This window comes from Macaca fascicularis, chromosome 10 (assembly GCF_037993035.2).
Source record: "Macaca fascicularis isolate 582-1 chromosome 10, T2T-MFA8v1.1".
Classification (NCBI taxonomy): Eukaryota; Metazoa; Chordata; class Mammalia; order Primates; family Cercopithecidae; genus Macaca; species Macaca fascicularis.
Window position 1 is genome coordinate 101,304,620 of NC_088384.1, and position 70,288 is coordinate 101,374,907.

At 41.7% G+C, this 70,288-nt stretch overlaps 2 protein-coding genes and 2 long non-coding RNA genes across 8 annotated transcripts; 3 read left to right on the top strand and 1 right to left on the bottom strand.

The window, feature by feature from the left end:
- Positions 1-2,910: 2,910 nt before the first annotated feature.
- LOC102118812 (semenogelin-2) lies at positions 2,911-5,722 on the top strand. 3 transcript variants are annotated; one of them, XM_065521864.1, is made up of 3 exons: positions 2,911-2,986; positions 3,229-4,638; positions 4,819-5,722. In XM_065521864.1, exons 1-3 carry the CDS (start codon positions 2,911-2,913, stop codon positions 5,631-5,633), a joined length of 2,301 nt encoding a protein of 766 aa, XP_065377936.1. In that variant the 3' UTR covers positions 5,634-5,722. The 3 variants fall into 3 exon arrangements, with proteins under 3 accessions (XP_065377936.1, XP_065377937.1, XP_005569180.4); XM_065521865.1 differs by having other exon boundaries at positions 3,229-4,511; positions 4,872-5,722; XM_005569123.4 differs by having other exon boundaries at positions 3,229-5,722.
- A 7,388-nt stretch (positions 5,723-13,110) lies between these two features.
- Positions 13,111-14,464, top strand: LOC107126564 (uncharacterized). Of its 3 annotated transcripts, none has more exons than XR_006689912.3 (3): positions 13,111-13,272; positions 13,444-13,703; positions 14,287-14,464. It is a non-coding gene; the product is annotated as an uncharacterized lncRNA (long non-coding RNA). The 3 variants fall into 3 exon arrangements; XR_006689911.3 differs by having other exon boundaries at positions 13,545-13,703; XR_012419437.1 differs by lacking the exon at positions 14,287-14,464 and adding an exon at positions 14,039-14,077 and having other exon boundaries at positions 13,545-13,703.
- A 688-nt stretch (positions 14,465-15,152) lies between these two features.
- LOC141407929 (uncharacterized) lies at positions 15,153-22,966 on the top strand. Its single transcript, XR_012419436.1, has 2 exons — positions 15,153-15,298; positions 20,330-22,966. It is a non-coding gene; the product is annotated as an uncharacterized lncRNA (long non-coding RNA).
- A 9,994-nt stretch (positions 22,967-32,960) lies between these two features.
- Positions 32,961-35,276, bottom strand: SLPI (secretory leukocyte peptidase inhibitor). Its single transcript, XM_005569126.5, has 4 exons — positions 35,171-35,276; positions 34,290-34,448; positions 33,720-33,869; positions 32,961-33,141 (listed from the first exon to the last, which is right to left on the bottom strand). Exons 1-4 carry the CDS (start codon positions 35,253-35,255, stop codon positions 33,137-33,139), a joined length of 399 nt encoding a protein of 132 aa, XP_005569183.3. The 5' UTR covers positions 35,256-35,276; the 3' UTR covers positions 32,961-33,136.
- Between the last annotated feature and the right edge of the window lie 35,012 nt (positions 35,277-70,288).

Sequence of the window (70,288 nt, forward strand, 5' to 3'; positions counted from 1 at the left end):
TATTTCCACATAGTTTCTTCACCTATAATCCACACTTGTGCCAATTGAGAGTTTCTCAGCGCCCTAGTTGAGAGAGTGTGCTGCTACAGTGGCATGGCTTTGCCAGTGCTGTGGTTCCAGTGCTAATTCTCAGGTTAGGGGTGTGTGCATCCACGTGGTAGGTGATTCAATTAAGGTATGACTCAATGGCGTTGGGGCCAGAGTGCTGTTATCCTGGCTGGAAGTATGGGCGCATGTTTATTCAGTCAGTGTGCGTGACTACAGGCGAGGGGTGGCCTGTGAAGCTGTTTCTTGGTCTCAGGACATGGAAGTACAGAAGCTCAACTGGTCTGAAGACATGTCTACCAGGGTCAGTCTACTGGGCTTTTTCTCAGGCCCAAGATGTGGGTGTAAGGCTGATTGGATGGCCTATAAGAGGAAGGGGGTAAGAGAGGAAAGAGGGCTGTTTCTCAGGCACTTGACACAGCTGAATGGCTGCGTGGCTAGGCTTTGAGCATTTCTGTAAGGGGTGGCCCAAGAAGACGTTTTGTAGGCTTAGGGTGCAGGCACGGAGCTTCTTGGTTGTCCTTCAGGTGTGACCACAAGAGGCAGTCTGTGAGACTGTTTCTCAGACCTGGGACATGACCACATAGCTGCTCAGCTGGCTTGGGTATGCCCACTAGGGGTGGCCCATGGGCTGTTTCTCAGGTTTGGGAAATGGGCTTTTGGCAGTTGGGCCAGTGTGGTGTCATGTCCAGCACGGGAGCTTGTGAGTCTGTTTCTCAAGCTCTTATTGGGAGCACAGGGCCACTGGGCAGGCCACGGATGTGTCTGTGGAGGGAGAGGGTGTTACAGGGCTATTTCTCAGGTACTCAGTGTCGACATATAGCCACTCTGCTGCCACAGGGGCATATAAGTTGTGTCAAGTTCAGTGGCCTCTCTCCTACTTGGTGAACTTTAAAATATTCTACTATTTTTTCCTTTTTTTTTATCATTTGATATTTTCCCAATCATGATACCACATCTAAGATGTATGCAGCACTATACCATGTTTCTGCTTTCCAAATTACCGATTTCTGCTTTCATCTTTATCAATAGATTTATTTTTTATTTTGAAATGCTTTTTTTTCAAATTTCATTAAACCCAATCATGATATGAGTATCATAATCACATGTTATGCCCGGTTTGCATTTTCCTGCTTTGTTTTTGCATATCTTGTGCACATTTGTTTTATCTGTATCTTTTGGACACTAGATTAGTTGAAAGTTTTGTTTTTGATCCATAAGTAAGATTAATATTTCAGACTCTACTTTGTTCTGGTAATCTTGCAACAGAACAGTTCCTGGTATTTCCTTAAGGGAAGTGTAAGGAAGATTATAGTGATTAGCAGGTATAGCAATAAATTTGTGTCCAGGAAAACTTTACTCTTCTCTTTTGGGGTCCCTGCCATAAGCAAATACTTACTGCCCTTAGGGCAAACAGATAAAACTGGTAAGATCTCAGAGTGGCTCATAGAGAAACCATGTAGCTCACATGCTTTGTGTTTGATGGCATGGCATTTTTCTCTATGGCTGGCCTTTCCCTTCTCCCCTTCCATATAGCATTGCTTACAGGAAGGTTAGGATTTTAAGAGAGAATAATTGAAAATAAGTTTTCAAGCCATCATTTCTCCAGAACTACCCTCCACAGTGTTCTGAATGCATACAGGGTCACTGTTCAAATGTTGCTGCTTCTCCTGTGGTCTGCTCATAACAAGTACTTTTTCAGTCAAAGTAAAAAAACCTTCCTTGGATTTTTCAGGAAGTTTTCACAATTGCAAAAAAACAAAACAAAACAACACACCACAACAAAACAAAAGCAAAAAAATCCTATGCTTCCACTCAAGGTAAAAATTTTAGCTTTAGCTCCACTCTCAATACATTATTTAATCCATTGAAAGTAGCAAATATTTCTCACAGTCTGTTGGAGGGTGCAGCAGTTTATTACAGAAGTATGAAATGCTTTTATTTAAAAAATATATTTTGCCGTTTAGGTAGATATCATCAAATAATCCAATTTGGAAACCAACATTCTTACTTCTTTTTCCAACAGTTGTTCCTATCATCATAAAAACATGTTAAATTTTTCTCATCCTTTCAAAAAATCTCTGGAGCTTGCCTCACCCTCCAGATACAGCCTCAACTGTCATTCTACCATGAAATCAGACTTCTTGAGATGGTTTCAGCTGGACTCCATCCTTCAACTGACAACCCAACACAAGCGTATTCATCTCTCGTTAACATTACTAGCAGTGAGTGACATTAGAAAGCTTTTGACACATGTCAGTCTTTATTGTGATGAACTTCACAGATACATTTGACATTGGTGTGCCTCATTTATTTGTTGAAACTTTTTTTCTTTGCCTTCCATAAAGTTTCTTTCTCTTCTGTGTCATTCTACTTCTATGACTGCTCCTTTTCAAGTAAAACAGAATGCATCTCAGGATTATTTTAAAACAAGATGAAGTACAGAGTTATACCTAAATTGAGTATTTAAGTGATGGCATCAGAAAGGAAACCCATTTAGAATATGAAGGCATAGTCAGCCACCAGTTACTTTTGTAACCTGAAGCTAGTCTCCTTCCTACTCCGGACTGAATGTCTTCTGTGTAATGCAAGCGATCTGGCTTGATGATATACAAGGACCGATAAAATTTTGCTGGGGATTCTGGAAGCAAAAAAAAATTGCCTTTGACATTATGTCCCCTTGCTAAGTCCCTGGGGACTTTGACATTATCCCCTACTGAGCAATGGCGAGGAAGTTGGCATTTACTAATAAGCTATGAAAGGGCAGTGCCTTTTGACATTTCAGCTCCACCCATGGCACACCCACTCAAGGAACATATAAATGAAGAGATCCATTCCGTTCTCAGACAAGATTTTACAAGCAAGATGAAGTCCATCATCCTCTTTGTCCTTTCCCTGCTCCTTATCTTGGAGAAGCAAGCAGCTGTAATGGGACAAAAAGGTGAGTGGAGAGGGTAAGCCTTGGGAAAGCTACTCAGAAAGAATGGCCTCTAAGGGTATTCAGGGTGCAAACAGTAACCTGTTCAGGCACAGATTCTTCTCCTTGATGAAAATTGATTTTTCTCCACCCAACGCTGTAGGCTTTTGGAAATATCAGTAATTTGTTGGGAAAAGGTGGGAGGTAAGAGTTGCAAGGGAGCTTTGGAGATAATGAAAGCATACACTTCTATTATCAATTACCAGGTGGATCAAAAGGCCAATTATCAAGTGGATCTTCCCGATTTCCACATAGACATAGGAGCCAGCACTATTCTGGACAAAAAGACAAACAACATACTGAATCCAAAGGCAGTTTTTCTATTCAACACACATATCATGTAGATGCCAATGATCATGACCGGACCCGAAAAAGTCAGCAATATTATTTGAATGCCCAACATAAAACAACAAAATCAAAACAACATCTACGTAGACGTCAAAGACTGCTCAATTATAAACAAAAAGGCAGAGGCCGTGTTAAACCAAAACGTCATTTTCATCTGATAGTTATACATCGTAAAGGAGGCCAAGTTCATCACGGGACACAAAATCCTTCTCAAGATCAGGGGAATAGCCCATCTGGAAAGGGAATATTCCGTCAATATTCAAACACAGAAGAAAGGCTATGGTTTCGTGGACTAAGTAAAGAACAAGCTTCAGCCTCTGGTGCACAAAAAGGTAGAACACAAGGTGGATCCCAAACCAATTATGTTCTCCAAACTGAAGAGCTAGTAGCTAACAAACAACAAAACAAACAACAACGTGAGACTCAAAATTCTCATCGAAATAAAGGGCATTACCAAAATGTGTTTGAAGTGAGAGAGGAACATTCAAGTAAACTACAAACTTCACTCCATCCTGCACATCAACACAGACTCCAACATGGATACAAAGACATTTTTACTACCCAAAATGAGCTCCTAGTATATAACAAGAATCAACACCAGACAAAAAATCTCAATCAAGATCAAGAGCATGGCCGGAAGGCACATAAAGGATCATACCAATCTTCAAGCACAGAAGAAAGACAACCTAACCATGAAGAAAAGAGTGTACAGAAAGGTGTACCCAAAGGCAGCATTTCTATCCAAACTGAAGAGAAAATATATGGCAAGTCTCAAAACCAGGTAACAATTCCTAGTCAAGATCAAGAGCATGGCCATAAGGAAAATAAAATATCATACCAATCTTCAAGTGCAGAAGAAGGACGACTCAACAGTGGAGAAAAGGGCATACAGAAAGGTGTACCCAAAGGCAGCATTTCTATCCAAACTGAAGAGAAAATATATGGCAAGTCTCAAAACCAGGTAACAATTCCTAGTCAAGATCAAGAGCATGGCCATAAGGAAAATAAAATATCATACCAATCTTCAAGTACAAAAGAAAGACGACTCAACAGTGGAGAAAAGGGCATACAGAAAGGTGTACCCAAAGGCAGCATTTCTATCCAAACTGAAGAGAAAATATATGGCAAGTCTCAAAACCAGGTAACAATTCCTAGTCAAGATCAAGAGCATGGCCATAAGGAAAATAAAATATCATACCAATCTTCAAGTGCAGAAGAAAGACAACTCAATAGTGGAGAAAAGGGCCTACAGAAAGGTGTATCCAAAGGCGGTATTTCCATCCAAAATGAAGAGCAAATACATGGCGAGTCTCAAAACCAGGTAACAATTTCTAAACAAGATCAAGAGCATGGCCATAAGGAAAATAAAATATCATACCAATCTTCAAGTACAGAAGAAAGACGACTCAACCGTGGAGAAAAGGACATACAGAACAGTGTATCCAAAGGCAGTACTTCTATCCAAACTGAAGAGAAAATACATGGCAAGTCTCAAAATCAGGTAACAATTCCTAGTCAAGATCAAGAGCATGGCCATAAGGAATATAAAACATCATACCAATCTTCAAGTGCAGAAGAAAGACGACTCAACAGTGGAGAAAAGGGCATACAGAAAGGTGTATCCAAAGGCAGTATTTCTATCCAAACTGAAGAGAAAATACATGGCAAGTCTCAAAACCAGGTAGCAATTCCTAGTCAAGATCAAGAGCATGGCCATAAGGAAAATAAAATATCATACCAATCTTCAAGTGCAGAAGAAAGACAACTCAATAGTGGAGAAAAGGGCATACAGAAAGGTGTATCCAAAGGCAGTATTTCTATCCAAACTGAAGAGAAAATATATGGCAAGTCTCAAAACCAGGTAACAATTCCTAGTCAAGATCAAGAGCATGGCCATAAGGAAAATAAAATAGCATACCAATCTTCAAGTACAGAAGAAAGACAACTCAACTATGGAGGAAAGAGCATTCAGAAAGACGTATCCCAAAGCAGTCTTTCTTTCCAAACTGAAAAGCTAGTAGAAGGCAAGTCTCAAATCCAGACACCAAATCCTAATCAAGGTCAATGGTCTGGCCAAAATGCAAAAGGAAATTCTGGTAAATCTGCAGATAGAGAACAAGACCTACTCAGTCATGAACAAGAAGGCAGATACCAACAGGAATTCAGTGGGGCACATAATACTGTAAATATAGAGCACAAAGTTGCCTATGATGATCTTTTGACACAACAATATAATGAAGACAGAAATCCAATATCTACATAGCCCTATTGCTTAGAAACCACTTGAAAAGTTGGACCAATAACAAGGTAAGTTTTCTTTTCTTGCCAAGTAGGAGAGGTGCCTGTCCCAAAGTTGGGGACTCTCCAGGAACATGGTAGGACTGATAACCATTATTCACATCAATAGAAGTGCTGTATTACAAGTGGTGGGAAGATGAACACCATTTCCTGGTGAGTAGAGGACATGGTAGTGGCAGGGAAGGATGCTTGGACTATCACTGGGTCCTAGAATTCCTATTCTTAATTGAGTATTCTTCAACAATATTTTTATACATGCCTACCTGCTAAAGGTTTTTTTGAACATGCACTGACTATATATGCATATTTATGAGTTTATGGTATACTCTTGTCAATTCTTATACTTTAGATTAGTAAACCTCAAATTCTTTCTCATATAGTATGAAATACTACAGCAGTTAACATTTTCTTTCTGCATGTACATGAATGTTCTTGCATCCCTGTTAGAGTTCATCTGTGCTCCTTCAGAGACCACAAGCCCAAAGACTAGCAGTCCACTCTCTCCGAAAATAGGAAAGATATGAGTAGAAAGCAGGATTCCTGTTCAGGTTGTGAAAAAGGAAGTGTAAAGGGAGGTGCAGGAGATGGTGAGAGATCTCAGGTGCTAATTGGACACTTGCAATGTCAGGAGAGGAAAAGTTTAACCTGGATTGGGGAAATGGTTCTTCCATGCCCCTTTGCAATAAGTAACACCACCTGAAGAGAGGGTAAGCAGCAGAAGCAATGGTCCTAGCTGATAACTAGTGACCTGGTGTCCTAATGATCAGGGTGCTGGTGCAGTTGGTGCTAAAGGGGACAGGGGTCTCAGCTCTCCCATCCTCACCCCCACTCTCCACTATTCTCACATATCTGGTTGTCTTTTCTCTCTCTAGGTGTCACCTGATCTCAGTGAAGTCTTTGATGTTTCTGAAATGCAGACTCCCATATGGTCCCAGATCCTTGGCCCGTGAATGACATCACCTTCAAATTTCCAATAAAGGGATCATTTTCTGCTTTATCTGCTTTTGGCTCCAGTGATCTCTGAATTCCTAGTAGCTCAAGGGGCTGAGGGCATTTCTGATAAAAATGGTTTTGGAAGAAAAGAATGGGATATTTTTGAAGTATTAGGGAAAATAATAATCAAAGCCACATTTCTAGATGTATTGATAGAAATCCAACACTAAAAATAAGATGCTATTACTCTGCCAGGCACACATTTACCTCCTGATGCCAATCCTAAAGTCTCTCGTGACCTCTGTACTAATAGGACCCCAGGATCTAACAGTCCCCCAGAAAGAACAGAGAAAATGTATTGCAACAAGCCCTAGGAAAGTCCCTGATCTACTAGTGCCATGAGTATTCCCCAAGTCCACAGCAGCACATCCCTTCACTTAGCTTAAGAATTGTCCTACTCCTACAGCATACATTTAGATACAATTACACCAAAGAGTAGTATGTCAAGTCTCCACCACTTCAGCAAGACTGAGTGGATTTAAAAATGTCATCTGTGGATGGAAAGATCAGAGGACCAGGCCAGAGTCTTGGGGCAGGTGGTGTGTTAATAATATAAATTCTACTCCTTTTATGCCCTTTCACCCTCTATTCTAAAGATGCTTCCAGGGAAAGCCAAATATCCAGGAGAAGAAGCCAGCATAGAGGAATAAGAAAAATCACTAGCCTGGGAATAAGAGATCTGGATTCCTTTCTAGCTCTGTTTTAAGAACTAGTACATCTTTAATTAAATCTTTTCTTTCCTGCAAGTTTAAGTCCCACATCTGCACATGAAAAACTCTGACACAGTTAACTTCATAGTACATGCTGACTAAATATTGTAGAGCTTCCTTAAAAAGAAAGAGAGAGAGAGAGATGGAGGCAGAAGGAGAAGAGAGAAAGAGAGAAGACAAAGAGAGAGAAAGAAAGGAAAGAGAGACAGAAAGAAAGAAAAGAAAAAGAGAGAGAAAGAAGTAAGAAAGAGAAAGAAAGAAAAAGGAATGAAGGAAAAAGGAAGGAAGGAAAAGAAAGGAAAGGAAGAAAGAAGAAGAAAGAAAGAGAAAAAAAAGAAAGAAAATAAAGAAAGAAAGAAAGAAAAAGAAAGAAAGAAAGAAAGAAAGGAAGGAAGGAAGGAAGGAAGGAAGGAAGAAAGAAAGGAAGGAAGAAAGGAAGAATCTTCTCTATGAGGTCTCATATTGCTTGTAGATGTGTGATAAGAGACTTGGTCATAGTGTTATGAGAATCCTGTCTCTCTTCACTGCATCCTTCCCAAAAACACAAAGGCCCTGTGTTCAGCCACCTGCCTTAGTTTACGAGCCCACCAGTTAAAGAGGAGAAACGGTGTTGGGCTTAGGGGCCTTAGCATCAGGGAAGCTACAATTACCTGCTACAGTCTACTGAACAGACTCTCTTCTCTATATGTGGAGAGACATAATTCAACAGTTTCCCTGACATGTTGCTGATTGTGCAGGGAGGGAAACCTAAATTAGCATGCAAATAACCAAGACAGCCAGAGTCATAAATGCTGTGTGCTGTGTTACAATTAGCTTGAACTGTGGATCCCACCGCTTGCATAGTCTGGGAAAGTGGGGTCTCTGATGTAGAGTTCCTTCATCTTAATGTGGGGATAACAATAACCATCTCACAGAGGTGCTTAGAGATATTGAGTGAGATGATCTCAACCCCAGTGCTCAAAAAAATAGTGCCAGGACAACAAATTTGGAAGTAATAATAATAAAATAATTTTTTATTATGCCTTCTTTGAAAGAGAGGTAAAATACATATAAAGAAAAGCACAGATCTTGTGTATTTACTTGAATGAGATTTGACAAACACATACATGTGATTGCACAACACATAGATGAACATATGGAACACTCATCTTGCCTTATGCTCCTTTCAAATTCAGTCCCAGTTCTTCAGGGGAAAATATTATACTGACTTCTAGAAACTCATAACTCACTGTTTTTAATTCTTATATAATGAAATTATGTAATAACATTACCTTTTGTGTATCACTGTTATTCAGTGTTGGGATTCATTCTGTTTTGTTGTATCACAGTTCATTCATTTTATTGCTGAATAGCATTCCATTGTTTGACTCTCCACATTTGTTTTCTATTTATCTGCTGATAAACATTTGGTGTTCCCAGTTTGGGTCATTGTGAATTGGGATATCACATAAGTTCTTGTACAAGGCACAGTAATATATATTTTTAAATATCTGTGGTAAATAACTAGGAGTAGAATTTTCTCCCAGTGTGTGGCTTGTTTTGTTTTGTTTTTCTCAATGATGATGTATTCGGAAGAGCTAAAGTTTTAAAATGTGATGAAATCAAACATATTCATTTTCCTTTTAATATGAATATTATGGTATCTAAGAACTTTTGCCTTCCCCAAGGCTGCAAAAATGTTCTGTCTGTGATGTCCTTCCCTAGAAGCTTCATAGGTTTAGCATCTATACTAAGGTTTATGGTCCAACTTGATTAATATTTGCATTCCACTCAAGGTGCAGCTCCAGATTCCTTTTTCCCAGATGCTCTTGTTTTTATTAATTATTAATAATGCTGCTATGGGCACTCATGTGCAAATATTTGCATGAATACATTTTCAGTTCTCGGGTATAATTATGGAAGTGGAATTTTTGTATCTGGTGTGCTATAAGGTTCTAACTATATTCTTTTGCATGTGGATATCCAGTTTTCCCAGTATGATTTGCTGAAAAGACGACTTTTTCTGCTGAATGGTTTTTCTCCCCTTGTTGGAGATAAGTGAATTGACAATGTAACGGTTGATTTTTGGACTCTCAATTCTATTCCTTTGATATATGTGTCTACGCTTATGCTAGTACCACATTGTCTTGACGTTGTAGCTTTGTAGTAAGTGTTGAAATAGGAAAGTATGAGTCTTCTAAATTTACACTCTTTTTCAAGATTGTGGCAGCTATTCTGGATCCTTGCATTTACACATGAACTTTAGGATTAACATGTCAATTTCTACAAAAAGTCATCTGGAATTTTATAAGAATTCCATTTAGTTTTCAGATAAAATATGGAAAATTGTCTGCCTAACAATATTAAGTCTTCAATCCACAAACATGAAATGGCTGTCTATTTTTATGTCTTCTTTAATTTCTTTGATCATGATTTGTTGTTTTCATGTAGAAGTCTTGCCATTATTTTCTTAAATAAATTCCTATGTGTTTCATTCTTTTTGATGCTATTGTAAATGGATTTTTTTCATGACGCAATTGAGAGGTATAGGTTGATATTTTGTCCTGCACCTTAATGAGTTTGTTTATTAGCTCTAATAATATTTTGGAGTTATGTGGATTATTAAAAGTTTTCTACATATGCCATCATGTCAGTGTTTCATGTATGGGAAATCTAATGGTGAAAAACATGAAGTATTCGTGTACCTGGGAGTATCTTAATTTTTCCCTAACTTGTGAAGGATAGATTTGCCATGATATAGAATTCTTGGTAGACCGATATTTCTTTCACCACTTTTAATATGTTCTGTATCTTCTGGCTTGCATGGTTCTAATGATAAATCAGCTGTAAAGCTTATTTAATAGTCATTTTGAATTACTTATCTCTTGCTGCTTTCAAGAATTTCTCAGTCAAGCGCGGTGGCTCATGCCTATAATCCCAGCACTTTGGGAGGCCAAGGTGGGCAGATCACAAGGTCAGGAGTTCGAGACCAGCCTGGTCAACATGGTGAAACCCCGTCTCTAACTAAAGATACAAAAAATTAGCTGGGCATGGTGGTACACACGTGTAATCCCAGCCACTAGAGAAGCTGGAGCAGGAGAATCTCTTGAACCCAGGAGGCAGAGGCTGCAGTGAGCCAAGATCGTGCCATTGCACTCCAGCCTGAGCGACAGGACGAGACTCTGTTTCAAAGAAAAAAGAATGTTTCTTTGTCTTTGTCATTGATATTTCCATTATAAATTGTCTAGGTGTGGATCTCTAAGAGTTTTTCTTAGTGTTCACTGAGATTTTTATACATGGAGATTTGTGTTTTAAAGCAAAATCAAATGTTTTTAGCCATTATATCTTCAAATATCCATCTGCCTCTTTCTTTCTGTCTCCTCTCTTCTGGGATTCCCATTATGCACATGTTTTTCCATTAGACTGTATTACACAGGTCTCTGAAGCGCTATTTATTTTTGTTTGTTCTTTTCTTTGTCGTTCCTCAGAGCGTATAATCTCAATTGACCTATAATTATATTAGTTATTCCTCTCTTCTGTCTATTCCTATCTGCTGGTAAGAACCTCTTATGAATTTCTATATCAGCAATTTTACTTTACAACCTCATCATTCATCATGAATTCTTTTTATGATGTGAGACTGATTTTTATACTTTCTGTTAATCTTTTTGCCCATGATTTTGTTTAGTTCTTTGAGTATAATAGCCGATGTCTTTGACCACTAGGCCATTGTCTGGGATTCCAAAAGGATCATTTCTATTTATTGTTTCCCCTCTTTTTTGTGTATGGGTGGTATTTCATGTTTCTTTAAACATCTCATAATTTTTAAATAAAATTGGACTTTCCACATAATGTAATTTGGCAGCTTTGGAAATAAGACTCTATCTTCAGCATTTGTTTGTGTGGTTTTTATTGCTGAATACTTGCTTAGTAGCACTCCTGGACTAATTTTGTAAAGCCTGTGTTATACATCGTTTGCAGTCACTAAATTCCCTGTTTTGTTTGCTTACTAGTCAGATAATGGACACCAATGACCTTAAATCCTGTAAGCCCATAAGTTGGTCTTTTGACTTTATCAACTAGTGAAGTTTTCACACAGTCATGAAAACATTAAGACATGAATTAAATGAGAAAATTTTTTCACGAACTAAACTTAAAGTCCATAGTGCAAAAGGAACTAGAATTTTCATAAATCTAGAAATTGTCTTGCTAATAGATCAATATCTGGCTTTGACTTTCTGTCTGTGTTTCAATGTTAATGTAGTAAAAGTAAACACTTCAAATGCACCCTTGTCTGAACATGGCTGTGAGGAGTCGGTTTCAAATGTTCTGGATACACAGTGGGAAGAGGGAAATTGGTCAGTACTGATGCAGTCCCTGGGAAAAACAATGCCCTCCTATTACCTAAAAATTCCACAGTATAAAGTAAGAATGACGAAGAGCCAAGACAGTTCTGCAACACCCTGAAAAAAGGAAAATCCATGGGGGCTCTGAAAAATTACACCCCAGAAGTTGTTTCACGTGGTTGCTTCCTGGAAGTGAAAGAAAACAGCTGGTGCTTCCCGGTCACGTTGAAGCGCCTCTGATCTCCAGCCCCCGGAGCCACAGCACCACCTGCTGGTGGGGCCCCGCCAGAGCTGGCATAGGTCCAGCCTCCAGGTGCGCCCAAGCCCTTTTCTTGCATTATGAAGCTAAGCAGCCTCTCTCTATTCGCTGTGACCGTCCCCCTTTGCCTACTCCACATGGCCCAGCCTGGAGTCCTGAAAAGTGGCGGGTAGGGCGTGGCGACCCGTAGTGTAGCTGGAGTTGGGGAACCTTTCCTCTGAGGAGTCCGTGCGACGACCTGGCTCTCATGCCTGGAAGCCACTTGGTGTCCCCGACTCACCCTGTGGCATTTTTCTCCAGCTGCACAGAAACCTGGAAGTTGCCCAGAGTTTTCTCTTGACTGCCCTTTCATCCTGTTACCTATGTGCTGGCGGGATAAAAGCTGCAAGGAGGTCAAATGGTGTTGCTACTACAAACGTCGGCATCAGTATAGGGAGCCCTGCTGGACTTTGGATTGAGGTGAGGAGCCCCAGATCTGCTGCCCGTGAAACCTTCCTGCAGAAGCATTGTCTTAGAACGAGTTGAGAACTGCCTATTCCTGTAGAAAATCACTGTGATCAGAGGTTTTAAATTAGGTCGGCCCATAGATCTGCCTCTGGACAATGAAGGGAGAAGCTCAACAGAACTCCTTGCTTAGATTATGCACCTTCCATTTCACATAATGGACTTCGCCCTTCTCCTCTCTGTAAAGAGGACATTTCAGCAAGACTCATTAAGATCCTCAACAGTTACCGGCTTTTTATTATTTTTGATTCCCATTTTCTGCAGCTTATAATAATGAAACACTTTCCTGTTCATATTTACATTGTGACTGTTTATGTAATTTCACAGTTCCTTAGGATGGCTTGCCTAGAATCCCTGATCCCAGTCCTTGATTCCTGGATAGCACAAGCCAGTGTTCTTCGGAGGAGAATACGTAAGAGGATCCAGACAATGGCGTCCTATTGCCTCAAAATCTGCTGGATAAAGAATGACGAAGAGCCAGGACAGTCCTGCAACACCCTGAAAAGAGGCAGTCCATGAGGGCTCTCAGAAGTTACACCCCAGTTGTTTTACGTTGTCTCTTCCTGGCTTCCTGGAGGTGAAAGGAAACAGACGGTGCTTCCGGGTTAAGCAGAGGCACCTCTGACCTCCAGCCCCGGGAGTCAAAACGCCCTCTGTTGATGGGGCCGCACCAAAGCTGACATAGACAGGTCCAGGCTGCAGGTGCCCCCACACCGTTTTCTTGCATTATGAAGCTGAGTGGTTTCACTCTACTCTCTGTGATCATCCTCCTTTGCCTCCACATGACCCAGCCTGGAGTCTTTAGGAATGCGGGTAGGGCCTGGCGACCCTGGATGTAGTTGGGGGGGAACGTTTCCTCTGAGGAGTCCATGAGGTGACCTGGCCTGGAAATCACACATTGGTGCCCACTCATCCTATGGCTTTTTTTTCTTTTTTCTTTTTTCTTTCTTTTTTTTTTTTTTTGAGTCTCGTTCTGTCACCCAGGCTGGAGTGTAGTGGCGCGATCTCGGCTCACTGCATCCTCCGCCTCCTGGATTTAAGCGATTCTCCTGCCTCAGCCTCCTGACCTATGGCGTTTTTTCCAGCTGCACAGAAACCGGGATATTGCCCAGAGTTTGATCTTACCTGCCCTTTCACCCTCTTACCTATGTGCCGGCGCGATAAGGGTTGCAAGGGAGTCAAGAAGTGTTGCTACTACAACTGTCGGCATCAGTGTATGGAGCCCTGGTGGACTCTGGATTGAGGTGAGGAGCCCCAGATCTGCTGTTCTCCTTGCTGCCCCTAACTCCTTCCCTCAGAAGCGTTTGTCTTAGAGGAAGTTGAGAACTGCCCATGCGTTTAGCAACTATTGTGAGCAGGGCTTTTAAGTTGGGTCAGTCCACGGATTTGCCTCTCTAACGTGAAGGGGGAGGCTCAACAGACCTCTTTGCTCAGATATGCATCTTCCACTTCACATAATGGGCACCACGGTTCTCCTCTCTATAAATCTCTATAATGTTAACATTTCAACAAGATGATCTCTAAGGTATTCAATAGTTACTGGATTTTGTTATTTATTTTCAAATCCTTTTACTTACAGTTTACAATCATGAAACAGTTTCCTCTTTACATTTACATTGTGAGGTAAGTTTATAATTTCACAATTCCTTAGGATGGCTTGCCTAGCGTCCCTGATCCCCAGTCTCTGAGTCTTTGGCAGCACCTGCCAGTGTTCTTGTGAGGAGAATACCTAACAGAAATCACGCCTCAGTGCCCCTGGAACACAAAACCATGCGCCCTGTACATTTTGCATCTTCCTATATCTCTGGTTTCCTGTTCTCTCCCAAGGTGGAAAGCCCTTCTTTACCAGGACTGAGGAGACACAGGTGCTACAGGCTCAGACTGGGATAACTGGTCTCCATGTTGTCCATGATCTCTCAGGCCCAGGACTTCCTTTTAGCAAGAGTTAAATGTTTCTTACTATGATAACAAGACAAAGAAATAAAGCGTTGTATATTGAAAACTCCATGAACATCTGTAAGTCTGCTGGATTGATCTCTTGCTCTCTCTCTCTCTCTACTCAGCTGTGTTGCATAATCCCTCAGGAACTGTAAAAAGGACGGAGTTACTGTTTCACATTTAGTTTCATCAATTCCTGCACTTGTGTTTTTCTGATATGTTTGTCTCTTTCAATATCTCCTGACACTCAGATTCTCTGTTGGTCAGATTCCAGGCGCATTTTGGAGTTAAATTCTCTGTGTTTGCATCCTATGAATGGCATGCCAATTAATTCTGTAATGGAAGAGCAAGCCATTTTTGCTTCAGTTTTTCTGGTACTACTGCTGGTGGCCTTTCCACGTGTTAGAGTAATATGATCTGCAATTGGATTTGGAACTTAAGGTTGGAAATTGAGCAAGATGTACTTTAGTTCTAGGTACTTTCATTCCTAAAAATTGAGCCACCCTCTGTAGAGGACTGTGTGCTGGCAAACGAGAAGTTCCCGATAAGCCCTGCTCTTGCAAACAAAGCAGGACATTCCTTCTCTGCAAACAAGAAGGATAAAGGAGCCAGATGTAAGCAGCGGGCTCTGGGAACTGGTCAATGTTTTACTGATCTTGCGAGTCAAGGAAAGGTCAGAGAAGCAACACATGTCCCGTGACTTGGCAACATTCCACAAACGGCTGGGTAAAAATAAAGCAGTGTGTGCCGTTCGGGGTGGCTGCCATGTATGTCTTGTCCTGTGTTGTCTTGTGTGTTCATTCCTTTGTTTAGGAAACACGCGGACCCCAACAACTGGCGCAGCGAGCAGGGTCCGTGGCTCCAAGAGAGCAAGGAACCGGAGGGGGAGCACCCCGGGTGTGTAAGTAAAACAAAAAAAGGGGGACCCACAGGGAAATTATGGGGAATTCCACCTCTCTGGCCTCAGAATATTTACGGTTGCTTCAAGGACTGTTGCTGTCTATAGGAGTAGAAGTGAAAGAAAAAGACTTTGAAGCGATTGTTTGCCCATGTTGAACAACATTGTTACTGGTTTCAGTATCAGACTAAAGTGCAGCTGAATCGGAGAGAATGGTTACAGGTAGTAAAAGTTTTGCTTAGAGCTCACCAGTTAGGGGATACTATGCCTCTAAATTTGTGGACCTTGTGTAACTCTATCACTCAGGCATTAGAGTTACTTGAGACTGATTCAGAGTGTGGTGATGTAGCCACAGGAGGAAAGGCATCTGAGGATTTGGGAAAAAATAAATCTAAAATGGAGCCCATTTATGCCAGGGTAACAGAGGATGGGGGGTTAGCAAAAGGGGGAGAAGAGGAAGAGCCAGCTCTTCCTTCTTCTAAGGGGAATTCTGACATGCAGCGTATTATGGGAATACTTCAACAAATATTACAGATACTTTCTTCTAATTCACCTTTGGGAGCTTTCCCTGTTTCTTTTCCTTCTGCCTTGTTAGAAGAGGATTTTCCAGTGCCTCCAACCCCCCAGCTTCCTTACCTTTGTCTGACAAAGTTTTCTCAGTGCCTTTCCCGCCACTGGGGGAGGGAGAAAAGGAAAAGATAAGAAAATTTAAGGAACTGGATCTGTTTCCAATTATTCGTGCTTCTTTTGCTCCTAATGCTCAGTTTCCAAATGGTGGCAATAATGTCCAATTTAATGCCTTACAATTTAAATTTTTGAAAGAAATGAAAGCTGCCATTTCTAACTATGGACCTCAATCTCCTTTTATCCTTGGTCTTCTTGATGCTTTTTCATCAGAAAATTTGATGATTCCTATAGACTGGGAGACTTTGGGGAAGGCTTTTCTTGATCGTTCTCAGTGGTTATAATTGCACAGCTGGTGGATGGACAAGGCACATGTACAGGCTAGAAAAAATGCTACGTGTGATCCCCCAGGAGCCACTGAGGAACAACTCACAGGCACGGGCCAATATGCTACTCTTAATACTCAGGCTGGCCTAGATGATGTCGCCCTTACTCAAATCAAGACTTTGTTTTTAAGGGCCTGAAATAAGGTAGAGATAGCAGGAAAATCTTCCCTTTCCTTTGTGAAGATTTTACAGGGCAGAAATGAACCATATCCAGATTTCGTAGCCCGTCTTCAGGATGCTGTCTTAAAAACTGTGGGTGTTGGCCCTGCTTCAAAAATTTTGTTACAAACATTGTCTTTTGAAAATGCTAATGCTGAGTGTCAAAAATTGTTGAGACCGTTAAAGGCCAGTGGGGCCAATTTAGATAAATATATTAAAACTTGTGCTGGTGTTGGAGGGACTATTTATAATGCTCAATTATTTGCTGGAGCTTTGTCTAAAGCCTTAAAAGGAAATAACAAACAAGTTGTTTGCTTTCAGTGTGGTAAACCTGGACATTTCAAAAAAGAATGTCGTAAAAAAAAATTGAACACTTTTATCCCTCAAGACAGAAAGTTGCCTTCAGAGATGTACAAACGTTGTGGTAAAGGTCGACATTGGACAAATAAATGTCGTTCCAAAACTGATAAAAGTGGAAATTTACTGTCTCCTCTCCCGGGAAACGGGAGCCGGGGCCCAGAGGCTTAGGGCCCCAACAATTACAATACAAGTCTACTACAATACCCAGTGAGCAATGGCCTACAACATCAAGGAATTAATTCAAGTCCTCCTTAAGGATCCCACACCTTACCTACCCCAGTTTCTCAGCTTTATGCAGCAACTAAGCAGAGCGCCGCTGCTGACTTAACTATTACTCAGCCTTATACCTTGTCTCCTAATAGAGGAGTATATAAATTAGCTATTAGAGTGTGTGGCCCTTTGCCAAAAGGACATGTAGGACTTTTGTTAGGTCAAAACAACAGTGCTATACAGGGGTTAATGGTAATTCCAGGAATCATTGATCCTGATGTTACTAATAAAATTCTTATTATGGTACAAGTCTCACAATTTATACGCCTAGAGGCAGGGGAGTGTATTGCACAATTACTTTTATTGCCTTTTTTCCGTTCCTATCTAAAGAGGTATCTCGACAGGGAGGGTTTAGTAACACAGAAAAAACTGTTTTTTGGGAAACTTTAGTTTCTAATCAAAAGCCCTTATGTTCATTACACATTAATGGAATAGTTTTTAAAGGGTTAATTGATACGGGGGTGGATGTGTCTATCATTTGTTTAAATTAGTGGCCTATACAATGGGAAAAAAGACAAGTTTCAATTATACTCACTGGCTTGGGTGCTGCTTCTGTGGTTTATCAAAACGTAGAACCTTTAACCTGTGTCGGTCCTAAAGGTCAACAAGGTCAAGTGTTTTTTTATATTGTTCCTATCAATATTAATCTTTGGGGACAAGATCTTTTACAACAATTTGGTGCTTTTTTAAACATTCCTCATATTTCCTCAGCTGCCAAAAATATGATGTTCAAAATGGGCTACAATCCTTAAACTCATAGCCACTGTTCACCAGCCTCAAGTTTTATAATTAAAGTGAAAAACTACCGCTCCTGTTTAGGTGAAACAGTGGCCATTATCTAAAAAAATAAACAAAACTTAGGACTTTAAAAGAGTAAGTCAAAAAACAATTAGCCGAGGGGCATATAAAGCCAAGTACTTCTGCATGGAATTCCCCTGTCTTTGTCATGTTAAAAAAAAAAAAAAGTGAAAAATGGCGTTTATTAACTAATCTTAAAACTATAAATGTTTACATTCAACCTAGGGGAAGTTTACAGCCTGGTCTTCCTAATCCTGCCCTTATCCCACAAAGTTAAAAATTAATGGTCATAGATCTCAAAAATTGTTTTTTCTCTATTCCATTACAACCTCAAAATTGTAAAAAGTTTGCCTTTACTATTCCTAAATATAATAATGGACAGCCCATTCAAAAATATCAGTAGAAGCTTCTTCCCCAGGGTATACTTAATAGCTCTACTTTTTGTCAAAAATTCGTACATAGGACTTTAAATCCTGTAAAAAATCAGTTTCCAACTGTGTTAATTTATCATTATATGGATAATATTTTATTAACTACCCCGATGTAACCCTCCAAAATCAAGTTTTTAAGGTTTTACAACAACAGTTAATTCATTATAATTTACAAATATCTCCTAAAAAGGTACAAACTCAGTTCCCCATTCAATATTTGGGGTAGCTATTGACTAAAAAACAAATCCGCCCACAAAAGGTTCAAATTTTAAAAAAAAATCAACTTGTGACCCTTAATAATTTTCAAAAATTGTTAAAAAATATTAATTGACTTCATCCCATCTTAAATATTCCTACTTATAAATTACAACATTTGTTTGCTACCTTAAAAAAATTCAAATTTAAACAGTTCTCAACAAAAACTACTACAAAAAAAAAGTCTTTTATAAAAAATAAAATTAATAAAGCTCACCTTAATTATATTATACCCGATCTTCCACTCTCTTTATGTCTTTTTCATACTCCTCATTCACCAACAGCCATCTTACATCAGAATAATAACATTCTGGAGTGACTATTTTTGGCTAATAAAGCCATTAAAAAAATTCACCCTTATATTGATAAATTGACTAAATTAATTATTAAGGGGTGACATAGAGCTCGTCAATTACTTGGAACTGACCCTGTAAAAATTATTACCCAATTATCTAATCAATACATTAAATCTTTACTAAAAACTCATAAAGGATGGCAAGTGGCTTACGCTAAATATACTGGTTCCTTTTCTCAACACTATCCCAGTCATAGATTATTTGCTTTTCTACAACAATATTCTTTCCTGCCCTATAATCCTATTTCTAATACTCTGGTTAAAGGTCCCACCTCTTTTACTGACACTTCTAACAATAAAAAAGCTAGATACTGGACATCAAATAATTCAAAAATTTCTCATTATCCATTTAAATCTGTACAACAGAAAAAACTTTTTGCCATTCTTATGGTACTACAAGATTGGCCTCAAACCCCTTGTAATATAGTTAGTAATTCCCAATATACTATATATGTAACTAAGTATATTTCTCAAACTTCTTTACCATTACTCTCAAAAACCCCTTTACAAAAACTATTTTCCTTATTGTTCTTGACTCTTACTTCCCGTACAACCCCCATTTTTATCACTCATATTCGTTCACATTCAACTTTACCAAAACCTTTAACTTTTAATAATAGCCAAATTAATTCTTTACTTATTAATAATGTCCAACAAACTCAAGATAAACATCAATTACATCATACTAACAGTTTAAAATTACAATGGCAATTTTCTATAACACGCCGTCAAGCCCAAACTATTGTCAAAACCTGTCCATCTTGTGCTCCTATTATTACACCCTTTTTAAGTCCAGGTATAAATCCCCAAGACACTCAACAAAATCATATTTGGCAAATAGATATCACTTATGTTTCTTCTTTTGGTCGTTTAAAATATGTTCATCATACAATTGATACTTGGTCACACTTCCAATGGGCTACACCATTACCCTCTAAAAAAGCTAATTCTGTTATTACTCATTTACTTACTTACTTTACAGTTATGGGAGTTCCTACTAAATTAAAAACTGACAATGCTCCTACTTATTACTCTCGTAAATTGGCTGCCTTCCTCTCTTCATACCACATTCGTCATTCCACTGGTATTCCATTTAACAGTCAAGGTCAAACAATTATTAAAAGAACTAATACTACCTTAAAATTACAACTTTTAAAACAAACAGGGGGAAATGGACGAGATTCCCCAAAACATGAAATTCTGAAAGCTCTTTTTACTCTAAATTTTCTTAACTATTGGTGCCAATTACAGCAATCTGCAGCAGTGAAACATTTTCAACAACCATGAGAAAAGCCATGAGCTAACAATTTGTGGGTGTACTATCCTTCATTACAAGGCCAATATTTAAAAGGAAAAGTTTTACAGTGGGGTCGAAGTTATGCTCTCATTCGTACAGGTGCCGGAGATGAGTGGTTTCCATCCCGACGGTTAAAGCAGTGCCATGGCGAAGAGGAGCCGGCCGGACGGCTTCCTGGTGGCATTTCAAAAATTAAATCTGAGTACTCAGAAAACCTTCACCTACGAAACTTGTCAAGCAGAACCCCCGACATGAGGTCAACTGAAAAAACTTACTCAAGAAGCTGAAGGGGTTGTTCAACAAGCTGGACAGCCCAAAACCTCACTGACCTTATTTCTGGCTATGCTAGCTGTAGTGAATTGCCAGATAACAGCTGGAAAATTCACATATTGGACTTATATTCCCTTTCCACCCTTATATCAAGGTGTGGCCTAGGGAGACAAAGAAGTTTTAGTATTTACTAATGATACTACTTGGATGCCATCACCTTTTTTAAATCAGAATCCTGAGTTAGACACGGGTGCAGTAAAGAGTTCATATCAATTTGGGGTAGAAGGGTTACCTGTATGTCTTGGAAACGGTCCACATTGTTTACATCCTTCTCATAAGGCTTGGGCTGTGCGCTAAAATCATAGTCACATTGCCGCATTTACTATGATTGTTGTTACTCAGAGTTTTAAATATAATCATACTACTCTACTTAATGAAACCTTGCCTACTACATTATCCTTATGTCTTATTCCTGACGTGTCCGGAGGTGTTTCCCAATTAAAGTGGACTAGATGTAAAAGAAGTAGACCACGATTATTATTAGAGGTAAAAGGTAGACATTATAGATACCTTGTCACTGACTAGAGGGTGCATGGAAATTTTCAGACTAAGTTTAGCCACTTTAGCCTACGATGGCATAAAAATAATCACAACATTTATGCTGATGGTAATGAAACTATTATTTGGCATGATGGTGGCTTGTCACCCCCTATGCCATATTTGGCCAACACCTCACAAATACAAAGTCATATATGGAAGTTACTAGCTGCTGGCAAACCAATATCTACTTTTACGGGAAACATGTCCTTAAATACCACTAATCCTTCTAATCCTTTCCATATATCTTTACATCAAAACAGATCTAGATATGTCATTGCTTGTGTTAAAAAACCTTACTTGTTGTTAGCGGGAATCTTTAAATGGGATAATAATATGGGAATAGTTAACTGTATGGACAATTGTACATTTTTAAGCTGTATAAATACTACTTGGTGGCATAATAATTGGAATGAGACTCACTCCAATATATATATTTTAAGAGCTAGAAAAGAAACCTGGTTACCTGTGAACTTGACACGCATCTGGAGTAAATCTACTGGGGTTACTCAAATTTACAAAGTAATGCAAGATCTTGTCCACCGCAGCCAGAGAGCGGTTGGGATTGTCGTAACAGCAGTAGTGGGACTTGTGGCCATTGCTTCCACCGCCGCTGTTGCTGGACTGGCGTTACATCAGAATATCCAAAATGCAGAGTTCGTGCAACAATGGCATGAATAATCTCACTTGTTGTGGCAACAACAATGAGACATCGATGCTCATTTGACTAAACGAGTAGATAACTTAGAACAAGTGGTTTCTTGGATAGGAGATCAGCTGATAGTGTTAAATACTCGAGCCTTGTTAAAATGTGACTGAAATACTACTCAATTTTGTATTACCCCTGTTCCTTTTAACAGCACTGTACATAATTGGACAGAGATAAAGAGGCTTTTAATTGTCCATAATAATCTTTCCCTGGAAATACAAGAACTAACACACAATATTTCTGAAACATTTCCTAATCAGTTACCATTGTGAACTGGTGCAAATTTAATGACTGGTATTGTGCAAAGCTTGAAATCTTTAAACCCTATGAGTCCTGTAAAAACCTTACTGACTTCTGTTTCTAGTAATGTATTAATTGTTGTTTTTGCCTTTGTCATTTTCACAGTCTACTAGAAACGGTGCCAAAGGGCAAACACCAAATCCCAACGAGCCCAACATGTGATAATGGTTTTGAAAGAAATTCAAACCTGTAAATAAGAAGGGGGAGATGTAGAGGACTGTGTGCTGGCAAACGAGAAGTTCCCGATAAGCCCTGCTCTTGCAAACAAAGCAGGACATTCCTTCTCTGCAAACAAGAAGGATAAAGGAGCCAGCTGTAAGCAGCGGGCTCTGGGAACTGGTCAATGTTTTACTGATCTTGCGAGTCAAGGAAAGGTCAGAGAAGCAACACATGTCCCGTGACTTGGCAACATTCCACAAACGGCTGGATAAAAATAAAGCAGTGTGTGCCATTCGGGGCGGCCGCCATGTATGTCTTGTCCTGTGTTGTCTTGTGTGTTCATTCCTTTGTTTAGGAAACACGCGGACCCCAACACCCTCAATTTGGAGAACAAAATCCTTATGGTTCAGCCTACCTCCCTTGAGTCTTTGGTTGGGGGTTGGGCCCTAAGTCTACCTAATAATGAAGTGTAATTAGCCATGAATTTTCCAGATTTGTAACTCTGTGCTTCCTTAACTCCCACAAAGGTTTCAAGGGTCTGGGAAAGTGATTTTCCAAAATTTTATTTATCTCTAACAAGTATCTTAACAATTTTGAAAAACTACTTTTTCCCAAGCATGTTTCAAATTGACATCTAATATTTTTATGATCATTGCATAGTTTCTTTTTTTTTTCCGTAAATAAAATTTTATTGGAACACAGACACGTTCATTTGTTTACACATTGTCTATGTACGTTTTCATTCTATGCTGGCAAAGTTAAGTAATTGTCACAGGGGGCCACATGACCCACGAAGCTGGCACAATTTACTGTGTAGCTCTAAATAGAAAAAGTTACTCAACTTCTGGATTTCAGCATTAATTCCTAAGAGAGAAATTAATACCTGAGAGAGGGTGCAGGTGCAGTACTGAGTACTAATGAGTACTGCATAGTACTGATGAGATCTGACCAAGCAGTGGCTGGATAGATTTAAAAACTAAATGATAAATGAACAAACAAAAACTCTGAAGATTTTTATGATTTTATGACAAATTTAAAGTTTTAAAATAAATCAGGATTTGATAAAAACAAAAGCAAAAACAAAAACCCTAGCAAAACATAAACCTGCCAGTCAGGAATAGTCTAGATTTTTGTGAAATAACTTAGATGACAGCAGTCATTGTTATGGGGAAGCTGGATATAATGGAAGGATGTGGAATAAAACTATTAATTTGCTTTAATATGTATAACGTAGGCAGAAAATATCTAGCAGAGATCTCCTGAAAATAGTACAAAATGGAATTGAAAAAAGTGATTTAAAAATTCAGATGTAGATTGATACCCTTCAATCTTCTCTTTGCTGTTTATGTGCCAAGTCTAAGCAATTAAAATGCTTTACTAATTGCCCAGCACTTTGGGAGGCCGAGACGGGCAGATCACGAGGTCAGGAGATCGAGACCATCCTGGCTAACACGGTGAAACCCTGTCTCTACTAAAAAAAAAAAAAATACAAAAAAACTAGCCGGACGAGGTGGCAGGCGCCTGTAGTCCCAGCTACTCGGGAGGCTGAGGAAGGAGAATGGCGTGAACCCAGGAGGCGGAGCGTGCAGTGACCTGAGATCCGGCCACGGCACTCCAGCCTGGGTGACAGAGCAAGACTCCGTCTCAAAAAAAAAAAAAAAAAAAAAAAAGCTTCACTAATTGAACACTATAAGAACCTAACTGGCTAGGTTATCAGTCTAGTCCTACTATAATCTACCCTTAAGAGGACATTCAGGCCAGGCACGGTGGCTTATGTGTATAATCCCAGCACGTTAGGAGGTCGAGGCGAGCAGATCACCTGAGGTCAGGAGTTTGAGATCAGCCTGGCCAACATGGTGAATCTCCGTCTCTACTAAAAATACAAAAATTAGCCAGACTTGGTGTCATGTACCTGTAGTCTCAGCTACTCAGGAGGCTGAGGCAGTAAATGGCTTGAACCCAGGAGGTGGAGGTTGCAGTGAACCAAGATGGCATCACTGCACTCTAGCCTTGGCAATAGAGTAAGACTCCATGGCAAAAAAAAAAAAAAAAGCACATTCAAAATGATTGTCCTAAAGTAGAAAGTTTAATCATACTGTGGAACTTCTGTGGCTAATTTTTATTATTATTATTATACTTTAAGTTCTAGGGTACAGGTGCACAATGTGCAGGTTTGTTACATATGTATACATGTGACATGTTGGTGTGCTGCACCCATTAACTTGTCATTTACATTAGGTATATCACCTAATGCTATCCCTCCCCACTCCCCCAACCCTACAACAGGCCCCGGCATGTGATGTTCCCCTTCCTTTGTCCAAGTGTTCTCATTGTTCATTTCCCACCTATGAGTGAGAACATGCAGTATTTGGTTATCTGTCCTTGTGATAGTTTGCTCAGAATGATGGTTTCCAGTTTCATCCATGTCCCTGCAAAGAACATGAACTCATCCTTTTTTATGGCTGCATAGTATTCCATGGTGTATATGTGCTATATTTTCTTAATCCAACCCAGTCTGTCATTGATGGACATTTGGGTTGGTTCCAAGTCTTTGCTATTGTGAATAGTGCCACAATAAACATACATGTGCATGTGTCTTTATAGCAGCATGATTTATAATCCTTTGAGTATATCCCCAGTAATGGGATGGCTGGGTCAAATAGTATTTCTAGTTCTAGATCCTTGAGGAATTGCCACACTGTCTTCCACAATGGTTGAACTAGTTCACAGTCCACCAACAGTGTAAAAGTGTTCCTATTTCTCCATATCCTCTCCAGCACCTGTTGTTTCCTGCTTTTTTAATGATCGCCATTCTAACTGGTGTGAGATGATATCTCATTATGGTTTTCATTTGCATTTCTCTGATGGCAAGTGATCATGAGAATTTTTTCATGTGTCTGCTGGCTGCATAAATGTCTTCTTTTGAGAAGTGTCTGTTCATATCCTTTGCCCCCTTTTTAATAGGGTTGTTGGCTTTTTTCTTGTAAATTTGTTTGAGTTCTTTATAGGTTCTGGATATTAGCCCTTTGTCAGATGAGTAGATTGCAAAAATTTTCTCCCATTCTGTAGGTTGCCTGTTCACTCTGTTAGTAGTTTCTTTTGCTGTGCAGAAGCTCTTTAGTTTAATTAGATCCCATTTGTCAATTTTGGCTTTTGTTGCCATTGCTTTTGGTGTTTTAAACATGAAGTCCTTGCCCATACCTATGTCCTCAATGGTATTGCCTGGGTTTTCTTCTAGGGTTTTTATGGTTTTAGGTCTAACATTTAAGTCTCTAATCCATCTTGAATTAATTTTTGTGTAAGTTGTAAGGAAGGGATCCAATTTCAGCTTTTTACATATGGCTAGCCAGTTTTCCCAGCACCATTTATTAAATAGGGAATCCTTTCCCCATTTCTTGTTTTTGTCAGCTTTGTCAAAGATCAGGTGGTTGTAGATGTGTGGTATTATTTCCGAGGGCTCTGTTCTGTTCCATTGGTCTATATCTTTGTTTTGGTACCAGTACCATGCTGTTTTGGTTACTGTAGCCTTGTAGTATGGTTTGAAGTCAGGTAGCATGATGTCTCCAGCTTTGTTATTTTGGCTTAGGATTGTCTTGGCAATGAGGGCTCTTTTTTGGTTCCATATGAACTTTAAAGTAGTTTTTTCCAATTCTGTGAAGAAAGTCATTGGTAGCTTGATGGGGAGGCATTCAACCTATAAATTACTTTGGTCAGTATGGCCATTTTCACGATATTGATTCTTCCTATCCATGAGCATGGAATGTTCTTCCATTTGTTTGTGTCCTCTTTTATTTCATTGAGCAGTGGTTTGTAGTTCTCCTTGAAGAGGTCCTTCACATCCCTTGTAAGTTGGATTCCTAGGTATTTTATTCTATTTGAAGCAATTGTGAATGGGAGTTCACTCATCATTTGGTTCTCTGTTTGTCTGTTATTGGTGTATAAGAATGCTTGTGATTTTTGTACATTGATTTTGTATCCTGAGACATTGCTGAAGTTGCTTATCAGCTTAAGGAGATTTTGGGCTGAGATGATGGGGTTTTCTAAATATACAATCATGTCATCTGCAAGCAGGGGCAATTTGTCTTCCTCTTTTCCTAATTGAATACCCTTTATTTCTTTCTCCTGCCTGATTGCCCTGGCCAGAACTTCCAACACTATGTTGAACAGGAGTGGTGAGAGAGGGCTTCCCTGTCTTGTGCCAGTTTTCAAAGGGAATGCTTCCAGTTTTTGCCCATTCAGTATGATATTGGCTGTGGGTTTGTCATAAATAGCTCTTATTATTTTGAGATAGGTTCCATCAATACCGAATTTATTGAGAGTTTTTAGCATGAAGAGCTGCTGAATTTTGTCAAAGGCCTTTTCTGCACCTGTTGAGGTAATCATGTGGCTTTTGTCTTTGGTTCTGTTTATATGCTGGATTACGTTTATTGATTTACATATGTTGAACCAGCCTTGCATCCCAGGGATGAAGCCCACTTGATCATGGTGGATAAGCTTTTTGATGTGCTGCTGGATTCAGTTTGCCAGTATTTTATTGAGGATCTTTGCACTGATGTTCATCAGGGATATTGGTCTAAAATTCTCTTTTTTTGTGTGTCTCTGCCAGGCTTTGGTATCAGGATGATGTTGGCCTCATAAAATGAATTAGGGAGGATTCCCTCTTTTTCTATTGATCGGAATAGTTTCAGAAGGAATGGTACCAGCTCCTCCTTGTACCTCTGGTAGAATTCAGCTGTAAATTCATCCGCTTCTGGACTTTTTTTGGTTGTAGGCTATTAATTATTGCTTCAATTTCAGAGCCTGTTATTGGTCTATTCAGGGATTCAACTTCTTCCTGGTTTAGTCTTGGGAGAGTGTATGTGTCCAGGAATTTATCCATTTCTTCTAGGTTTTCTAGTTTATTTGCATAGAGGTGTTTATAGTATTGTCTGATAGTAGTGTGTATTTCTGTGGGGTCAGTGGTGATATCCCCTTTATAGTTTTTTATTGCATCTATTTGATTCTTCTCTCTTTTCTTCATTAGTCTTGCTAGCAGTCTATCAATTTTGTTGATCTCAAAAAACCAGCTCCTGGATTCATTGGCTTTTTGAAGGGTTTTTTGTGTCTCTATCTCTTTCAGTTCTGCTCTGATCTTCATTACTTCTTGCCTTCTGCTAGCTTTTGAGTGTGTTTGCTCTTGCATCTCTAGTTCTTTTAATTGTGATGTTAGGGTGTCAATTTTAGATCTTTCCTGCTTTCTCTTGTGGGCGTTTAGTGCTATAAATTTCCCTCTACACACTGCTTTAAATGTGTCCCAGAGATTCTGGTATGTTGTATCTTTGCTCTCATTGGTTTCAAAGAACATATTTATTTCTGCCTTCATTTTGTTATGTACCCAGTAGTCATTCAGGAGCAGGTTGTTCAGTTTCCATGTAGTTGAGTGGTTTTGAGAGAGTTTCTTAATCCTGAGTTCTAGTTTGATTGCACTGTGGTCTGAGAGACAGTTTGTTATAATTTCTGTTCTTTTACATTTGCTGAGGAGTGCTTTACTTCCAACTATGTGGTCAATTTTGTCCCTGCTTCCAGATTTTGACTTGAAGTCTGTTTTGTCTGATATTAGTATAGCTATTTCTGCTTGCTTTTGGTTTCTGTTTGCATGGAATATCTTTTCCGTACCTTCACTTCAACCCCATATGTGTCCTTACAGGTGATGTGAGTTTCTTGTGAGCAGGACACAGTTGAGTTTAGGCTTTTTGCCCATTCAGCTAGTCTACATATTTTAAATGGTGAATTTAATCCATTTATATTCAGGGCTATTGTTGAAAGGTGAGAGCTTAATTCTGTTATTTTATTGATTGTTTTCTGATTGTTTTATATATCTTTTGCTCCTTACTTCCTCTCTTATTGTATTCTTGATTCTTTTCTCTTCCTCCTTTGTGTATCAGCTCTGCCAGTGAGTTTTAGAGTTTCTTAAACTTTAATGATGGTGGCAGTTGTCTTTTCACTTCTAAACATGACTCTCTTGAAAATATTTTGTAAGGCCAGTCTAGTGGTGATGAATCCCCTTAGTTATTGCTTATCTATGAAGGATTTTGTTTCTGTTTCATTTCTGAAAGATAATTTTGCTAAGTATTCTTTTCCACTAGTTTCTTTTTTCTTTTAGTAATTTGAATATATTGTTCCATTCTCTTCTGGACTATAAGGCTTCTGCTAAGAAATCCCCTGTTAGTCTGATGGGTATTTCATTATACATGACATAATGCTTTTCTCTTGTTGTTTTAAGAATTCTTTCTTTGCCTTTGACTTTTGACAATTTGACAATAGTGTGCCTCAGAAAGGACCTGTTTGGGTTGAACCTAAATGGGGTGTTTTGAGCTTCCTGGACCTGTATGTCCATCTTGCTGCCAATACTTGGGAAGTTTTCAGCTATTTTTAATATGTTATTTATACATTTTCTGTTCTCTTTTCTTCTGGAATGCCCATAATGTGAATATTTGTTCACTTGATTTTGAACAAATGGTGTCCCCAGAATCCTGTAGGCTTTCTTCATTTTTATTCTTTTTTCTCTTTTTGTCTGTTGATGTTATTTCAAGTATCTAGTCCTCTAGTGTAGAAATTACTTCTACTCTGTTGTTAAAGCTCACAGTTGTATTTTTTTTTATTTTATTCATTGAATTCTTCAACTCTAGAATTTTTGTTTGGCACACACCTTCGTGGCCAGCCTGGGAGTGTTCCTGCCAGGGGTAGCCCATAAGGCTGTTTCTCAGGTGTGATTTTTTAAATGAGCAAAGGACCTAAATAGACATTTCTCAAAGGAAGTATACAAGTGGAAGACATACAAATGGCCAACAGGTATATTTCTTAAAAAGTTCAACATCACTAATTCTTAGGGAAATGCAAATTAAAACTACAATGAGAAAAACACCATGGGATACCACCTCATGCCTGTTATAATGGCTACCATCAAAAAGACAAATGATAAGTGTTGGAGAAGATGTAGAGAATGGGGAACCCTTGCACACTTTGCACACTGTTGGTGGAAATGTAAATTAGTACAGCCATTATGGAAAACTGTATAAAGGTTCCTCAAAAAATTAAAAATAGAACTACCGTATGATGCAGCAATTCCACTTCTGGATATGTATCCAAACAGAATGAAATCAGTATGGTGCATAACGTGCAGGTTTGTTACATATGTACTTAAAGTATAATAATAATAAATAAATTAAAAAAAAAAAGAAATCAGTATGGTGAAGAGATAGCTGCACTTTCATGTTCATTACATCATTATTCACAATTACCAAGATGTGAAATCAACCCAAGTGTCCATCAAGGGATTAATGCATAAAGAAAATGTGGTATATATATCCAATGGAATACTATTCAGCCTTTAAAAAGAAGGAAATCCTGTCTCTTGTGACAACATGAACATCCCAGAGGACGAGACGCTAAATGAAACGTCAGGCACAGAAAGAAAAGTAGTGGGTGATCTCACTTGCATGAAAAACAGTTGAACCCATAGAAGTAGAGTAGAATGGTGGTTGCCAGAGGCTGGGGTTGGGGAGAGAAGATGTTGGTCAAAATTTCAAGTTTTAATTAGACAAAAAGAATAAGTTTTTGAGCTCTATCGCACAGTATGGTGAATATAGTTTACAACAATGTGTTATCTATTTAAAAACTGCAAAAAGAGTAAATTTCTAATGATTTTAGCACAAAAAAGTACATAAGGTAATGGATATGTTAATTAGCTTTATTTAATCGTTCTACATCGCATGCATATTTCAAGACATTGTACCCCATAAGCATATACAATTATAATTTGTCAATTAAAAACTTAAAAAAGAAATTTAAAATGTAGTGGCTGAAAAGAATAAACGGAAATCAAATAACCATGTTAGAGATTATTGTTAAACTCCATAAAAGTTATTAGTTTGAACTTTAAAAGAAAAAAAAGCCAATTGCTGTCATTACTAGTATGAGCTTTGCTCTACCCAGCTGTAAAAATTCCTCTCTTTCTTATAATAAATGTCCACAAATATACAAGTCTCCTTGTAGATAGTCTTTTTTTCATATAGTGTCACTCTCATGATGTCCTTGTAGGTATTCCATTCCACTGGACTATTTGTTTATTCCTGTACCAACATCATACTACCCTAATTATTATATCATCAGCACATTTTGATACCTAATCTAGCTACCCTCCATTCTTGTACTTTTAAAAAACTTTACGGGCTCTACTGCAACCTTTATAATAATACATTAACTGTAGGATCACTTCGTCAAGTTCTTCTCAAAAATTGTATTAGGTTTTTTATTGTAATCACATTGGATTTAGAAATAATTTTAAAGAAATCATTATCTTTACCTTATTAAGCCTTCCCAAACATAAACATTATTTTTTTATCTACTGAGTTCATATTTTAGACCTTTATTTCTAAAATTTGTTTTTAATCCATGAAGGTTTGGCACAATTTGGGGGCTTATTCCTAGGTATTTTGTAGCATTTGTTTCTTTGACTACTTCTGGCTACTTTCTTTGACTATTTATGTCTACTTCTATTATTTCTGATTGGTTATAAACAATGTGTAGAAATGCTATAGAATTTTGTGTAGGCCTTATACCCAGCAACTTTGGTAAATCTTATTTTATCAATCTTATTGAATGTCTCAAATTGTTATACAGGAAATGATACTGTCTGCAAATAATGACCATTTTGTATCTTTCTTCCCAATCTTTTCCTTTATCTCATTTAGCTGCACAGTTTTAAATATTTCATACATTGTTGAAAATACTGATGATCCTTATTGTCTTACTTCAGTGACAATGCCTCTGAAAAATTAACTTAATGTAGATTTTGCTACAGAATTTCAGGTATGTTACCTTTTCTGGATTTATTTCTATTTTTAATTTTAATTTAAAAAATTCATATTCACATTGAACTCTATGAAAGCTTTTAAAACCTTGATGAATTCTAATTTTTAGCATTTTACTTAGGATCTTCATACTTATGTTTGTAGAAGATGACATTGGCTCATAATTTTCTTTTACTGTCCATATTTGGTTGTAGTATCAAATTTTTGCTAAATTCATTGTATTGCTTATCAATTGCTGTATAACAACTTTCCCCAAAACTTAGCATCTTAAAACCATTAACATCAATTCACAATTTGAGAGTCAGGAATCCGCTTAGATTAGCTTAGCTAGGTAGTTGTGGTTCAGGGCCCTCATGAGATTACAGTCAAGCTATCTGCTGGGACTGCAGTCTTTTCAAGACTAGAGCGGGCCAGGTGCAGTAGCTCATGCCTGTAATCCCAACACTTTGGGAGGCCAAGGCAGGAGGATTGCTTGAGCCCAGGAGTTCTAGACCAACTTGGCCAACATGGCAAGACCTCGTCTCTAAAAAAAGTTTTTTAAAAATTAGCTGGATGTGGTGACGTGCACTTGTAGTCCTAGCTACTCAGGAAGCGAAGGTAGAATGATCACTTGAGCCCAGGAATTCAAGGCTGCAGTGAGCCGTGATCATGCCACTGCACTCCAGCCTGGGCGACAGAGTGAGATTCTATCAGAAAAAATAAAAGACTAGAGCAAGACTGAAAAACCCACTCCACGCTCACTCATGTGTTTATGGATGGGCCTCCGTTCCTCATGGGCTGTTGGTCAGAAGTGTTGGATCCTCACCCTGTGGGCCACTGCACAGATGGCCTGAGTTTCCTCATGACCTGCCAAAAGAATGCCCTCAGAGTAAGTGATTGAGGAGAGAGAGAATGCCTCCACAATGGAAGCTGCAAACATTTATCATCTAATTTCGTGAGGACATAACTATCTCTCACTTTTGTAATGTTTTATTAGTCACACAAACTAACTGTGGAAAAATGCAGGAGGGGGCTACACAAAGGTGTGAATACCAACAGGTGAGATCACTGGGGGCCAACGTGAAGGGTGACTGCCACACTCATCAAATAAATAAAATGGTTCTCCCTCTTTTTCCTCTTCATTGAATTGTTAATTTAATATATTCCCTTGCTGCTCTTAGAGCATTGTTTGAAAGTAGTAAGGAAGAATTTTTAGTTTGCTGACTTTTTCCAGGGAAGGATTGAATTACAATATTTTTTAAAATCTTATCTAATCAAGTTGTCTCTTTCCTCTGGAATCCACAAAGCAGAGCAATGTGGAGCAAGGCCCTTTGCCTGCTCCTTAGCTCTTAGCAGTCCCAGTTCCTGTTACTCCTGCTCCGTGGAGTCAAGGACACCACCACCCTTGCATGGTATGGCCAATAGTGTGCCATAAATGCTACCCATTATGGTAACGTTCTCATCGTAAAATAGAAGAAATAGTGTCGTGGGAGAGAGAGGAAATTAAAGAGACTCAAAATCACTCCAGTAGGCCACAAGTAGCCCCTATTTTTTGAGAACTTGCTGTGGCCTAGTAACATTGCTATTTATTACACACACAATGCTTCCTCCAATGTTCCAAATGCTGTGAGAAGTTGACTTTTATTGCCACTTCACAGACAAAAGAATTGAAATTTAGGAGATAAAAATCACTTGTCCAAAATCACAGAGCCAGTACTTATAGACTCATGATATAAATTCAAGTCCCCCCAGTCCCTATGCCTCTTCCTCCCACTATATACCCATAGGAGGAAGGCCTCATAGCTAGATCTTCCCTCATAGCCTCCCACCCCACTCATAACCCCAATGAATCACAGAAGCAGGGTACAAAGAGAAATAGGCTCATTTATTTATTCATTGATCAACTGGCACTTCCTGAAATCCTGCTGTGTGCCAAGCCTTTCCCCAAAGGAGGATATCGGTGGTGGAGCCAAGTCTGGGGGTGGAAAGGACCTGGACCACACAGAGCAGGACTCCAGAGCCTCCTCCAAATCACAGGAATCAAGCTGTGAGAGAAAATCAGATAAGAGCTTCAGCATAGAAATCAGCCAAATCATATTCACATCCTTCCTTCTGCCCAAGGATCCTCCTGAGATAAAGAAAATAGCAAGATAGTGCTATAGTTGAGAGAGACTTAGTGTCAGGAGACAAGTCTCATTTTCACCGTAAAACTCTAAATTGAAAGCATTGAATTAGATAATCCTCAAACTCCACGGATCGTTTGGGATTTAACCTCAGAAAACATGACGGAAACAACCTGAATAATAAATTCTTAGTGCACATAGTGCTTTGCAGAGCACTTTCAATCTCATTATGTCCATTTTACCGATAAAGAAACTGAGACTCAGAAAGTCACTTGCCCAGGACCCCCACCCAGAGACACTAGAATAGAATCAAAGCCACAGGTGATCCTATGGAAATCCTGGCCCTGAGACCTAGAGAACAGTTCTCTTGAAGGACAAGGGAGTCAGACAGAGGCTCTGCTTGGAATAGGGGTCAAGAGTCCCCCAGCCCATATGCCTGGGCCTCCAGAGGGTTGAGGCTGAGATGGAGGGAGCTCAGTGTGCCCTCGGCCCCTGCTTACCTTTCACAGGGGAAACGCAGGATTTCCCACATATGCCCATGCAGCACTTCAAGTCACGCTCGCACTGGCCATCCATCTCACAGTAATTGGGGGGTTTAAGCATCATACATTGGCCATAAGCTGGTGGACAATGCCCAGGCTTCCTCCTCGCTGGGTGAGAGTGAGGCTACCAGTCAGAGGCCTTGTACTTTACACAACCCCTCCTATCTCCACTTTTTAGAGTGAGCCCCTGCTGCAACCTGAGCAGGTCGGATCATCCCCCCCGATCTCTATCACCACCACTTTCTCCGTAAGTCACCCCCCAAACATAGCACCTGGCTGTCCTAGAACATCAGGCCCCCGTTGATGCAGGGGGCCAGTCGTCCAGTGCTGACTAGGTGGGAGGCTTCCAACTACCTGACTATCTAAATGCCCGCTGCTTCACCACCTGCTGGCTACCTTCCTGCTTAGGGCATGTGACTCATTGACTGATTGACAAGGAGGCCTGGCAGGACCCATCACCCAGTGCCATCCCCCTAATGCTGTGTCCTCAGGCTCACTCCTCTCTACCCAGTTCCCCGATCTGCTTACTTGGGCTTGGGGTGTCAACAGGATCCAGGCATTTGATGCCACAAATGTCAGGACAACATCTCTTCTTCCCTAGACACTGCCAGTCACTCTGGCACTGAGGTTTCTCATATCTAAGGCACTGGGCAGATTTCTTAGGAGGACAGACTCCGGCTTTGAAGGCTTTTGAAGAGAAAGTCAAGAGGTCAGGAGTAGGCTGGGCACTGAGAAGTCATCATGCCTGCTGAACAAAGCACCACTTTTGAGGGGGAGAGACCCTTACCTCAGGAGCTATCCACAAAGCCCAAAGGGTCATGCCTGCCTGATCTCCGGGTGGATTGATGGGCTTGATTAAATTGGACAAATGGACAGGGGATGTTTCAGACCCAAGAAAAGGGCAGCAGGCTTCTAGTCAAGACCTCCCACCCCAGAGCAAAACAGGGCTACACAAAGGCAGAGAGGAAGGCTGGGAGTGATGGAGATGGAGACAGATAAACAAAGATAAATAGAACCAGTGTGAGAGAAGTTGAGAGCTAAAGCCCAAGGCAGAAACACAGAGACAAAATAGCAGAAGCGAAGACACAAAGAAGAAGCAGAGTCAGAAACTAATGATTTGAGAGTCACAGACAGGTGAAGAAGGCAGAGGATAAGAGAGAGAGAGACAGAGAGAGAGAGAGAGTGGGATCTGGGCCGACAGCATGGTTGCATAGAAAAAGCATTTCCAGAAGCTCAGAAACCCTCACAGAAACCTTGGAGCTCAGCCAGACATGTATTCCACTCTCAGGGAGGTCTCCTGAAACTAAGCTGAGAGATCAGAGCCTACAGAAGGGGACACACCCACATCACCAGGAGACCGCACCTCTGACCCTGCAGCCCAGATTAGACCAGAATGACTCCCAACTTACACTTTCCAGAGCCTTCCACAGCCCAAAGTGCCAGGGTTCCCAGGGCAAGAAGCATCATGAAGGGGAAGAGGCCACTGGACTTCATGGTGAAGGCAGGAGTGACTCTGATGGCCAATGCCAAACCTCACTATTTATTCTTTCACCAGTGGGTGTGGCCCAACCAGAATTCTTTTGGCCTCTCCCAGCTACTATTGCATAAGCAGGAAGCTTAGCCAGAGACCAGAAATCCTGGCACCAAGGAGACGGTTTATCTTTCCTATGCCAGGTGAGGCTTTGAGGTCAATACAGTAATTACCAGAAAAGAAAGGGAAGAGGTTGGCCTGAGAGGTTGGCTGATTAAAGAGGCCATCTCAGTGTCCATCTGAGCCCTAAACATCACGAGACCCGAGGCCATTAGCCTTACAGGTGGAGAGGGGAAGAAGTGGTCAATTGCAAAGGTGCTACCTGGACCTGGAACTGAAACCAGATGCAGACCCCCAGCTGAGACTTCGTGCATTACATCCTATTCTCACATTACGAATTCTGATTTTCACATTATTGGACTCTAAGGCATTGTGAAACTCTGCTGAATGCTCAATGCAGTTTCTTTCTCAAAAGTTCAGCTCATTCAACCAACCGATACTTAGTTCCCTGAAATATTTACACCGTTTATCCCCAGTGCCTGTCACAGGAAAAGCATTCACTCAACAAATGAAAGCTGAAGAAGAGCTCTGCTCTCAGCAAATCTCTTCAGAGCTCAGTTTTCTCAGCTGTGAAATGAAATGATACTAACAAGTCAGCCCTTCTCAGAGGGTTATGAAATTAAGGGCATGAAGGGACTCTGAAAAGAATAAATGAATTGTATCCCTTCCCACTAAAGAGAACTGAAATGAATCTGAGATAAAGGGGGAAAGCAGCTCATCAGTCACTGTAATCAACATTTAGCTATGAGATAATTTGAGATCTTAGAGGACTGCTTCCTAAAATTCCCCAAAAACCCTTACAGATCTCACATGACAGCAAAAAATTAAACTCGTTCTATATGCTACCCAATCTGCATAGATTGCTTCTAATTATAAAGAGAGTCATCATTATCTCTAAAATTCAGCCCATAGCTGAGTGTAGGGTCACATACATACAGTCTCAGCTGCTCATGAGGCTGAGGTGTGTGGATTCCTTGAGACTAGGAGTTTGAGACCAGCCCTGGCCAGATATTGAGACCCTATCTCTACAAAAAAATTTTAAAAATTAGCCAGGCATGATGATGTATGCCTGCAGTCCCAGCTACTTGGGAGGCTGAGCCAGGAGTATGGCTTTAGCCCAGGAGTTTGAGGCTGCAGTGAACCATGATTATGCCACTGCATTCCAGCTTAGGGAACAGAGCTATACTCTGTCTTAAAAAAATAAAATAAAATAAAATAAAATTCAACCAAACCTCATCTGGCTGCAAACTCTAAGCTCTTGACTCACTATCTTCATGCTTAGAATTCTCCCATTCATTCCTAAAGTGAATGTTTGTGGAACTTTTCACAGACATGAAAGACTCACTCATTATCAAGTAGTGACAGCCCCACATGAAGTATTTAAGTATTCCACAACCAGACAGTCAACTGGCAGCAGATCTGTTTATATGAAAGTCACTCCATGGTTTAAATTTTGGTGGATCAGAAGACTTGGACATAATCAATCAATCATCAATCAAATTTTGGTGGAAAAAGAAAAGGACGAAAATTAATATGCATGAGGTAACTACTATGAACCAGGTACATTCAGTCCTAGTTGGTATTTAGTAGGGCAGGTAAGAGAGAAATGGAGGATATGATTTCCGCCAGTGGGTAATGACACTCTCAAGTCAAGATTTTTGTTCTCACCTGCACTACCCAGGGGACAATTTTATTTCTCTCACATAGTTTCTGTTCTCTCTCTCTCTGTTTGTTCCTATTTTCCTCAGTGCCACACTCAAGAAATTGTCTGGAGTTTTCTAAATATTTGTTTCTTAAAGAATGAAAAGGGGCTGGGCATGGTGGCTTATGCCTGTAATCCTAGCACTTTGGGAAATCAAGGTGGGCAGATCACTTGAGGTCAGGAGTTCGAGAGCAGACTGGCCAACATGGTGAAACCCTATCTCCACTAAAAATACAAAAATTAGCCAGGCATGGTGAAAGGGTGAAACGCACCTGTAACCCCAGCTACTCAGGAGGCTGAGGCAGGAGAATCACTTGAACCCTGGAAGTAGAGGTTGCAGTGAGCCAAGATTGCGCCATTGTACTCTAGCCTGGGCAACAGAATGGGACTCCATCTCAAAAAAAAATTAAATAATTAATTAAAAGGAGAATGCTACAGCTTAAGGTTTTTTTTGTTGTTTTTTTTTTTTAATCTCCAATTGGCTGATTGCTTAATGTGTGATTGACCGATTAGAGCCAACTCCTTTCTCATGAGAAAAGTACCCTGTGCCCAATTAGCAATGTCTTCCATGGGTGTCAGAGGAGGATAATAATATATAATCATTATTATCTTTGACATAATTGGTTCTAAATCTTTACATCAGGCCGGGCGCGGTGGCTCACGCCTGTAATCCCAGCACTTTGGGAGGCCGAGGCGGGCGGATCACAAGGTCAGGAGATCGAGACCACGGTGAAACCCCGTCTCTACTAAAAATACAAAAAATTAGCCGGGCGCGGTGGCGGGCGCCTGTAGTCCCAGCTACTCAGGAGGCTGAGGCAGGAGAATGGCGTAAACCCAGGAGGCGGAGCTTGCAGTGAGCTGAGATCGCGCCACTGCACTCCAGCCTGGGCGACAGAGCGAGACTCCGTCTCAAAAAAACAAAACAAAAAACAAACAAACAAACAAACAAAAATCTTTACATCATAGAATGTGAAGACTAAAGAGGACTTCAAGCGTTTTCTAGATCAGCAAACTACAGTCCTTGGACCAAATTTCCACCTAGTCACCTGTTTTTATAAAGTTTTATTGGCACATAGCCATACATCCATTAATTTATGTACTGTCTACGGCTATTTTTCCACTACAATGGCAACAGGGACCTAAAATATTTACTGCCAAGCCTAAAATACTTATTGTCTGGTCCTTTACAGAAAATGCTAACTCCTAGACCAAACCCGCAGCTTGCATAAAAGAGACTGAATCCCTTAGAAGATCCAGGCTCAAAGCTGCATAGCGGATTAATGACACACACAAGATTGAGCTTTTCTAAAACAGGTTGCTCACATGCTGATCCCCAGAACCTGTTTGGTGGAGGACACTTCCGCTGCTAACCCAATCTTAACCTGAGATTGACTCATTAAATCTATTTCAAAGCCGGGAGCAGTGGCTCATGCCTGTGATCCCAGAACTTTGGGAAACTGAGGCAGGTGGATCACTTGAGTTTGGGAGTTTGAGAATAGCCTGGCCAACATGGTGAAATCCCATCTCTACTAAAAATACAAAATTTAACTGGGCATGGTGGTGTGTGCCTGTAATACTCAGGAGGCTGAAGCAGGAGAATCACTTCAATCCGGGAGGTAGAGTTGCAGTGAGCTCAGATCACAGTACTGGGCTATGAGAGTGAGACTCCATCTCAAAAAAAAAAATAAAAAAATAAAAATCTATTTCACACACCCTTTATTGTGTTCTACCTAAATCCTACAGATTCCTTCATTCATTTATACAATCCATTCCCACAAAAGTTATTTAACATTTCTTACCGCATGTCAGGTATTGCACTAGGCCTAGGGCTACAGAAAAGAGCACGCACACAGAGTCGACACCACATGGTTTTGAGAACCTGAACTTCAAAGTCAGACTTACAGGTTGGAAGCAAATCACTGAACCTCTTTGAACTTCAGCTACCTCCGCTGTAAAATGAGAGTGTTGCTGCCTCTGGAGTCGTATTTGGAAAGCACTCAGCACAATGTCTGGTCCTCTCAGTACAGTACATATTGTTTTTATTACCGGCGTGTCCCTGCACACATTAAGCGCACAGGGAGCTGTCAGTCTTTAACTGAATAGCTTAGTCCTTGGGTCTGGACCCATCTGGCTCTGCCCCATTAAATGTTTGACAAAACGTGGTCTCATTTCTTGACAAAATAGACCTGATTGGACCTATTGGTAAGTAGGTAGATAGATAGATCTTAACTGACAGATAGATATAGATTAGATAGATAGATAGATAGACAGCCAGATAATCAGCTATTGGTTCTCTTTCTCTGGAGAACCCTGGTTGATGGAACCTACTTGCCTCTGCACTTCCCACTGCCATTTATTAAAGTTGGTTACATCATTACTTGTGAGGCTGCATCATCTTTTACGCCTCCTCTGAATATTGGTTTCCAATTATTGTCTCAAATGTTGTTAGTGTGGTCCCTTGTCCCTGACTACCAGGGTGCTGGTGACAGAGGGAACCTGCTAGCTGGTGGGTCCTGCACACACCAAGTAGTGGGACAGGGACCCTGCACACCTCTGAGGGTCTGCACTCTCCCTGTGAGTATCTACATACTTGTGGAGGAGCAACAGTAAATACGTTTTTTAACACCATGGCAGATCTAGAGAGAAACTGCCAAAGAAAATTAAAAAATTAATTTCAGTACCTTTAACACTTTTTTTCCTGTTTTTGAACAAGGGACTCCACATTTTCACTTTGCATTAAGTCTTGTAAATTATGTAGCCGGCCCTGGAGGGGCTCATGGGTGAAGTGAGGGGAGCATCTCATTTATACAAGAAATGTCTCTCCCTAATCCATCATGGCTCAAGACCGACCTGAGAGAGCACAGGACAATCAGAGGCAAAAAAAAAAAAAAAAAAAAAAAAAAGACATCAACTGAAAAGGCCCTTTGGAGTTGCACAGAGATGGCCTGGAAAGCCCTGAGGAAGAGACAGGAGCAGCCACAGGCTACCAACAGGAGCCATCCAAGGCGGTAGGATGACTGCCCTAGATTCTAGCAATGGGGGAAGGAGTACAGAGTGGGAAGCACCCCCTTGGACTAGAACCCATGCAGTTCTCAGTCCAAGCTGGGATTCTCTGCCCCAGTGACACCATTGATCCTGGCTGGCTTCAGGCACTAGAGGGGAACATAGACAATTTTGAGGAAGATACCCCAAGGCACAAGGCGCCCTGAAGTGTGAGGTGCAGGGAAGGAGCCCCATTGCTCAGGCCTAAGGGAGACATGTTTTGGGTCTCCCCATTCTGATAGCAGATGCCACCTTCACCCTTAGCTAAAAGTCACTATGTTCTTACCTAAGATTCACTATGTTTCCAAGTCTCAAAACCAAAAAACAACACAGAACAAAAAACTCTTTCGGAATCTGGCAGACGACCAGGTTTTCACAGCTCATTCCTGTGTGAATAAGGCAGCCACTACCTTTCCCTGGGCCTCAGTTCCTCTACCTGTCCCAGGACGGTAACTGTGACTCTAAGAAACAGTTTCATCCTCCTTCCTCTGAGGCCATGAACTCACCCCAAGAGCCTCAGCCAATTTCCTGACTTTCATAGTTGCCTTTATAACTTAGCTTAAAATGTTGTCTTAAACAAAATACATAAAACGTTCAATAATGACCAAATGGGAATGGAGACACCGAGCCAGGGAGTATGGAGAAGTAACAGGTGTGGTGGGGAGAGTACTGGGGGAAAAACTCCGAGCTGGGACAGGAAGAGCAGATGAGAAAGAGATGGCTGCAAGGGAGGTGGGGTCATTTCAATCACCTCTGGAGGTGTCATCCACAGGTGGTGGACATGGTAGCCGGATCTCCCCAGACCTTTCAGAGAAACAGATGGCTTAGCCACTCCTTAGCATTTCCCCACCCAAGAAAGTTTGAATTCTGCAAGGATCGTACTTACTCACCTGCTGCTCATCATAGTCTTAATAAAACCTGGAAATGTGAGCTGTCCTTTCAGGCCCACAAGTGAATGGGTGAGGGGCAGTAAAGCTCTAGACAAGGGTGAAATCTGGACAAGGGTGAAAAACATCCATCCATCAAAGAATTAGCAGGAGAAATTAACCAACAATGGTGGATCTTAAGTGTCTTCCTACTTATTGCCAGGCAAGAGATGGTTGGTGTACAGATCAGGGTTCTGCACTTTATTCATTCAAAAGCTGTATGTCTGTCTCCCTAGAGGAAGAGATCCAGTTAACCTAAGGTTAAAGAAAGAAAGTCTGTGGTATGTCATGAGGAAATGCTTTAGGGACCTGGTAAAACAAAAAGAAAAACAAGTGCTAGGCATTAAGAACACACACAAAAAATTAGCTGGGCATGCTGGCGGGCACTTGTAGTCCCAGCTACTCAGGAGGCTGAGGCAGGAGAATGGCGTGAACCTGGGAGGCGGAGCTTGCAGGGAGCCAAGATCGCCTCACTGCACTCCAGGCTGGGCGACTGAGCAAGACTCCGTCTCAGAAAAAAAAAAAAAGAAGAAAACAGAAAAAAGAAAAGCTGGATTATCAAACTGTAGAACAGAGCTAGAAGCAGCTTGGGAAAAGATTTCCCCAAATCACTGGAATCCATCTCCTTTGGTTTAGCATGTTTTATTACATTTAAGCGTCACACAAAATTTGGTAGATACTAATGTCAAGTCAGTTTACAGATGAGAAAAAATGAGTCTCAGAGAAACTTTCCTGTTGCAGATCAGGAGACGGCAGGATCTTGGATGGACATGGCAGATGATGCCTGGTTGATCATTACTATGGGATGATGCCTGGTTGATCATTACTGTGGGAGAGTTTGGCATCGAAGCCTGGGGTCAGTGGAGAGCACCACTTTGAGGACGCCTCTGTGGCCCAAACAGAGCAGAGCGCCAGAAAGATCATGAAAGACTCACACTTGACAGCATCACTTCTGGCCTCTGGGGCCCTGTGGTCAGCTAGAGAGGTATGACGATGACACTGGACTCGGGAGACTGTGCTGGAATCCCAGCTCTGTCCAATTTGATGTAGAACCTTCCTTTCTCTGGGCCTCAGTTTCCCATTTGTAAGATCAGCGCATTGGAACAGATGCTGTTTAGAGGCCCCAAGTCTTAGATTCTAGCTGGGTTTTTACCTTATAGAGGACTCTCAGGACCCAGAGAGTTTACCTTCCTGAAGAAAAAGCCTAGGAATAGACAAGAATCATGACCCTGAACTTCACAGTGGTTCAAGCACTTTTATATCCCATTTTAAAGAAAAGGAAATGGAACCTCAGAGAGTAAGCCCACTTGCCCAAGATGACACAGCAAGTCAGAGGTACTGTAAGATTCAAACCCAAGTCTTCAGAATTCAGCCACGTACTGCTTCATTATGGTCCCTCCAAGACGTCTTTAGTCCTAAACCCAGAGTTGGAGGTGCCTGGGATAGTAGCACTGTCCAGATAATCCTGCAGAGGAAAGTTAAAAAATGATCTTAAAGATGCAAGAAGTGAGAGTGCTGAATAAACCAAGAAAAAATAGGTGTTATTTTCAGGTGCAATTTGAGCAAGGTCTCAAACTATAGCTCCCACAAGATTCTCTCCACGACAGTTCTCTTCACGTTGGCTTCATTCTTAGTCAGACTCCCTCTTAGCATTTATAATATGGCTGTAGCATCTCCTCCCATCTTCCCACATTCATGTTTAGTAAGGGCTTTTTCTGGGCAACTCAACTAACTAGGACTGGCTAGAATTAAATCTTTAAATCAATGATCGGGACCAGGGAAATGGGATGTACCGATTGGTTTAAGCCAAGGCCACAATACTCATCACCATTGAATGCTCCAAATCCAGTAGAATTTTCAGAGTGGGAGAAGGAATGATTCTCCTGGGGTAAATTAGGATATGGCTACCAGAAGAGGGGCAAAAGGATGCTCAGTGGTAAAAATAGTAGTGAGTGTTCTCTAAAGTCTACCCCTTTTGGTTACTGAAATCTACATAGCTGTAAATTTTTTCAAATACTTTCTAAACCAACATCTACATAAAATGCACTCAACCTCTCTCCCAAAGAAAGACAACAAAATGTCTCTCTGGGTACTATATTCATCTCCAGTTCTGAAATGTGGGTGAAAGTAGTTCTGTCAGTTAAATTTATAGTCTTTACAGATTAAGTTTAATAAGCTTAAGTAAGTTTAACCACTTCAAATGCACCCAATATAAAATGGTAGAGTGAGGGCAGAATGACTGCAATAAAAAGTCCTATTTGCAAAAGGGAAACATAGGAAGATATATACAAATTGTCACTGGCCCATAATATAGATTGTACATCCTGTAAGACAGGGATGTGGGGACTTCCTACCTAATGTTGGAGTGACTTCCTTATTCAATAAATCCGAAGAATTCAGTTCTGCTGCCTGGGAGCCTCTCCCTTGCCTTCCATGGCTACATCTCAGAGAAGTATTTCAGAGGATGCCCTTTTGTTGGGGAAGGAAGGGCATTTACACCTTTTCAAGAATTCACTTTATACAGGTGCAATAGGACCTGGGGATTGACATGAGCAATCAGTGGCCATTATAAGGCTTGGTTTTCATGTTTAGTTGGCTCCTGGTCCATTTGCTTCAAATAAAAGCATGAACTAGAAATTATTGTCAGAAATCTTGCCGAGTCATGTTTGCCTTTTATTTATTCTGCTTTACTCCAAATATGCAGTTTTAATCTGAAGATGCATGTCTTAATTCTAAAAAAATAAAAAATAAAAAAATTATTTAAAAAAGTCCTTTCTTTATCTCTTTGAATATTACTTCTGTGCCATTCTCTCCACTCCTTTCTGGAATTTCCACTGGATATTTACTAGACTTTCTATTTTTATTATCACTATTTTGCCTTTCTCTTATATTTTTCTCTTCATCTCTCTGTGCTGGGCTCTGGGTGAATTTCTCAGTACTAGCTAACAATTGACCAAGTTTTCTTTCAGCTGTATCCAGTCTAAACTCTGTTTTATCTAATGTTTTTCCAACTTTTATTTTAGGTTCAAGGGTACATGCGCAGCTTGTTAACATGGGTAAATTGCATATTAATATTTGCTGTACAGATAACTTTGTCACCCAGGTAATCAGCATAATACCCAATAGGGACTCTTTCAGTCCTAACCTTCCTCCAACCCTGCACCCTCAAGTAAGCCCCAATGCCTATTGTTCTCTTCTTTGTGTCCACATGTATTCAGTGTTTAGCTCACACTTATAAGTGAGATGATATGATATTCTGTTTTCGGCTTTTCTGGATTTTCTGTTGCTGCTGTAATTCACTTAGGATAATGGCCTCCAGCTCCATCCATGTTGCTGCAAAGGACATTATTTCATTCTTTCTTATGCCTGCATAGTATTCCATGGTATTTATGTACCACAGTTTCTTTATCCAGTCCACCATTGATGGACATCTAGATTAATTCCATGCCTTTGCTATTTTGAATACTGCTACAATGAATATATGCATGCATGTGTCTTCATGGTAAAACAATTTCTATTCCTTTGGGTATATATCCAGTGATGACATTGCTGGGTCAAATGGTAGTTCTATGTAGTGAGTAATGAATTTTTATTTCAATAATCATTTATTTCCAGGATTTCCACTTGGTTCTTTTTTTTTTATATGTTCATCTGGTAAATCTAAATAATGTGCAGTTGTCTGCCACCTTTTTACCAAATTAGGCAGGACAACCCTTTGGCCAATTGCTAGGTATCGGCATTCCCTGAAAATTCAGCCTCAATGTTTGTTTTAAAAGAAATAGAGAGAGACTTAGCATCAATAAACAATAAGCACGTAACCATAGCTCTCTTGTTTGATCTTGTTCTTCCTCCTGTGAACATAAATCAAATTATCAATCAGCAATGCCTCTATGTGCGTTTATTTTTAAGGACCTCCTCAATTAGACAGCTAACCAAGGTCAGACCCTACAAAAGAAGACATACAAGTTACAAATCGATGCAGGCTGGAAAGGAAGGAAATTAGCATGATTTGCAAACCTAGAGTGTGCCTTAAGATTTTCCCATAGAAAGGAGGCAATTATATCTCTATTCTGGTGTCTGTAATCCTAGCACTTTGGGAGGCCAAGGAGGGAGGATTGTTTGAGCCCAGGATTTCAAGACCAGCCTGAGCAAAATAGCGAAACCCCATCTCTAAAGAAAAATAAAAGAAAAAAATCATTTGTGGAGACAGGACAAGAAGAAGCTGAGAAAGGAATAAAAACATGGGAGGGGCCACACGTCCAGTCATCCCTGTTGGTCTAAGAGCAGCAATGCACTTCAAGGGAGAGGCTGGGTGTCCACCTCCTTCTCTTTTACCAAAAGGCTTGAATTCCCTTGGCTCGAATTTTGCCATTTGTCCAGGTTGGATTCTTCTTAGCAATTCTGGAGAGACTGAGAAAGGTGGTTGCCCTCAGAGAAAAAAATCAGTACAAAGAAGAGTTAGAGAACTCAGGGATGGGGAGAGCTGGGATCTGGGGCAACAGCAGCGAATGTCTGAACCAGAAGTAGAAGCCAACAATTGTAATTCAATGGTGGCAGGAGAATTCGAAACCTCCCCGCCCAAGAAATGATTTGTGATAATGTTGGATTGAAGACCAGGATATTTCTCACACTTTTCCCCTCACGGGCTGGCATGTCTCCCCAAAGGAAGACATCCGTTTACTCAATGACCAACAGAAAAGAAGCTGTCACTTGTCACTAAGGAAGTGGTGTGGGCCTTGATAAGACATAAAAAAAGAACACGGCCTCTGTGGTGGTTGAACATGTGTTTGCTTTGTAATTGTTCATTAAATATTACTCTTATTTTATGTGCTTTTCCTAATGCATGTTTTGTTTTACAATTTTAAAGTTTTTGGAGAAAGAATGAGTATTGGAAATTAGGCAATTGTCAGCAATGCTGGAACCTATAGGGGAGGCCAAGAGGAGAAAGAAAAATGACTTATCAAACTCTAGAACAAGGAGGATGCAGACCCCAAGCTCCACAGCCTGGACAAACATCTCCCAAATTATCCTATATCCTTTTGCTTGATCTCAGTGACATTCATTAAAAGATTACAGACTTTGGAATCAGACTGAACAGCTTTTAAATCCTGTCTTTCTTACCTAATAAATATGCTCTCTTTGATCATTCTGATACTTATGGCTAATAATTACTGAGCATCTGTTATGTGCTAGGCACTGTGCTAAAGGCTTTGCATGCTTCTTCACATTTAAACTTTAAGACAATGAATAAAGCAGGTACTACAGTATCCAATTTTACAAACAGGAAAAATAAGGCTCAGAGTCAGACTCCTATACAAGGTGACAGGAGGAAGGAATGCTTTGGGTGAATTTGACAGGGGCTGTCTAAGGAATAAAGCTTCTTACCCAGGCCTGAAGAGCAGCCAAGAGGATTCCCTGTGCCCAAAGCTGGGATAAGGAGAGAGAACCACTGAAGGTCACCTCTGCAGTTCATGCAATCGATGTGCCTGCTGTACAGATGGTGCGTGAGCTCCAGATAGAAGCATCAGTTAGCATAAACTGTCTCTGGTGTCATCTTGATTAAAAATAGGACAATCTCCAATTTTATAAACACATTTTTAAGTTGTATTTTCCACATTAAAGTCAGTAATCCACCTGGAACTTATTTTTGTGAAAGGTTTAAGTAGAGACATTGTTTCATTTTTTTTCCAATATGAAATACCAATTGTTCCCTATATCATTGATTCCCCCTATTGATCATAAAACTGTATTTATTTTGTACCAGTTTTCATATGTGGATGGATGCACTCTGCTAGGTTTTCTTACTCATTTTGCTCGTTCCCAGAACAATACCATACTCTTTTAACTTGCATCTATATTTTTTATAACCTGGTGCTTCACAATAGAAGTCTTTTCTGTTTTACTTATTTAGAATTGTTTTGACTATCCCTGTGCTTTTACTCTACCATATAAACTTTAGGGTCAATTTGACAAGGTCCTTAAATACTCTGTTGAATTTTTACTATGATGGCATCAATGTTATAAATTACCTGGAAGAGCCAAAATATTTACCACAGTAAGTCTTCCCAAGTATAAAAAAAATAAGTATCACTCTATTTATTCAAGACCTCTTCAAGTCATTTAATAAAATTTTATTTTCATCATATAATTTTTGCAAGTTTTTCCTTGGTTCATTTCCAGGTACTCATAAATTTTATGGCTGTTGTGAATAGTTTACCCATTGAATCTCTTGGATTTCATCCTAAGACAATCATATCATTTGTAAACACTCACAATTTTATCTCTCCCTTTCCAATCCTTACACCTCTTTATTTTTAAGTCCAATTTTATTGCATTGGCCTAAGATCACTAATACGAGATTGACTGAGAATGGAGATGGATAAATTCTGCCCTTGTGACTGTCTTTAAGGATGCCACTTACTTTTTTTTTTTGAGACGGAGTCTGGCTCTGTCGCCCAGGCTGGAATGCAATGGCGCAATCTCGGCTCACTGCAAGCTCCGCGTCCCGGATTCACGCCATTCTTCTACCTCAGCCTCCCGAGTAGCTGGGAGTACAGGCGCCCACCACCACGCCCAGCTAATTTGTTTGTATTTTTAGTAGAGATGGGGTTTCACCGTTTTAGCCAGGATGGTCTCGATCTCCTGACCTCGTGATCCGCCCGCCTTGGCCTCCCAAAGTGCTGGGATTACAGGCGTGAGCCACTGCGCCCGGCCAAGGATGCCATCACTGAGTATATTTGCTGCAACAGTTGGTAAATACTCTTTATCAGGTTAGTTATGTTCACTTTTGTTCCTAGTCTAGGGTGTTTCTATTTTTATTGTGCATGAATGTAGAACACAACATAGAATGATTTTTATGAAGCAATTTAGAGATTCATTTGGGTCATCTTTAAACTTTTAATTTGCTTAATCCCCTTGATAGATTTTTCTGTTCTTGAACTACCTTTGCATATCTATTTGTTTATTATATTTATTATAGGGATCCCCTACTATTATAATAAATATCCTAGCATGTATTATACTTGTCACTTTGAAATATTTCAAATGTATGGAAAAAATGGGAAGAACAGTACAAAGAACTACCATATTCCCTTCACCTAGATTCACTAAATGTTAACATTTTGCCACATTTGTTTTGTCATTCTTTCTCTTCTGTGTGTGTGAGAGAGTAAAATGCTTTATTCCAACCATTGAGAGTAAGCTGTATACATCATGCTCCTCTATCCATGAATATTTCAGTGTGTATTCCCTATGAATAAGGACACTTTTATATAACCACAGTACAGTTATCAACTTCAGAAAATTCAACACTGACAATTCCCTAACATTTAGGATTTTCCCGTGTATTCTCATAAGAAAGAATGTCTAGTTTCTTAAACACTGATTGTGATATCAAACACACAATATCAAAGATAAGCACCACAAAGTTTCCACCTGTGCTTTCCCTTTTTTTAGTCTCTGAAATCATTTGGGATAGAAATTTCTTGTAAGTTTAGTAAAAAACGAATACATTTCATAATATTTCCCATTTTAAAATGAGAGATTTAATTATCAAATAAAAGCCTCTAATCTGTTTTCTTTTATAAAAGGAGAAATTTAATGATTAGACATTTATTCAGGTTTTAAATTTCTTCTGAAACCAGAAAGAACAAAGAAGAGGAAACTTGTCATGCCTGGTAACCACTGAAGCAATTCATTTCCGATCTGTGTTACAACTCCTGATAAATAAAATCAAAGAGGATCACACCCACTACAGTAATTTCCAAATAGTTCCCAAAAGAAAGTGCTAAACCTGACCAACAATAGCAACATTCTCAATAGGAGGTGGAGTGAGGATTGGTGCCACAAGGAACTGGGAGCTGATCCTAAAGGAAAATAGATATCTACTAGTGGTTGACCTATGTCACTGTGCACTCGTCTCACAAACAATGCCTTTAATCCTCACCACCATACAAGAAAGGAATTATTATTAACCCCATACATACATGATAGAACTGATGCTCAGAAAGATGAATTCCCCAGCAATTCAGACATAACTCACACAATTATGATTCAAGATATGATCTGTCTCACTCAAAACCCACTATTGTTTCCACTCCACATGCTGAGAGCAAGGCCACAAATCCCACCATCTCTCTCACTTCTTTCCTTTCCCCCTATCATCCCCCATGTCCTAGACCATGGGCCAGGTGCGGTGACTCATGTCTGTAATCCCAATGCTTTGGGAGGCCGAGGCAGGACAATCACTTGAGGCCAGGAGTTGAAGATCATCCTGGGCATCTTGGTTCAAGACCAGCCTATGAGACCCTATCTAGAAAGAAAGAAAGAAAGAGAGAGAGAGAGAGAGAGAGAGAGAGAGAGAGAGAGAGAGAAAGGAAGGAAGGAAGGAAGGAAGGAAGGAAGGAAGGAAGGAAGGAAGGAAGGAAGGAAGGAAGGAAGGAAAGAGGAAGGAAGGAAGGGAAAGAAAGGAAGGAAGGAGGGAGGGAGGAAAGAAAGGAAGGAAGGAAGAACGGAAGGAAGGTCAGGTGTGATGATATGCACCTGTAGTCCTAGCTACTTGGGAGGCTGGGGCAGAAGGCTCCCTTGAGTCCAGGAGCTCAAGGTTACAGGGAGCTGTGACTGCACCATTGCACTTCAGCCTGGGCAACAGAGTAAGACTCTGTCTCTTAAAAACAAACAGATAAATAAATAAATAAAAATGTTGGTTCTAACAGGGTGGAAAAACACTTAGATAGTCTCTAGAGACTCTGACTATGATACAAGTCTAGGCTTGACTCAGCAGTCATCTCATGTCCATTCCCAACCCACCCAGAGATCCCAGTAAATCTGGGAGATCCTAGCAAACCATTTTTTAAGTGAAGAGCAGAGACTATGGCAGAATCTACAGACTGATGCACTCCACATCCATTTCAACAATGTTTTGTGTACCTCTCTACAATGCAGAGGCTAGAATGTTAAAAGCTACATTCTCCAGACTCCCTGAAGCTAGGGCCTGTCTGTGATTTACATTTCACCAATCAGATGCACACTCACAAGGGTTGAACCAAGAGTAAGTTGGAGGAAAGCAGAGTGCAGGACACATATTTTGCTGGTAGAGACCATGGCCGAAGCAGAATGGTTCTCCAGCCGAGAGTTTCCTGAATTGTGGCCAAGGCACCATGACTCAGGGGGAGGAAATTTTCCTGATACTCAGTGTCCAGGCTTCTCCTTCAGCCCTCCAAGTGATTTTGTAGGACACCTAATCCTAATAATAAATCACTTTCTGTTTAAACTAGCTAGAGTAGTTCCTGGTTTTGTAACTGATGCTTAACCAATATAGAAGATAAGAGAGATACAGGAGTTTGATTAGGTCAATCAGCCAGTTGATGGCAGAGCTGAGATTCAAACTCAAGAATCTTAGGATGTGGCCTTCTGCTCCCAATCCCCAAGTAACCTGCACTCTCAGGACACCGATCAGAGGAGCTGGGGTAAAAGGAATTCTTAGGGAGATCCTGTGGTCCTGGTTTTAGCTGACTCCTCTTCACCCCATTGGTGAAGGAGGGATTTCTGACCTAGGGTTATAAGGATGGCCAACCACATGACACCCAACACTGAACAGATGAAGTCCATTGCCGTTTATTATTCACATCCCAGTCTGGGGGACAAGGATACTGCATGCCACCCAGGGCCACACGGAGATTGCACTTGGGAACCCCGTGTGCCACCAGGGGCTGTGAGAGGCAAGGTTTATAGTGTCACAAGGGTGGGATGTTCTCTGCCTCCCACAGGAGGGTATGACTGGCTTGCTTGAATAATCCTGCAGCCTGTCAGGAAACTGAAACCCATTCATCAGGAATAAGCAGGACCTGTAGCTGCTCCCTTAATAAGGAGGTTGTTTAGCTAGGAGACTTTTCCCATGGGAGTACAGTAAAGAGGGAAACCTGAGGTTAGAAAATTCCAGGTCCCTTCTGATTTTATCAGATGTCACGGCAGCAGATAAGATTGAATTTGAATTTTAAATTTTGGACCACATCTCCTTGAACAAAATTGTTGAGATGATGAGAAAAAAACAGTGTTGAAGATAGCAGTGCCAGGCAGATACTCCCTCTAAGGGATAAATAAGCAGGTGACCTCTCTTATGGATGGCCCAGGGCACCAGCAGTTGTGGTCATAAGTGAGTTACATGAAGTCAGCCTCTCCTGGATTTTTCACAATGTGAATACATGCTTTTCCAAACATGCCCTTACAGTACTAGAATTCATCTTAGCACTGACCTTTCTTCTCACAGTTGTTTGGGGGTTTGGGCATCACATACTGGCCTCTGGTACTTTCAGACCTTCAGCATAACAAGAGAGAGCCAGACCATATGTCATCCCTGTCCCTAGGATTCTGCCCCACCACTTTCTGTGGATGCAATCAAGCCTGAGGATTGCCTTCAGGAACAAGCAACCACCCTGTTGGCCAATGTTGAACTTTCCTTGGTAGGACAACCCATAATGTTAATCAGCTTCTGGTCTATTTGCTTCCATGGACTTGTAACCAAAGCCAAGTATCTTGTTCTATAGATGTTAATTAATTCATTATGCTCCATATTTCATGTATGCTTTAGAGGCAATCACTCACATCTTTCTTTAATTCTTTAAAAAAATTACTCTCCATACTCCAGCCCCAGTAGAGGTGAACCCTTAGCCAGCTCCTAGCTCCAAGCAAGTTTCTTTGGGAACGGCAGGGGGTTCTTTCTTAAATGAGGCCCTTCTGGCTGTCCCCTGACTCCACTCTGAGGCCTTATTTCTCTATCAGGGCTTTTTAATCTAAGGTCCATACATCCCTTCTGGGATCCCTAAATCCCAGGAAATGATATGCCATTGTCATGTGCATTTTTCAGAGGAGTGAGTTCCTCAGCTTCTCAAAATGGCTTAGATCCCAAAAAGATTAAGAACCATTGCTGGAAGTCTAGTTCATCCCTCTATCACTTAACTTCTGATTTCCTTATCTGTTGGCTGCTCCTCTGATGTTCCCCAACCTTCTCCTTTTTTGCTCTACATTACATCTACCTGTTAATCTGTATCTCCCTGGACTGGACTGAGAGCCCTTTGAGAGTAGGGACTGTATCAATCTTTTTCACCTCTGTATTCATAGCAAACTAACACATACCCAGTACCAAATAACTAGGGATGCTAGCTCCATGAATGTAGGAACCTTTTGTGTTTGGTTCATATCTTTATCTTAGATGCAAGGCATAGGACCTGACACATAGTCAGTGCTCGATAAACATTAGATGCAGACAAGAACTTGTGGAATGAACAAATGAATGCATTCAGAAAGAAGCCACTTCGCTCTCCATCTTTGCCCATCCCTGGGACCCCTAAACAGTGTTTGGACATTTATGGTTTTCTCTGTTCCTAATTACAAGGGTCCTTTTAAAATGATAACTTATACCAAGTTGGGATAAAGGCACTGGCATATCACCCCCAGTCTGGGGTCAGGCAACTGGGTTGGTGGCCAGATGCCCTCATGGTAGTGTTGGCCACAGTGAAAAAAATCTCTGCTAAGCTGGATGACAAAGAGAAAGATTGGGAAATGAGGAAAAATAATGAAAGATCAGATCATTCAAATCCTCCCTGATAATCAATGGGTGACAGATGACAGATGGGACTGCAACATCTCCTCCTACACAGATGACAACCGTGTGGTCCAACCACTCCCCAGCTGGGGTTTTCCCACCTAAACCATTCCTGACTTGTACTTGTTAAATTTCCCCCCGCCCTCAATGATTTCCCAGAATAAAATTCTATGTAGGCTGGTAAGAGGGTGCTTCTCCTCAGAGATGAAATCCCTACAGAGGGGAGCTTGAGGTCTCAGGGAAGATGAGACCTCGAACCTGAGGCAAAGACAGAAAAGGTTTGTGTTAGAAGATAGGGAAAGAGACTGGTAATGGGGGAGCTTGAATGAGTTCCACCAACAATCACCCCATAAATGATTTGTGTCAGAGATATACTGGGGCGTTTCTGGTAATCTCTCAAGAGTTTAGAGGAAGGCATCCCATTTAAGCAAATTGCTAATGAAGGAAGCTGCAATCTGTCATGAGGAATTGATGTTTGGAGCTCTGACAAGACCTTGAAAAAAAGATCATTGGAGATTAAGTGTCTGTCAACCAGAGCTGAACACTATCCACAAGAGAGGCCTGGGACCAGAGGGGGATTCTCTAAACTATTAAACCCTAAAGCACAAATCATTTTTGGTTCTATCATACATGTGATTTAATTCAATAAAATGCATGGGTTTCAAATGTACTGGTTGATGTGTTTTAATAAATGTATACACACATGTAGCCACTGCCCCAGCAAGAGACAGAATATTTCTATCACTCCGGAATATTTTCTTTATGTTCCTTTATAAGTAACTTTGCTACCCTCTAGGGAATAAATCCCTGCCCTAGGCAGCCACTGATCTGCTTTCTTTCACTATTGATTAGTTTTGCCTGTTCTAGAATATCAGATATATGCAATTATATTGTATGTAATCTTTTGTCTAGTTTTTTTGGTTAAACATAACGTTTTTGAGATTCATCCATGTTGTTGCCTGTGTTGACAACCTGTTCCTTTTTATTGCTAAGTAATATTCCATTATATGGATATCCACAATCTTTTTATCCATTCTCCTATTGACAGGCATTTGGATTTTTTCTAGTTTAGGGCCATTATGAGTAGAACATTTTTAAATATTCTTTTCAAATCTTTATATGGACACATGCTTTCATTTTTCTTGAGTAAATGCCTAGGAGTAAAATTGCAAGTCATAGGGTAGATGTATATTTAACTTCATCATAAACTACCAAAGTTTTCCAAAGTGGTTGTACCATTTTGCATTTTCAGCAGCAATGCATAAGAATTCTAGCTACTTCACATCCTCACCACCACTTAATATTGTCAGTTCATTTTGTCTTAGCCACTTTAGTGGGTACAAAGTAATGTCTCATTGTGGATTACATTTGCATTTTCTGGTAATTAACAATGTCAAGCATCTTTTCATGTGCCAATAATGACCATTCATGTATCTTCTTTTGTGAAATACCTATTTAAGTCTTTGGCCCTTTTTTGTGTTTTGTCTTTGTGAGACTGAGTCGTAGGTGCTCTTTATATATCTATATTATGTTAATATACGCACGTCCTTTGCATAATATAATCATCCATTGTCAGGTACATGTATTGTGAATATTTTCTCCAAGTCCTGGTGACTGACTTTCACTTTCTTAATAGTTTTTTTTTTTGAAGTGCAGAAGTTTTAAATCTAAAAATCAACTGCAGCCTGAAAAATAACAGCTCCCAAGGCCATCCAACTGGCTGTCTGCCCCAGGTACAAAAAGAAGATAGACTCTGACGTCAGAGTAAGCTGAGGTCCAATTCCACATGCTATCTCTCATTTAATTTTCACAGTAAATTTTACGAACTAGCTACTTTTATAAGAAAACTGAGATGTAAGTATGTGTTCCTATGTCACAGTTCAAGAGATATTTCAGACTTGAGGCAAAAGCAATGGTATCCATGGCCACTTCCATGGTCAAAGGAGAGGACTGTTGGGAGGGGTGTTGCCTGCAGTTTTCCTGAAGCAGATCTTGGAGAGACACACTTGACAGTGGCATTGTGTGCCAAAGCACAATGGTAGACAGTACTGACCATCAAGGGCTAAGGAAAAGGCTATTGCTCTGATTTGAAGGGTCCTAATAAACCTTGAGATTCTTGTAGGAGCCAATAGAAGTGGGAGAGAGACTCAATGATGTAAATGACTTATATACCACACCAGTAGGTGGGGTGGGGTAAGACAAGATTTAATTTAATTTAGAAAAAAATCAAACAAAACATTTCTTACATCCAAATATTCTAAAAAATATATATAAATATATAATATATAAATATATAAACATAAAATATATCATATATATAATATAATATAATATATATCATATATATATATATATATATGTTCCTTACAGGCACTTTCCAGTTCTCTTATGAACCCTTCATAAACATCACTTTCATACCCACATGACATTCCATCCAGTAAAAATGTCCACCACAGTGTACTTAGCCAGTCCCCAACTGCCTGTTCATGTTATTTCTAGCTTTCCCTATTATAAAAGCCCTAACATAAATACCATCTCATCATGCACAAAACTTTTTCCTAAATTTTATGTATTTCCATTGGTCCGTATTTCCTGGGGCAGATGTTCAGAAGTAAAACTATGATGACAGTGAATACCAATATTTATAAATTCCTTGGTGTTGATTGCAAGACTATTTTCCAGGAAAACTGTACTAATTTGCAGTCCCATCTGCATGTCTGAAGGAGACTCAGCAACATTCTCAGTGACTGATTGGGTTTTCCATGTACCGTAATAGAAGGAAGGGCAGGGGACAGGCTCCAGACCTCATACTTGAGTGTTGAGAACAGAGGTCAGGTAGATACTCCATGGAATAAATTACTAGGGTATGTTCCAGACTCTCTCCAGGAGTGGCAAGAACTCTGGGCTTGATTTCAGCTGACTTTGATTCTAGGTGTCACTTGCTAGTTATGTGTTCCTCAGCAAGTCACTGCTTCCTCTTTCAACCTCCCTTTAACTTATCTGCAAAACGGAGACAATAATGCCTCTATCTGGAGAGGATCGCAAAGAGCAAATGATGCCGTGTATGTTCCCACTGTGTTATAAACCACAAGCTCCTGTGTAGGCTTGAGTCTTCTCTGTACTTGGTTGATGCACTCCATTCCTAGAACATCAGCATCTCCAATGAAGCTGCTAAGATCAAGTTTGGGAATGAGAAAAGTTGAAGACTCAATCCTAGACCCGGTCAGGTGCAGTGGTTCACGCCTGTAATCCCAGTACTTTGGAAGTCCAAGGCGGGCAGATCACCTGAGGTCAGGAGTTCGAGACCAGTCTGACCAACATGAAGAAACCCCATTTCTACTTAAAATACAAAAATTAGCTGGGCATGGTGGCACATGCCTATAATCCCAGCTACTCGGGAGGCTGAGGCAGGAGAATTGCTTGAACCCGGGAGGCAGAGGTTGCTGTGAGCCAACATTGCACCAATGCACTCCAGCCTGGGCAACGAGAGCAAAACTCCATCTCCAAAAAAAAAAAAAAAAAGAAACCTCCTAAACTCAGGGGTTCCACCACAAAAGCCCAACATTTTCTGCTCTTAGCACAAACACTTCAAAAGTCTGAACTCAATGTTTCCCCCTTCCCACCTTCCCGCCTTGTGTGTGTGTGTGTGTGTGTGTGTGTGTGTGTTTGTGTAAAGAGAGAGAGAGCTCTGAGCACTGTCTACCCTGCACTCCACTCAGAATGCCCCTCACAGGGTGGGTGTTTCCATGTTAGTGCCTTTCTCCTTTTCTAATAGAGGAATGAGACAAGACTCACTGCTGGGCTTTCCGTTTTTCCTTACACTGCCCCCCTTAGCAGTGTTAGGAAGGAAGGAAAGGAAGGAAGGAAGGAAGGAAGGAAGGAAGGAAGGAAGGAAGGAAGGAAGGAAGGAAGGAAGGACAGAAGGAAGGAAGAAAGAAAGCGGGCATTTTACGTAACAGGAGCAGGAGCAGGAGCAAGAGAGAGTAGTGTGGGGGTGGGGGTACTATACACTTTTTTTTTTTTTTGAGACGGAGCTTCAGTCTTGTTGCCCAGGCTGGAGTGCAATGGTACACTCTCGTCTCACTGCAACCTCCGCTTCCTGGGTTCAAGCGATTCTCCTGCCTCAGCCTCCCTAGTAGCTGAGATTACAGGCACCCACCACTACATCCTGCTAATTTTGTATTTTTAGTAGAGACGGGATTTCACCATGTTGGTCAGGCTGGTCTTGAACTCCTGACCTCAGGTGATCCGCCCGCCTTGGCCTCTCAAAGTGCTGGGATTACAGGCGTGAGCCACCGCACCTGACCACACACTTTTAAACGACCAGATCTCATGAGAAGTCACTCGCTATCATGAGAACAGCACGAGGGGATGGTGCTAAACCATTCATGAGAAATCCACCTCCATGATCCAACTACCTCCCATCAGGCCCCACTTCCGACACTGGGGATTACAGTTCAACATGAGATTTGGTGGAGACACAGATCCAAACCATATTACCTCCCATCCTCTCTCGCCTATGCCTACTCCAACCAGTGTGACCCCACCACCATCTTCTCATCACTCCACCGCCAACGTCTTTGTCAAAGTTACCACTGTTCTCCAGCTTGCTAAGTCCATGGTCAGTTCTCATCTCTAGTCCTAGCTGGCCCACCAGCTGCACTTGCCATGGGTGATTGCTCACTCTTCCTTGAGTTACTTTCTTCACTTAGCTTCAGGACAGCATGATGTCTTGGTTTTATTCCTTCTTCATGGATTGCTCCCTTGGTCTCCTTTGTTGATTCCTCCTCTCCTCCCCAAAGGCCAAATTCTGGGAATCCCTGGGCTCAACTCTTGATCTTCTTTTTTATCCATACTAATTTCTTTTCTTTTTTAACTATTATTTTAAGTTCAGGGGTACATGTGCAGGTTTGTAGTATAAGTAAACTCATGGCATAGGGGTTTGTTGTACAGGTTATTTTGTTACCCAGGTCTTAAGTCTAATACCCATTAGTTACATTTCCTAATCCTCCCCCTCCTCTCACCCTTCATCCTCAGGCAGGCCCCAGTGTGTGTTGTTCCCCTCTATGTGTCCCTGTGTTCTCATCATTTCGCTCCCACTTATAAGTGAGAACATGTGGCATTTGGTTTTCTGGCCCTGCGTTAGTTTGCTAAGGATAATGGCCTCCAGCTCTATTCATGTTGCTGCAAAGGACATGATCTCATTCTTTCTTTTCTCACCAGTATCATAGCTTCAAGTACCAGCTGAATGCTGATGACTCCCACATTTGCATCTCCAGCCCAGCCCTCTCACCTAAACTCCAAACTCAGATATCCAGCTGACTTCCTGATGTCTCAACATAGATGCCTCATATACATCTCAAACTTAGTAGATCCAAAACTGCATTCCTGAGCCTCAATTTCTTTGAATGATGACATCATCCTTTCAGTCACTCCAGCCAAAAATCCTGACATCATCTTTGACTCCTCACTTACTTTCACACTCCATATCCAATCCGTTAGGAAATCTAATTCATCCTATCTTCAAAATGTGATTATAAAAGTATATATGAAGTACCTGTAATTTCCTAAATTGGAATATTTTTAACCCACACAGTGGGGTAGGGGAAGGGGTCCACCTTTCCCTCCGTCTCTTAATATTAGGATGTAACACAAAGTGACCCTGGAGTCCTTCCCAGCTTGAATGCTGCCTGACCCCAGCACATGACTGTAGCACATTAGCCTCCAACCCTCTGAAGTTCTAGCTCTACCCCGCCCAATTTCTATGTCCTGTACTCACTCTGATGTGCCCTTCATTCCTGCCCCAGCCTGGGCTACCACCTCCCTTCCTGCCATTTCCTCCCTGTTCCTTTGCTCTTGGCTACCCTGGCTCCCTCCTGTTCCCACAATGCGTACATCTTCCCATATACTTCACCTCTGAAATAGGAGGTGTCCCCAGCTGGCCTCTCATCCCAGATTATATGCCAATCTAGACAAACCTCCTTGAATTCTTTGCCACTGCCAGGTCCCAGAAAGTCTCTTTCTAAGACCTTACAAGCCAATGAGGTTGTCCCAGCTTCTCTTCTATATGGCTCCCATTTATCGAAGCTGCACCAAGAGGTGAGTTCAGGTCCTAGCTTTCACCTTCCTAGCTGTTTAATGGGGAAAATAACAACACCTACTTCATGCACCAATTCTGAGGATTAAATAAGATGTCTGGCACATAATAATCACGCAATAGGCATTTGTTGTTGTTACCTTGCTGTTACTACTGCCCTCTGCACCATGCTTCATTCACATGCATGCTCTAATATAATCCCTGCGCTGTGGGTTGAGATTTACAAATCAAGATGTACTATCATTTTTTTTTTTTAAAGAAATTGAGGCTCAGAGGGGTTTCAAGTGAAATTTTTTTCCAACACACTGCAGCTAGAAAGTGGCAAAGCAGAGATTCAAACTCGGGTGGGCCTGGCCCTAAAGTGTTAGCCCTTGCTATATGATATACTGTATCCTCAAAAGGACTTTCTCTGGGGAAGAGCAAATCCATAAAATGTACATACATGCACACTCCTTCTAAAAAGTAATGAGAGGCCAGGCTCGGTGGCTCACTCCTGTAATCCCAGCACTCTGGGAGGCCAAGTCGGGTGGATCACTTGAAGTCAGGAGTTCAAGACCAGCCTGGCCAACATAGTGAGACCCCATCTCTACTAAAAATACAAAAATTAGCCAGGCATGGTGGTGCATTCCTGTAATCCCAGCTACTCAGGAGATTGAAGCGGGAGAATTGCTTGAACCCGGGAGGCGGAGGTTGCAGTCAGCCGAGATCGCACTACTGCACTCCAGCCTGAGCAACAGAGCAAGACTCTGTCTCAAAGAAAAAAAAAAGAAAGAAAGAAAAATAGAAAGTAATATGGAAATATGTACCAAAAAGTCTTACAGATGCTTGTACAGTTTATAAAATGCCTAAATAAAACAGTTGGAGTTATGTATAACAAGATATTATTAGTTTCTTGTTTGTGGAACTGCACGTGATGTTTTACAGTCAATTACTGTTTCTGCTATCTCAAGACCACTCCTGGCCAGACTCAGTGGCTCACTCCTGTAATCCCAGCACTCTGGGAGGCCAAGGCAGGTGGATTACTTGAGTCTAGGAGTTCGAGATCAGTCTGGGCAACATGGTGGAACCCCGTTTCTACCAAAAAAAAAAAAAACTAGCTGAGTGTGGTGGTGTGCACCTGTAGTCCCAGATACTCGGGTAAGCGGATCACCTGAGGCTGGGAAGTAGAGGTTGCAGTGAGCAACAGAGCCACTCCACTCCAGCCTAGGCAACAGAGTGAGACTCTGTCTCAAAAAAAAAAAAAAAAAAAAAAAAAAAAAAAAAAAAAAAGATAAAAGACCACTCCTTTCTCTGGGTTGCATGGCATAAGAAATTACAATGGGTATACAAGACATCAAGGAACAAAGAGAACACACTTCCTCTGTATGCCTCCCAGGGGCGACATGACTCTGAAATAGATGTGACACCCTCTGGGGGAGGGGGACATGAACAATCTCTGTTGGAGAAAGTAACTAGGGTCTTAATTTTCTCATTTCTGTTGCAAAATGTCATCATCCAGAATTCTTTCCAATAACACATCAGCCCCTTTGAATTTACCTCACACATTTTTAAAGGTGTTGTTTGCTTACTGTTTTTTCCTTTCTACTCTCTCTCCTATCCTGTTGTTTCTATATTTGATACAAATATTTAAATTAAACATAGTCGAAGAAGGATGGTTTGCATTAGGGCTTCTGTTGCACTTGGCCATGATGCCCAGGGCCCAGGTGCAGGTCCCTCCAACAGCAAGGCAGACACCTGTTAGCCAGTGATTTTTTTATAAGAAAAATAATACAAGAACTTCTGATTAAAGATGGCAAAATGAAAGTGATGTAGCTCCACTTTCTTCTCTGAAACCCACAGCCTTCCTTCTTTGATGAAATTAGAAAGCAGTTTCAATCCTGGGCCGCAGTTGGTTTTGAAGATCTGGATGGGAGGGTAACAGGGAAACCCATTGGGAAAGGTTAAAGTGCACCTCAAGTGAAAACAACAGAGGTGAAAGCCCCAAGCACAGACCCTGGCACATAGTAGGTGCTCCATGACCCTTATTCATGAAGGACGCTTGTTTTCTTCAAGCAGAGGGACTTCTAAGCTTGAGCCAGGCTAGGAGGAAGGGTGTAGGGAAGAGCCAGCATGAGTGAGGGCCACTGCCAGGAGAGGTGCCTCTTTCTCTCACATACACACACAAACACACACACAACACAAACACACACCAAAACACACATACACATGGAAACACACAAACACAAACACAATACACACACAAATATACAACACAAACACAATACACACACCAACACATACACATGGAAACACACAGATACATACACATGTAAACACACACAAATACATATACACACACACAAACGCATATACACAACACATGTGTATATACACAAATACACAGAAGCACATCACACACACACAAACACATATACATGGAAACACACACACACACTTTCTCCAAGAGAAGGAACAGAGTCCAGGCCAAACCCATGGAATCAGATCCTGGGGCAGAACCAGCCACGAGTCAGCCAGTGGGAGGGGTCAGGGAGATCTGGAGGACATGTGGATGACTTGGGGGGTGGCCCCCACTCAAACCAGACCCCTCTGTCTTCTGACATCCCCAGCCTTCAGGCAAACCCTCTGCCCGGCACCCAACCTGAGGTTGGAGAGAGGGTATGGCTGAGTTTCAGCCCTGACAAAGGCCGCACCTCTCTGCCAGCCACAGCTGTGGCCCATAGATCTCGGGCTGGGGCCCAAAAGGTCTGATCCCACCCAGCACAGTGATTATCTTGACATGTTAACTTGGGCAAGTTACTCTCCCTCTCCAGTCCTGAATTTTCCCTTCTGTAAAATGGGAATAGCCACATTGCCTTGTCTTCCTCCAAGGGGATGGTTGTGTGACTCTGCTGAACTATTCACAAAAGGAAATTGCTTTGCGACTCGCCCAAAACATTAGTCACTGTGATTATTAGCATCATCATCGTTATTGTTCCTCAATCCACATGCCAACTGTCCTCCACCCTCTCTCTCCTCTTGCCCTCTGGAATGCAGCTGAGTTGACAGTAGAAGGCTCTCCAGCACTCCCACGAGTCCTTCCCTGACTTACCTCTCTCCTCTAAGAACCTCCACCTTTTGCTGGCTGGTATTGAGTCAAGGGAAGGACCCTGCTTTCACCCCAAACATTCTCCCCACTACTGACCACCCTGATAAAGTGGGAAGAGCCCTGCCCATCAAGGGGCTCACTGATTGTTTGGGGGCACATCTCATCCTCTCTCTGACCTCAGCTGCCTCATCTGTAGAGGGAAAGTTGATGCAAACCTCACAGTGTTGGCATGAGCACTACACAGGATCATGTAAGATAAAGAGCCCATTTCAGGCCAGACGCAGTAACTCGTGCCTATAATACCAGTGCTTTGGGAGGCTGAGGTGGGAGGATCACTTGAGCCCAGGAGTTTCAGACCAGCCTGGACAACATAGTGAGATCTCATCGCTACAAAAAATGAAAAAAATAGCTGGGTGTGGTGGCATGCACCTGCAGTCCTAGCTACTCAGAAGTCTAAGGTGGGAAGATCACTTGAGCCTGCGAGAGCAAGGCTTCAGTGAACTGTGATTTTGCCACTGCACTCCAGCATGGGTGACAGAGCAAGACCCTGTCTCCAAAAAAAAAAAAAAAAAGCTGGTGGGGATAGGGTGCAGGTGGGGGCTGGAAATAGGCTCTGAGAAGCTTGTCATTGCATTTGTCTGTGTAGTGTAGAATAGCTAAACTATCCAGATATCCATCAATAAGAAATGATTAAGTGAAATACAACACATACACAGAGTAGAATACTACGCAGCCCTTAGAAAGAATGGAGCAAGGCATGGTCAGACTTCTTGGTTGCAAGCAACAGACATGCCACACCTGGCTGATATCAGAGAGACCATTTCATAACTCCAGGGTGCACCATCCACACTGGGTTCCATGTAAATACCCCCCTCCTGCTATGTTTTTTGAAACTGTGCAACTTTGAAGCTTTGCAAAGATACCAAGGAATTTATAGAAATAAGGATGAGAGGCCGGGCGCAGTGGCTTATGGCTGTAATCCCAGCACTTTGGGAGGCCGAGGCAGGCAGATCACAAGGTCAAGAGATCGAGACCATCCTGGCCAACATGGTGAAACCCCGTCTCTACTAAAAATACAAAAAGTAGCTGGGTGTGTTGGCGTGTGGCTGTAGTTCCAGCTACTCAGGAGGCTGAGGCAGGAGAATCGTTTAAACCTAGGAGGCGGAGGTTGCAGTGGGCCAAGATCACGTCCCTGCACTCCAGCCGAGAAACAGAGCGAGACTCCATCTCAAATAAAAATAAAAATAAAATAAAATAAGAAATAATGATCAGAAACCAAGAAATTCAGCCAAAGTCACTGGCAAGAATCAACTGGTCAGGATTTTTTCAGTGGCTCTCAATATCATCTCCATCGTAAATGACTTTCCAGCTGTTCCTGCACCTTTGCCTTATTCTCTCAAGACTATAACCCTGAAGAAAAGGCATAGAATAATTAAACCTCAGCCATGCATTGTATTTATTAACAGACACTCATGTTTGTACATACTGTACGCCAGGCACTGTTGTAAGAATGTTAAGTAGATTGTCTCCTGATTGCTTTATTTGAATTAATTTAATCTTCACAACAATTCTATGAGGTTGGTGCTATTATTAACTTCATTTTCTGAATGATGACACTGAGACAATTTGTCCAATTTATTTGACAAATAAGCAAACCTGGGATTCTAAACCAAGCAAACTGCTTTCAGAGCACTACGCTAGCTGCCTCTATAAGCATAGGAGACAACTGGAAGGAATCACAAGAAATCATTCTGTGGTAATCTCTAGGGAATAGGATTAATGGGAGCAGGGGATCTTTTTTTCACTTGATAGGTTCTATGCTACATAGGAGTTATTTGTTTTTTTATTTTTTGAGACAGTCTCACTCTGTCACCCAGGCTGAAGTACAGTGGTGCAATCTCAGCTCACTGCAACCTCCACCTCCCAGGCTCAAGCTATCCTCCCACCTCAGTCTCCTAAGTAGCTGGGACTACAGGTGCATGCCACCATGACCACCTAATATTTGTATTTTTAGCAGAGATGGGGCTTCATCACGTTGGCCAGGCTGGTCTGAAACTCCTGAGCTCAAGCGATCTGCCCACCTCGGCCTTCCAAATTGCTAGGATTATAGGCGTGAGCCACTGTGTCCGGCCTAAGTTTTATTTTAATGATGACCCTGGATGGCTTGTATGGTGAAAATATTTCTAATACAAAGGTTTTATCTATCTGATTTTTTTCGTTTGTTTTAGTCTGTGTATGTGAAGCCAAAAACTGAGCTAGCTCTGAGGAAAGGAGGGCTAGTGTGCGCAATGAGCCACCAAGGAATTCTGCCAGGGTTGGAGTTGGAAGGACAATTTGTTGGGGGCCTGAGATGAGAAGGAGGAGGAGGAGGTGATTGCCGCCAGTCTTCTGCAGTTGCTCTTAAACTTGAGCCAGCATCACAGCCACCCGGAGGGCTTTTGGAAACATTGCTGGGCCCCGCTCCCAGAGCTTTGAACTAGTAGATCCAGGATGTGGCCCAAGAATGTTCATTTCTAACGTGTTCCCAGATGATGCTCATGCTGCTGGTCCAAGATCACACTCAGAACCACAGCCCTACCCTTATTGGCAGCACTGTACTTTTTTTTTTTTTTCTTTTTTAGATGGAGTTTCACTCTTGTTGCCCAGGATGGAGTGCAATGGCAAGATCTCAGCTTACTGCAACCTCTACCTCCTGGGTTGAAGCGATTCTCCTGTCTCAGCCTTCCGAGTAGCCGGGATTACAGGCGCCTGCCACCACACCTGGCTAATTTTTGTATTTTTAGTAGAGACGGGATTTCACCGTGTTGGTCAGACTAGTCTCAAACTCCTGACCTCAGGTGATCTGCCCGCCTTGGCCTCCCAAAGTGCTGGGATTACAGGCATAAGCCACCGCGCCCAGCAGCTCTGTACAATTTACAGAGCATGTGCATGTCACCTGCTCTCATCTAGTCCTCCCCACAACCCTGAGAGAAAAGGGGGCAGGCAAGGGCAGGGCAGCCATACCTGCTGTGTTGCTAAGGGGAACGAGGGGTGCCCACTTCGCCACAGCCTGCCATGCCCCAGTTATCCGGTCTCCACCACCCCTCCACCATCAGCTCCCACCACACTACCTCACCCACTAAATGCCAGCCCACAAGACTTCTCTCCGTCCCAGAACTTCCAGCTTTGTTTACCCCCGAAGGCCCTGCACTCTCTCCCCCCTGGAACAATGGAAGGCTGCCTCCTTCTCAGACCTCACTTCAAATATTGCCCCCTCAGGGAGTCTCCCCTTGACCACCTCACTTAATCACCTCTCCCCTTCCCAGGTGTTCTCTATACCTGTGATGAGTGACACAGTGGCCACAAACCACATGGGGCTATTGAAATTTAAATTCTCTAAAATAGAACTTAAAATTCAGTTCCTTGGTCACATTAGCCACATTGCAAGCGTTCCACATATTGACTGCTATGTTGGACAGCAAGGATATAGAACCTTTCCACCAACACGGGAATCCTACGGACAGCGCAGCTCTCTACCCTTACTCAATTTCATCATCTTCCCAACAATGCTCACTAGTTGAAACCTTATTCGTCTACTTATTTGCTGCCTGCCCTCTCCTAGAACACAAGTTTCTTAAAGACAGCGTAGGACTCTTTCACCACTGAATCTCCAGTGTTTAGCACAGTACCTCACATATTCCCAAAACAGGTATTCAAGAAACATTCACTGGAATGTTGGAGCAACTGCCAAGATTCGGAATTGGAGTCCTGTAATAGGGAACGGGGTCACTCAGATTATCTTGTTCATCTGGGAGAAAATACACCTCAACTATTATCTGCATAGTGTAGTTAGTTAGTTGTTAGTTTTTTTCCGTCTATATTCTCTATTAATTTCCATCCTCATCTCAGCTGCTGGGAAGAACACACATGCCCTGGCTGCCCAGAGAGGGATGAAGAGCAGCAGTTCCATTCACCACTTCAGGAAAAAGAATCATCTTGGACCTAGGAAAGAGCAGAGCAAGGGATGAGGTGGGCTGGAGATGGGATTGTCCAGGGCAGGATGAAGAACAGAAGGAAGCAGTGGCTCATGAATCCGGGTGTTTTAAATGTGCTTGGGATACCCTAGAATGAAAAATCAGTGCCCAGCTCTGGACTGACACAGTCTGGACTTGAGTCTCTGCTCCACGGCTTATTTGCTGTGCAAATTACTTTCTGGGACTGGATTTCTTTGTCTGTAAATTAAGAAATAACAATGTATTTTTCTAATTAAGATGGTCATGGGAATTAAATGGGTTCTTCATAAGTCCTTAGAATGTCAGGCCCTTGGTATACATTCTTTTTTGTCACCCTTTCCAAAGCCCCAGGGCTGCCACTCACCTCCCATAACAAAAAAAATTGCTTCCCAGCGGTTGCTCATTATACCTCCCCTTCCAGCCTTCCCTTTCCTCTCCAGTACATGTCTCTGGACTAAAACCCTTGTGACTGAACCTGTCTTCTCTGCCCAGCCCCTGGGGACTCCTAACAAAGTTGTAATACTTGCCCTGGCATTCACATTTGCTTTCCCATTTGCTGTTTCTCAGCTTAGCTCCTCACATCTGCTAATTCGGGGCACAGGGTCTAGTACACGCCCACACTCAAGATCCTGAGACCCTAGTCTGCTCCTCTGCCTGGTGGAGGACACTGAGCCCTTGCCCAGCTCTCATGTCCATCACCAGAAGCTTTGTGTCTCCTTTCTTCCTCTGATCACTTGCACAGTGTCACCCAGGAGCTGGGACAAACAAAGATTCCTGGGCCCCACTGCAGGATGCTGCATTTTTAACAGGCCCTCAGGTGATTCATAAGTCCATGAAGTCTTGTGGGTTAGAGCCACTAACCCACAAGCCCTTGTCATGGGATGCAGCATGATCCACGTTGGGGACTGAGGGCGACTGTCTTCTCCAACCTCACCCTCCCCACATGCCCTTGAAAAGCCACTCGAGCCCTGTGCCCAGGAGCCCTCTCCTCCTTTATCGTCTGGGGAATGTCTACCCTTCCTCACTGGTGCAGCTCACTTGCCACCTCCTCCAGGAAGCCTTCTTGGGATCCATAAAGCTGAGCTGCTCATACCCTCCTCTGTATATTTAACAGCAATTTGCTTTTCATTGTGTGATATGGCCCAGCTTCTTCATTGGGCCTGGGGATCTGAAGCCACACCACTTCAAATGAGTGGGAGGGTGTGAAAAAAGGGCAAGTAATGGCCTGAAAAGAAGGGGGACCTTCCTGATCATCCACTGTGCATGTTCACATTAATCAATGACTTTGCTCTTTCCTTTTAACCTGTGAGGTTGGCATTGCCCACAGGTTGTTTGTTGTTGCTATTGTTTTGTTTTTTGGTTTTGTTTGTTTGTTTTTGAGACAGAGTCTCCCTCTGTCACCCAGGCTGGAGTGCAGTGCCACGATTTTGGCTCACTGCAACCTCTGCCTCCTGGGTTCAAGCGATTCTCCTGCCTCAGCCTCCTGAGTAGCTGGGATTCAGGCACATGCCACCACACCCGGCTAATTTTTGTATTTTTAGTAGAGATGGGGTTTCACCATGTTGGTCAGGCTGGTCTTGAACTCCTGACTTTGTGATCTGCCTGCCTCGACCTCCCAAAGTGCTTGGGATTACAGGTGTGAGCCACCATGCCTGGCCTGCCCACAGGTTTTACAAGAGGGAACACTGAGGCAAAAGCGTCCCGTGGAGGCTGCGCTGCTGACGAATGGCAGAGCGGCTCCTGCCATTCACCTGCACTGTATCTTGGGGCTTTGCTTTGGTCTGCTCCATAAGCTTCCTGAAAAAGTTTTCTTTGAAAAAGTCCAAATTTGTCCCTAATAACTGAAGGGTAGAAATGTGAAAAGGGCCTACTCTGGGATCAAGACCATCTGGGTTCAAACCCTAACTTGGAAGCTCTGGGCCTTGGGCAACTAACTGGCCTCTTTCAAGTTCGTTTTTCCTCCTGTAGGTTGAAAGGTTTCAACAAGACAATGCAGATGAAAGGCACAGCCTGGCCCCCAGCATGCGGGCCAGTGTGGTAAATGATAGTTTTCTCTCCTGTTTCACTATCCTAGGTCCAAAGAGCCAGAAGAGGAGACTGCCCTTGGAGACAGCAGCTGTGCCAGCTGCAGAAATGGAGAGAGCTGTGAGCTAGAATAGAAGAAGAGAAAGACCAAAAACCACGGAGAAACAGAGCCAGACAACACAGAGGTGAAATTCAGAAAGGGAGTCCAGCACTTGGCTGAAGTTACAGGCCTTTCCTGCCCTGCACTTTCCCACCCAAGGCCATATCTAGTTCATGCTATTAAGTCTAAGTAACAGCTTCAGAAGTGGCATCTTTGCCAACCACTAGGGAAGATATTGCCCTTTTTTTAATGATTCAAACTCTCCAGGGAACCAAGGGGGCTGAGGGCGCTAAGTTCCCTCCACACAGCTGGGCTCAGGACTCCCCCAATATGTATGTGCTTTGTTCCTGATTTTAATCGGCTCTGGGAGTCACATAAACCCCTGCTTGCCTGAGCACCAAGAGACCCAGGCCCGGGGGTCTTTCTTTGGGCTCAGTGCCTTCTGCATCTAAGCTTTCTTGGCAGTTTTACTCTCCTCACACTGTTTCTTGGGTTCTCACTTTCTGTTCTTGGGTTAGTGGATGTTTGTTTTCCTGAATTCATAAGTCCTTTGTAAGTCTTCTATCCCATGACGTAAGATGGGGGTATAAACAAAGAAGCAAGGGCTAGATGACCTTATGTGGGGCATGGTTAGGGAACAGGAATTCCATTATATCCAGCAGGGTAAAGGGGGTAGGAGGAAAAGGAAAAAAGTTCCCAAGACAGGGAACCAGCACCTGTCAACACCAACACACACCTGGTAAGTAGCAGGGCTGGTCTTCAAATCCAGGACTATGGGGCCAATGCATGGAAACAGAAGCAGCTTGTAGACTTCGGCGGTGGGGCTGCCAGAGTGGGGGAATTAAAGAAGGACAGGCTCTGCAGCCCAAGTGCCAGATGCCAAAGGGCTGCAAAGGCTCTAGGACCTAGTTCCAAATCAGAGCTCCAGGCACCATCCAGTGGCCACTAGCGAGATTGCAGGAGAAAAGAACAAGAGAAAAGAATCCCCAGAGAAGCCAGTGCCGGCCACCTCCAGGGAGGAGGAAGAGAAGGAGCCTGGCCTTTGCTCTCAGTGCCCCCTATCAGTTGACTACCCTGCTCCAGTTTGACCTCCCCACCAGGTTTCTTCCTGGTGCAACTGATGTTTTCTCTCTGTGTGATCTTGGGCAGGCAACTCTGGCCTCTAGGCCTCAGTTTCCCCAACTGTAAAATGAATGACAAGGCAAGGTGAGGTCACATGCCAAGTCCATAGGTCTTTAGCTCATCTGATCCTCATGACCAAATAAGATGATCATTCCCATCCCCCCATACTCCAGACCCTCCTGACCACACATAGTTCGTGCTTCACTCACCTGTAAAGTCCTCCATGGCCTCCTGCAGAAATTCCAGCCACCATTTAAGGATCACCTCTCCAGGATTTCTCCCTCCTCTCATCTGAAGTTCCCTTTTTCTGCTACAGGTGTAGTCAGGTGGACCTCAGCCCTTCTAGCCCGGAGCTCCCTCAGTTCAAGAGTTTTTCTCAATCGTCAGTTTCTCCCTCTTCACCAAGCCTAGCAAGGTGCCCGGCACAGAGTGCTTAAGAGCAGCTGCTCTGAAGTCAGTCAGCCTGGCTTCAAGCCTCATGTGGTAGGCAGAATGGCCTTCCCTGCAAAGATGTCCATGTTTTAATCCCTGGAACCTGTGATTTCACCTCTCATGACAAAAGGGACTTTGCTGATGTGGTTAAGATAGAGAGCTTGAGGCCAGGCACGGTGGCTCATGCCTATAATCCCAGCACTTTGGGAGGCTGAGGCAAGCGGATCACCTGAGGTCGGAAGTTCAAGACCAGCCTGACCAACATAGAGAAACTCTGTCTCTACTAAAAATACAAAAAATTAGCTGGGAGTGTTGGCACACACCTGTAATCCCAGCTACTCAGGAGGATGAGGCAGGAGAATCCCTTGAACCTGGGAGGCGGAGGTTGCAGTGAGCCGAGATCGCACCATTGCACTCCAGCCGCCTGGGCAACAAGAGCAAAAGCTCCATCTCAAAAAAAAAAAAAAAAAAAAAGATAGCTTGAGATGGGACGATTATCTTTGATTATCAAGGTCATGCCAATACAGTCAGAAGGGTCTTTATTAGACAGAGACAGGAAGCTCAGAGTCAGAGAGAGATGTACTGATGGAAACTGAGGCTGAAGTGATGTAGGGCCATTACCCAAGGAATTCAGGTAGGCTCTAGAAGCTGGAAAAAGCCAGGAAACAAAAGCCTCCAGAAGGAATAAACCCTTGCCAACATATCTTAGACTTCTGACCTAAAAACTGTAAGGTAATAAATGTGTGTTGTTAGCCACGCAATTTGTGGTAACTTATTAGAGCAGCCACAGGAAACATCGTGGTTCAGCTTC

Bases quoted from the DNA above. Each gene is read 5' to 3' on its own strand.
- LOC102118812 (XM_005569123.4), top strand. From the start codon at position 2,911: ATGAAGTCCATCATCCTCTTTGTCCTTTCCCTGCTCCTTATCTTGGAG. The intron at 2,987-3,228 runs GTGAGTGGAGAG...ATCAATTACCAG, and splicing joins AGCTGTAATGGGACAAAAAG to GTGGATCAAAAGGCCAATTA.
- SLPI (XM_005569126.5), bottom strand. From the start codon at position 35,255: ATGAAGTCCAGTGGCCTCTTCCCCTTCATGATGCTTCTTGCCCTGGGA. The intron at 34,449-35,170 runs GTAAGTTGGGAG...TCTCTTCAAAAG, and splicing joins TGTGGAAGGCTCTGGAAAGT to CCTTCAAAGCCGGAGTCTGT. The intron at 33,870-34,289 runs GTAAGCAGATCG...ACTCTCACCCAG, and splicing joins TGTTGACACCCCAAGCCCAA to CGAGGAGGAAGCCTGGGCAT.